The sequence below is a fragment of the Camarhynchus parvulus genome, chromosome 1A (genome assembly GCF_901933205.1).
Source record: "Camarhynchus parvulus chromosome 1A, STF_HiC, whole genome shotgun sequence".
NCBI lineage: Eukaryota > Metazoa > Chordata > Aves > Passeriformes > Thraupidae > Camarhynchus > Camarhynchus parvulus.
The window spans coordinates 26,144,504-26,211,532 of NC_044586.1; the positions used below are offsets into that span (position 1 = coordinate 26,144,504).

The window sequence follows — 67,029 nt, forward strand, 5'->3', positions numbered from 1 at the left end:
CTTACATGAATTTTCCAGTGTCTAACCAGACCTGTCTCTACCTACAGCACTTCCCTCACCTGAGGTGCAAAGTTGGTCCCTCTAATGAGGCAGCAGTTACCATAAACTTACATTAATTCTTTATCTTTGGCATTTTAACAACACTTTCATCAAATAAGGGTGGAAAGTAGGCAACAGGTTCAAAGTTGCAAAGGGCTGAGAAGGAATGAGGGAGAAGGATGACTGAGCACTCACATTAATCTTAAAACCCAAGATGAAAATCTTCAAAGAGGAGTTGTGTTTATGCTGAACTGCAGTTACAGCTTAGTTATGTTAGAATAAAATAAGCTCCAGAGTACCTTTCGTGTAACCTTTTCTTGTTTTAAAATTGACATAGAGTCAGCTTAAAATGATAAAGATTTTTTTTCTCTGAGCAAGATATTTGTTTAAAATCAATATCTTAAGTGCCAACAGATGTCAGTTAATACACTGTTAAGTGTATTAACAGATGTCAGTGACTAAATATGTCAAATTTTTTACAATCTATAAATTAAAAGATTAAAACCCACATGCTTTTGCCATAATTTTAAAGGTAATTCCATTGCTAAGGTAGCTGAAATCACTGAGTAAACACCTAGCATCTCCTGCAGCTCTTTTGAAACACTGGAAAGGAAACCAGCTCTATTTCAATTTAAAACCACTAGTGTTTCAAAACTAAGAAACTGAGCAACATAGAAAGCAAAACTTCTTCCCTCCCAATGCCTGCATTAAAATGTACTGAAGAAAAATGAAACTAAACAACTGTAGCTTCTTGAAGGACACATTGACTAGTAACTCACACTTCAGGACAGTACTTTAATTACTATTGCTTTTGTTCAAATAAATTTTGTTTTAAAACAGATTTAATAGAGTTCCTTTCTAATGTATCTAATCTTTATGTATTTACATACTGAATATTTGACCTACCTTTCACTAGAAAATGTCTGCTACAACAAAACAAGGCCTGGGGAAAAAGTGAATTGTTCAACTTCCTAATTGCAGTCATTCAATTTAACAAAGTAGTCACTTCCAACAAAAAAACAAACACAGAGAAATGAAACATTCCAATAAGAGTGTTAAGACCAGATTAAATCAGAGCTCAAGCAGCTGCCCATCAGCAGCAGCAATAGTTGTCAGGACCGGTCAGGCCCTTCCATAAAAAGGCATACAGCAGCACTCCCTGCATAGGCCCCAGGAACGTGAAGAGAGCAGGTGGGCAGGAGACAGAATTTCAAAGAAAATAGGTCCAAGCCTGCAGGGCAGCCACTAGATACTCTGGCATTTTGCAGATGACAGTTTCCACTGTCCTTCCTGCTTTTTTTTTTCCTCAGCAATTCCCTGAACTCTGCCAATCTGTACTGAAGAGTTGCTCTATCACTCTGGCGTCTGGATTCAGTAATCCTTCTGATTACTCACCTGCAGCTGCTTTTAACACTTCTACTTCAGGCTCACATCGCCTGTAGAATAGGAGACAAGGCAAACAGATGCTCATCAGCCCACTCCACGGCCTTACCAGAGCTGGACCATCAAGTTGAGATGCAGAGCCTCATGTTAGGTTCCCTTCTGCAGCCCCTCATGGCAAAGCAACAATCTCCAGCTGAAAAGCAGTAAGTACAAAATTCAGCCTGTCACTGCCATAAAGTCAGCATTCCCTTACCAAGCATCACCAGAAAAAAGAAATTGTCAGAAGCCCTTGAGTTTGGTTGCCCTTCTACTTCTACAGCCATGCACTGCTTGGGAGCACTGATGCAGGAAAAAAATCGAAGAGAAAGTAGATACAAGAAATGCCTCCACCAGAAAGGTCTGGAAAAGAGGCAGGCACACAGTCCAAAGGAAAATTCTGACAAAGGAAGGGCTACATGTGGGATTGAGATCAGTTAAATTGGAAATTATGTGTGAAGAGACACACATAATTTAAGACACACTTATTTAATCTCTGCAATGTGCAGGAAATCACAGCTTTGTCCTGTCAATGTCATGAATAGAATAATGTAACACTTCCTATCCAGCAGCCAGTTAATGATCTGGTTAGCTTAAGAAATATTTACTGTTTGCTAAATCAAAGAATTTCAGCTGTATGGCTCTGGTTTGCAAAATGTGGCAATGAAGATATTGCAAGAGGTATTTGCTATTTCACTGCAAATCTTTTATTTGTAATGACTATAAATCAGTAAGACTTAAGCAATGAATTCTTTAGGAAACATAAAACCAGGAAGGACAATCAAACTGAAAAAAAATCAGATAATTTAACAGTTTCCTGCTTGCCAGATAATGAAAAATAATAGATAAACACTAATTTAATCTTGCATAGAATAATGATTAAAATGTTAGTAGTTTATATTGAAACCACCCCAATTGTAGAAATTACATTTAGTATCTATCAAGTCAGAAAATTACACAGAAAATACTTCTGTTGCTAGTTTTATATAACAGATCAAGAATTTAAGCACAGCTTGTATCAAAATTGTATATAGTTCTACAAATACTTTATTTTTTTTTCCTATTTTGTAGCCAAGTAAAGCCAGGGTTTGTAGCATAAGACTATTCAAGGAAGGTCTACAATTGAAGTTCCCATTCAACAACAAAAGTATGAAAATTATATTCTAGTCTAATTTTATTTTTTCCTGATCCTCCTGCTTTGATTTTCTAAGATTTTCATTGTAAGTCAAAATCATTGTAAGACACAATTATTTTTAGAAATTCTTAAAAAATAAAAATAATAAAAATATCTATCTGGTGCCAAGTGAGGATAGATTCTTCAAAGGAAATTTACAGTAATTACAGAGGCCTCTGATTGCTTCATTAGCATTTTCTTATTTGCAATATTTGAAGTCACTGCTGTGACATTGGTTAAAATGCTTATTCACAGCTTTGGTACCACAGGTAAGTGTTTATTTCATCTGCGTGGCGACAGCAGGAATTCCAATTCTAGTTTTTTTAGTTCTCTGCTCTAACATTTTATTTTTCTGTTCAGAAGATAAGCAGTTATTCGTCTGTGTGGTATTTGGTTCTAAATTCACCTGCTGAAAAGCAAGCTCTTCAAGGTTTTGATTTTGTTTACTCTTACAAGTATTAGGTTGCATCAAGGAGAAACAGACTGACATGAACAAAGGCTGCCTGTGTCATAACTTCAGCTCCCAAACCCCTTGCTTCTCAGGTAAAAGATAACAATGTTTTCATTGATGTAGTTACAAATGGAGGTTCTTCTTTGATTATTTGGCTAATTATTGTAGGAGAGTGTAAAACCTAGTCTTTTGATGTTGTGCAAAAGGTGAAGCATTTTAAGAAATTCCATCATAAAAGGCCAAATAATAATTAAGGCAGAAACAAAACTATGAAAAAAAACTCCTTTAAAAAATTGGTATGTAAATATAGGTAGGTCATTAGATTTCTACCATTTCTGAGTTTCCAATCATTCCACACCCAGAACAGCCTTTATTTGCAGGAAGAAACTGCAATAGATCCATAATAGTACAGTTCATAGACAGGTGTCTCATAGAGGGGAAAAAAAAAAGATTTTTTTAAAAAGCCTAGAGTTTAAATTTTATGTCTATAATACTTAGTAAACTATTTCAGAGTTTGAATAACTAGTATTTATTGAGCTGCTTTTGGGTTTGTGCATGGATAGGAGTATAAACTGAATTCCCGCTTTGTCAGTTTGGCACAGGAAATCAGAATCCACCTTGTTACCTTATGAACCATTTTCCAATCCTCTGAGCAGCTGCAGTGGTCTCCAGCTGGTAACACAGCTCTACAAATGCTGACATAAAAAAGATTAATCTAAAATTCTAGTGTATGACAAATCCAAAGGTTGGACTAGAGATATTTAAGTGATGAAATACAGACAATTAGCTGCAAATATCAAAGGATTCCAGGCAAAGAAAAACCAACTGCAAGTATCTCCAGCTTCCCTGTTTGAAGATTTAGGCTATCTGGATTCATAAAAAGAGTTTATAAAAATGTCAACTTTACTCCACAACAAACCAACCCACAACATCTGGATTTCAGCACTTGAAACCTTTTAGCTTAAGAAACAGGTAGGAGTTATGGATCCTACCAATATCCAGAAATAGAGAGAAAGAGAACATTACCAGGGTGAAGGACATGCCAGTCAGATCAGGACTGTAATTAGCTGAGCAAATTAAGGAAGGCATTTTCTCAGCAGGGGGCTGGCATATGACAGGACTGTGCTCACTTGATGGATACGGCTGTGGAAGGAAAGGGGCGGCTGTCATCCTTAGCAAGTGAAATCAGGGAGAACTGAAGCCAGCTGATGCTACCTTTCCATTTTCACCTCATCTATCTTATTGTTCTTTTACTCTCTTCTCCTGCACCATCTCTCCCACACCATCTCTGCTTCTAAACAGAGCAGACATCAGATGTCTTGTACTTGAAGAATTTATACCATACAAAAGGCTGAGAACTACATTTCTTCAGAGTGCCGGCAAACTCTAACCTGCCAAAGTAGTGAATCTTGAAACCCAGGTTTAGAGAAAGGGCTGGTTTCTGGGTCAATCAGCTGTGAAAATGCAAATTGAGATCACTATGTGTCATCAGAAAAGGTAAATGCTGATTTTAGAGGCATCTAGTGTGGCAATTTCCCCCCAGAAATTTAATCCACTGCATGAAGGCAATATGTGATGACATTTGACAAATATTTGGACAGCAATCTCTAAGAAATGAACGCAGAAGTACATGGGATAAAAAGTATTTCAAACAAAATGTACAGGGGAAAAGTCTTCTGTAGAAGTTACTGTTAGTTAGTTTAATGAAAATTATCAATAAAATATCTTCCAATGTGAAAATATGAAAATTCCTTTATTTCCATAGGCAACCTAATTCAGAGTACAAAGTGATGTGTATTTCTCAAAACTGTCACTGTACCTTTTACATAGCTTTAAAGTAACTGATCTAAAAGTTGATACAAGAATAATTTTGGTTTTGAAGAGCTGTCCAATAAATCAGATATACACTAATGCCATGCTATGACAGTTCTATTTATGAATCACGGCTGACAAAACAACAATATCACTATAAATCCCATGAGAATTTTAATGTTTTACAATCAGAACATAAAGCTGCCACTAGTACAGAGACTGTACAATTAGACAAATAAACAATTATTAAATATTTTGCACAAGGCCTGAGTTCACTATAACACATTTTGATTTACAGCTTCATCTCAAATCTGTACAGCAGTTAGACCTGTTCCAGAGAACTTGAAGACAATACAATTTCAGGGCTTATTTGTTATGTTGATACAACAGCGAGGCCTGAAAGGCAAGAGGATTTGGTGTATGAATCCAAGGTTTTACTGCCTTGTGTCATTTTCTTGCAAAGCAGTCAAAACCTAATTGAAGGTAATGTACAAGGCAGAACCTCATTTGAAAATCAGCTCACTCATCTGAAATTCTCCAGATACATTTCCTCACAGCTTTCCAAAGGAAAAGTTCACAATGAGTATATAAAATGCAGCATATCTCTTAATAAAGAAAAAGGATTACATATACAGCCAGGTATTTTTTTCTGTACTTCCCCTCCCTTCTTTCATTGGAAATGGCACTAAGCACCAATATCCCACCCAACCCCAATAAAAAAACCCTAATCAATAAGCAAGGGTCACTCCAAAGTCCAAAAACTTCATTGTAATGCAAGATCCAGTAATGCAAGATCCAGTGTTCATAAACTTATGTTTTAAAAACTTTCCTTTTCTGCTCAAGTCACACAGATGTAGGCAGACTAAGCATGTCTTATTAATAATAGATAACACAAATATCATAGAATTCTTAGCCTCTATGGAAGCTTTATGGAATTTGATTCAAATCTAACTTCTCATTTAATCTCTGTTTTTTTGGTGCAGTTGAACTGAAAAATCCAAAAATCCTATAATCTAGAATATAATCACACCTATCTATCTACAGACACAGATAACATTACAACAGAGATTATAATACAAAAGTCAACATACATTTTTCTTACTTTAAAAGGCAATCAGGGTATCTGTTAAGGTTCCACATAAATGTGAACCAGTTGTTGCTAAAAGATGAAACAGAAAAGGAAAGTTTTAAAGAATAAGGCTTGAAATGTTGTGCACCTACACATCCAAAAATTCAGCCTTTTACTTGGGGTACTTAACATCCGTGTAAGGCCACAACTTCCCCACAACATTTCTTATTCACAGTGAGGAGAACAAAGTATCTTCATTAAAACAAACTAGCATCCTCCCATGCTCCCAGTAAAACTTCTCTCCCCATCTCCCAAATAACTGATAACTCCTTTACCTTTCAAAAGACTCCACTGGTACTGCTGCCCTCCTGCATAAGCAAGTTTCAAGGGCCATTCTGTGCCTTATTCACACTACTTGTGTGATGAAACGGAACAGTTCGGTTCCCTCCTGCAGTGACACCTGTGCCATTTCATTCCTGGTTTCTCTCAAGAGTCAGAACTAGGGGCTTCCAAGCTAATCTGAAACTCAGTAGTTTTAAGGTTCTCCATCAGTCCAAGTAGAGAAAGTTTTTCAAGCCTCTTTAATACAATCCTTCCCTCTAGCAGGATTAGTTTGTTTTCTGTGACTGAGTTTTGAGAGGATGCTTCAGATCCATTAATACTTAAACCCAAATGGAACCAAGAGCTCTAATATGGAAAACACTGCTGTCTTGGTGCAATCATGTTCATTTAGCATACACCAGAGCACAAAAAGCACAACTGATGTAAGATGTGCAGCTATTTTCACTTAGCTTCTCCTTTTGTAGAAAACAAAATATAGATGAATCACTTAAAGAACAGGAACTTATGCCCTTCCTTTTACAAATCAATGTAAACTAGATGGGCTGGGCATTTCAGCCCAGACCCTGTCCTCATTTCTACAGTAGAATGAAGACATGCTGACAGTGGGTGACCCAAGTGGGTGCACAGCGGCTGTTGTCATGATACAACCTGACAGGCGTTCACATTTTTCCTTTAACTTAGGTTGAATATGAAGGGCAGAAATTTAGTGTAATTTACTGTCTTCCTCAAGGCATTGTAAAGAATAGCTTATTACCAGGTTATTATTTCATCAACAGCATTTGTAGTTTTTTAATCAAGTACCAATTTCAAACTTGTGTTCTCCACTTTACATGAGGACTAGGCAGACCCTCTGCTTGAGGCCAAGCTAGATGTAGCACTGCTTTCCATCCAAGTTCAGCCACAGGAGGCTCCTGGAATACCCACATTTTGTAACATTGTCTCTTCCCCATTGTCTTTCCCAAAAACCAACTTGGATGTGAAGCACAACTGCTGCTCTCAAACAATTCACTCTGACCACAAAACAAGTATTCCAGCCTCTTGCAGGGCCTCAAGTACAATGACTTTTAAGTGGAGAGATCAGTTGGCCAAGGATTCCTAAAGAAAAACTATTGTAGCAGGAGCCAAGTGGCATGTGGCCATGGTTACTTACCTCTTGCAAGTCCTCTTTCCTTTAAGTGAAGAAGAAATCATTTGAGAACTTCAAACACACTGAGTTTCATGACACACTAAGCAAGAAGCATCTATGTGGAAAAGGGATTGCACTCACTACTTTTGTTTTATTGAGTTTTTAAAAAAAAATTAAACAACTGGAAGATTTTGTTAGAGCTTTTGTAAGCACCCTTTCCAGTTTTCTTTGTTGTTCTTCCACTCTGGGCATTCTGAAAATTGCAGCAAACAAGAGAAATCAACATTATGCTCTCAAATATAAATGGAAAAAAGTCTTATTGCTTGAGTCAATAAAGACCTTATTCCATTGCATTACCACTTCAAAAAAGAGCTTATTTTAATTTGAACCGGTAGGATTTACTTTTCCTTTGTTCTTACAAAACAGCGTATGTTCTGGTATAGCCCATGCCAAAAACACATACCCCAAACCACACAGTTTAGGAGATCTAGTAAATGAAATCAGATCATTTTTTTTCTACTTTCCCTGCAATAGGTTAAACTAAATCCAGTTCTGAAAAGCTCCCAGTCCACAGACATCAGGACACTGACTTTTAAGACTGCCTTTGCCATAGATGTATTAATTTAATACATTGTAGAGTCCTATGAGATGTTTTTAATATAAACTTATTTTCCTAATAATTTAGAGGAATACAGATTCAAGTAATTCTTCAAAGGCTTGCCTTAGGTTACCCTAACAAAACACAGCTTCAAAGGGTTGACATAAAAGAAGACATGAGTGTGATTGAGACTATTGAGTGCCAGCAACCGTAAATGAACTTAAATAGTTCAACAGTTCTAGTATTGTACTTCAGCATACATGGATATTTTAACATAATCTACAATGCTTACCATGAATATTAACAGCACATAAGCATCACAATGTATTAGGTATTGTTTTCCAGACCACAAATTTATTGGTCCCAGGTATTTTAAAATGATAGGACTAACGCAGCAGCTATTATACATAAAGAGTTCTTTAAGAAATATGCTTAATGCTATCACGGCTTAGAACTGTGGAAGTATAACAAAATACAAGTCATATTTACAGCATAAGGCCCTTTGGTATCTTAAGCAGCAAATGAAAGGAGAGTTTCTTCAGTGAAAGGCTTTGAAAAATAAAGCAAGTAGGCTTTCCATAAAAAAAGTAACTAGTTCTTTCCTTCTCAAAATAACCATTTATAGTCTTCAAAATTCTAGGTAAGAAAGCTCTTGAAATTCTTAGGGAAAAAAAAGTTAAAACTCAACAGTAGTATCTGACAGAGCAGAGATTCCACCATGGGCAAGCTGAACATACACCTTCTGGAAGCAGAAGAAACTACTACTTGGATTTCTGGAGACCTTTATTGAATTTAGCGTAATACAATAAAAAGGATCTGAAATACCTGTGTATTTATCATACACTCTAGAACTTACAACTCCATATTTGAGAAATCACTTCATGTCAATCTATCCTTCATAAGGACTTGATTTAAACCAAAAGTAAAATGAAATAGTTCACTCTTAGTCAAGGCAATTTATGGCAGTCTGCTTTTTCACAAAACCCTGTGCAAATTGTATAAGGCGATCCTTTTTCATCATCTCAATTGAGCCAAAAATTATTAATTAATTCAAGATATTTCTGTGTAACTGTGTAACGTGTTTAGTTACACAGCTGGGGCAGTCAACGTGAATTTTACATTTACATTCATTTTGTGAGGTTTCATAACTACAGGGTTTTTTCACATCAGTTAGAAGCAGCATCATACTAGCCAAAACAATGGAATATATAGTAAATGTGATGAAATCACCACATGTATTTTAAAATCCTGCTTAAGTGGTATGTTGCTTTTGCTATGGGGCTTGTAACAAGGATCTGGCATTATAAAAGAGACTGTAAACCAGCATGACCTTTGAAGCAGTGTTCTTCCTCTGTCCCAAACTTGAACCAAATTTTGGAACACCTTCTTATGCCTGATGAATTTTGTTATAGTTTACTACCACATTCATTACATTAGCTTACACGAGAGAAGAAAGTCAAAATATGCTCCCTTCTTAGTCTCGCCCATAGTTATGGGTTAGAGTGTTCTATATATAATTTGGCTATCAAAATTTTTAGGCCAGCATAAGAATTTTCTTTTTGCAAACTGTCATAGGACAAAATGACAGCTTGTGACAAATTCAGGCAACACGAGTAATTCACCAGGTTTGCATCCAATAGCAGCATTACCCCATAAGCATTTTTGCTGAACTTAAAAAAATTTTGTAGGGAATTTCATTGGACTTAGAGTTCAGCTCTGAATAATTTCAATATACTTCTTTTTCAGATGAATATATGCATCCTACTTTCAGCACTCTCATGTTGGTAAAGAGACAGGAAATCTTTAGCATGTAAGATGACTTTGCAGTCGCACAATTCCACTGCAGTACCAGGTGAATGAAACATCAGCCTTTTTTCCTGCCCAGAAGTCTTTACTTTGCTGGGTTGAAATTTTCCCCAAGTCATGCTTTCATTAATAAAAACAAGATGTTAATCAGCTTACCCATGATCCAAATTTCACCAATCTTTGAAGGAAGAAAACAAAACATTTTACCCAAAAAGATCCTTTAAGTCATTGCTAGCTGAGCTGCTGTTTGTCATTGTGTTTGCTGGTTGTGCAAAGTTCTGAGGAGAAAAGAAAGGATTACCCTGTATGCCAAAGCCTGGCTGTGCTAGCATGTTCATCTGAGGTCCCAAGGCTGCACTGCTCGCATTCGGGGACCCTGGCGGTGGCACAAACTGATTGACCCACTGGCTTGATTTCTGTTGAGCCAACTGCTTCATGCTAACTTTGGGTTTTTGAGGACCAAAAAGATTATCTAAAGCAGACATATCTGGGGGTCTGTTTTGTTGTGTCAGTGGAGTGATTGCAGATGCAGCATTCATAGGACTGTAATTTGGCATATTGGCAGGTGGTACCATGTTCATCTTGGTTGCTCCTGTTGCACTTGGACCACTGAAGAAATTCTGAGTGGCAAGACCTGCTCCCATGGTGAATCCAGCAGTCTGAAAGCCCATATTTGTGTTTAGTCCATTAGTCATATTTCTCTTTGTGTTGTCAATGGGTGATGAAAATCCCATTCCAACACCCATAGAAGGAACGGAAGAGAAGCTGTTTGAAGATGCAACTTGAACTTGGTTGATAGGACGGCTGGTCAAAGATGCCATATTATCTATCAAGGTATCTGTCAAGTCTTTTGTCTGCAAAATACATAAAATGCAGTTAAATGTTTTTCCTGTACAGACACTCTGGCAAAAGTATTTTATTGTTACCCCTGCAGATCCGGTATCAATTTTTCAGAAATTAGAATTCACTGCATGGAATTGGGCATGAAATATAATAATACACAAGAGAAATTACATTATTTGTGTTCTTTGCTACTTAGAACTAATTGTTATGCAGCTTTAATTTGACATCTAAGACTCCACGCAAAGCACTACTGTGACTGTTCGCTTAAATGCCCCATTCCTATCCCCAAATCTTATATATATTTCCTTAAGAAACTCTTCAGAGAAAAACCTTTCTTAGTATGTCCTTTTTACTTATCTAGTACCATGATCTTCCTATAATAATGACACCCTTGGAAACTCTAGCAATTTAAACAGTGGGAATATTGCTAATTATGCAAGTGGCAGGCACATGAAAATTTTATTTAGCTTTTCTCAGCAGTGCTGTTGTACCACCAGAGAAAACAAAAGTGACTGACAGGAGGGAAAAAAATGCTAAATGCATACAGCCCTTGAAAAAGCATCAGAGCTCCAATGGAAACAGTGCAGTTGTTTGTTCTCTCTCACCTGCTTCACTGGAGGTGTCACTGTAGTTGCTTGGGGCTTAAGAGGTTGCTGGCTTTTCAGTTTCTGTGCCTGTTCTTGTTCTTTAGCTAACTTTTGCTTCTCTTCCAGAGTAAGTGACGCCTTTAAAAGGGAAAGTACTGATAGTAAGTTGCACAAAATGGTTATTCTAACACTCATATTTTTATTTCATACTAGCACTGTTGTTTCAATAATATGTGGTAAACAATACAATTATCTACACAAAAGAGAAAGTCAATAAGCGAAACCTACTATAACATTTACTATATTGCTAGAAAGTACTTAAAGCAAATAAATACAAAATTAAGAGCAGCCTAATGAGAAATTTGGGCAGATCTCTAATAAAAGAGATATATCAGCAAAACCACTTTAGCTTTGTTTCCTTAATATTGGGCATAATAAAAAGTGTTCTTCACAGTTTTTGTTTTTATATGGTTACTAACTTGATCTAGAAATGCAATTGACCATAGAGTTGAAAAGGGAATTTCATTTAAAAACTGCTCAAGAGTATTTTGAGGATTTTAACTCCACTTTTGTTAATAATGAAGGATGAAATAATTAAATCATTCCCCCTTACTTTAAAATTAATGCAAGGATTCAGATAACTAGAAATAAAAATTAGAAAACATAGATTCTAGGCAGCCATTTCCATAATTAGTAGAAAAAGAATTTTACAATACTTAAAGTTTATGTTTACTGTATTACTGCTTATATTTTTTTATGTTATGCTATGTTTTTCCTTTACTTCTTGTATTTAACCACATATTGACTGTTTTCACTTAACTTTGAAAGGTACAGTAAAACTTAGTCTCTACTACTACTTAAAATTCTACATTTTATCTTCATTTCTCTTTGTCATTTTATCATAAGGATCCCTATTTTGCTTTTCCTACCTATATCCAGTGATGAAGTTTCAGTTTCATTTAAATCTATAATTAAGGAGAAAGAAAATGACCACAAATTTATAATCCTAATTGCTGCCTACTTCGTACAAACGTTTTCAAGGAAAGGCTTACATGAAAACTGAAGGATATGATTTGAATGTTTTTCATGGACCTTCTCATGTGACTATATAAAGCAGTTAGTTTTCCTACTAAAGTTTTAAATATTATACCTATTTACACACATTCTTTTTCTGCAACCCTATCAGCCTTAGATTAGACAGATGGAAAAAAAAGAACTACAAAATAAAGCAAAACACACCTTTCTCTGTATTGATGACATCTCATTCTCTTTACTATCAGATCCACTAGTCAGAAGGTCAGTTCCATTATTAAATACCTTGTCAATCTGTTTAAGTTCAAAGAAAAAAAACTTCATTATTTGAAATACTGCAATTTAAGACTATGTAAATATCAACTAAGTGATTTTAAATTTCAATGTTCTATGTGTAAGTTACATATTGTTACTTACCTGATTGCCTGTACCACTCGATCTTGCCTCTTCAGCCCCACTCATTTGGTTGGCTATGTCCAAGGATCTACATAGTGCGAAGTATATTACCACAAGACAACTTTGCAATCATGTCCACAACATTAATCTAACAATGCAGATCATTCTTCTGCATTTAAATAATATGAAACAATTGCACTGAGAGGAACCACTTTTATTTAATGCCTTCAGGAGACTGGCAAATGTTCTTTTGAGAAATAGTAAACATCTTGTAATAATCTCCCATGGTCTTAATTTCTCCCTTTGAGCAGGGTGACCCAAACTTCAGACATCCCAAATTATTTTGTCTCAGAAATCTCACTTCATATCAGGTTCCATAAAATAGCTCCAAATACTACGAAATATCACAGCCTTCTAAAAGGCTGCAATGTTTACGTTTCTCGATATGGTTTATTCCTCAGCAACTGCAGGAAAGCAGCTTAGCGCATAGAAGTGGATCTTCTAACAACTGTGCTTATTTGAGACAACTCTCAACTACTGAACTTAGAATTACCTGATTTTTTTTATTGCTATGGCTAGAGTTCTCTAACATTTGCCAAAAAATGACTACTTCTCCAACACAAAACATTAACACTTACTTCTGTTGCTCTTGCATGACGTGAAGTTGCTCAAGTTTTGTTTTATGCTCTGCTTCCAATCTATTCAGCATATCTCTTATAACACAAATAAAAGAATTGAACTGGAAAAGAAATACATGAGAAGTTTGGATTTTGCAGTGATGGAATTCAGAGAGGTGTAACTTAGCAGGTAATACCTCATAAACCTAGAATACACAATGTAACATAAAGTGTAGACTTTTAAATAATTTATACTCTACCTTCATTCTTGTGCATTAGATAGCAAATTACAAGCAGAGTGCACACTGAAACAGGGAAAAATACACACCACTAAAAAAATCTGAAATGGGCCAATGCAGACAAAACCTCCACACGAGTATTACCAGATTCATTTTCAAGCAAACAAAACAACCTATTATTCCCTTTCCCAGTATTTCATAGCATTTTATTTTAATACTTATTATGTTAGTAGCTAACTGCTTTTGCAGGGTATTTGGGAGGTGACAGTATTAATTTTGAAATTTTACACCAGATCAGTTAAATAGACTAAAAAATAACAAGCTTCAAACACAGAAATACAGTAAAATTGTGAAGAGTTTTTCTATTGCTTATTTTCACAATAGACACAGACATGCAGTAATGTATTAATTTTTTTATGACAACAGTTTAAATTTATTGTCTGATAATTGTTAAAGAAAAGCATGGAAAACAGTTCTGTTCCTACCTGATTGAGATTAAGATTGTTTTCAATACTAAGAGGAATCAGATGGGGCAATACTTTGCCTGCAAGCTGTTCTTTGGTGATTCCCAACTTCTTGTGAGTAAATGTGCATTTGTAAATACCTAACACAGGACATCAAAATAGGAGAAATTGTTAAGTTTAGTAAACAATGTGAACAAACTCAAAGTAGCACACTCATATGTAAATTGATCATTTGAGCAACCACTGTGTTTGTGTGCAAGCAGGGACAAACGTGACCAAGAGAATCTTAAAGGCTAAGTACTGATCCATAACAAACAGCAAGAGGCTTTGCTACACTTCAGAACAAGATGTCCAAAGTCACACTTTGCAGCTATGAAACCTGGTATTAGTGATTGTCTTGTTCTGGCCAATTATTTGAGAATATACATCTTTGAATGTGCAAGTGATTTGCCACAAACTGACACACTGCCACTTGAGGAATCAAGCTGCATCAACTAAGGATGTGTTCTCTCTCTCCTGGCTCACTACAAGCTAGGATTAACTATCATCCTGCTCTCTGATGGTTTTTTAATAAAAACTGTTAACTAGAAGTTTTGGACTGTTACACATAGTATCAGAACTCATGCATAATCTTTATCTGTTTCAAATTCACTGGAAGAAGAATCCTGACAGGCATGAGAGACCCAGTGTTAAGCTCAAATGTTCTGTAGTGTTTCTGACAGGAAAAGTCCTCTGCTTAAATGGTCCAGCTCTGGTAGCAAACACTGAACATACTAGCATAAAAGACACAGCAGCTTTTAACAGAACTGAAGCAGAAAACAGAGTCTCTTATTCTTAGATAGCAAATAAAAGTCAAAGCTGCAAGGGTTAAGGGAAACAGGCAGCTTTAGATCAGTACAGACAAGATGCCTTCTTGTTGCTTTTGAGCAAATAAAAATGCTGCTGCCATCACGTATTAGTACAGTATTTAATGAGGGTTACTGGCAGCGCAGCTCAGCTGTTACAACTGGTCTACACCACTTTGGTGTCAGGAGGGGAAACAGTCACTGTCTTCCAGACTTGGCCAAGGAGTCACAACTCTTCCTTGGACGTGGCTCTGGTCATCTGGGCTCCTTAAGCCCATTCAATTTGCTAAAATCACACACCCTGTGAAAGGCAAGCACCAAGTGGCAGTAGAAAAGCTCAAGTGGGAGTGAGGTCTCCCCTCCCAGAAGTACCAAACCATTAGGTTTTGCTAGTAATTTTGGGAGACCTCACCCAGACTGTGTTCCATTTCTACCCACAGGCATAACTGTGTGCCTAAATATCCAACAAAATGAGTCTAACCAAACCTGCCGTAAGGAACAGCAGATTTGTACACCATCATTTATAGCATCTGCTATGCAAGAGTGGTAAAAGAAGGCAACAGTAACATCTCAAAAGCTCCAGCATCTGAAAGATGACAGTTCATATATTCTTCTGAAGGAAACAGCCCCTCTGACTCTGTGGAGCACCCAGTCCATGTAAGTATCACAGCCCAAGAACTGCAGTGAGTACTCAGAACTGCACCAGGCCCTGAAGACTGAAAATATACGTACTAGTGCCCAAATGTCATACATACAGTAACTGAACAGGGACATACTCAACAACCAGAAAGTTTTTAATAGTCATTTTACGGATACACTACGTAAGCACATTCAATGGTAACACAGAAAGCTCTTGGATTTACAATATCAAAGCACAAAAGAGAAAGTTGGAAGTGTTAGTTACCTAAAATTCCCATGAGCACCGCAGGTTCCTTTGATGGAATTTGTTGTAGAAAAGGTAAAATATCATCAAGCACAAACCATTTATCCAAGTACTCCAAAATCTTGCCCAAACACACTAGTGAGTTTACCCGGACCTGTGAAATATGATAAGAATTAAACAAACACTTTATTTATAGAAAAAAAAACAACAACCCAACAAAACAAATTTACAAAACTCATAAGAAAATCTTTGTACTGAAAAATTCAAGACAAGTTAAAAAACACTTTTGTACAATGAAAGAAAAATGCTTGTTTTTATGCTCACAAAAACTCAGCTTTTCTGCATGACAAACATTGTCAATGTGTATTACTGTGGAACTCACTTCAATAATTTTTACAATATTACTAACATGGTAAGTTGTTAACTACTTTAAAAAATGTTAGAGCAAAGAAATGATGCTTTTGCACTTTTAAGAAGTTTTTTAAAAAAATTCAGTAAGAAATCAGAACACGACTGGCTTTTCTTTAAAGACACAACATGGCAAACCCAAAGTAATTAAAGGTTACAACATTTTCTGAACGCTAGAGAATGTTACTTTGATACTCACAGCAAGAGAAGAAGTTTGCAAACATGCATTTTTAATTCTTGGAATTAATGAATTTTTCATTGATGGGTAATCTATTAAATTGGCAAACGTGGGAATTATGTTCAGGCAAAGCTCCTAAAAAAAACAAAGCACACAAGTTTAAAAAGAAACATGCATATTTATTATAAAATTAGTACTAATATAACTCAATATCAGTTAGTTTGAAGCGTCTTCTTAGGCTTTCCTCTTAAGGAAATATTTAAGGAAATATGTTCAACTAAGCTGCCCTTAATCTATCACAGTCACTTAAAAATAGCTATAATAATAAAGCATCACGGCATGTATACAGAATCTTCAAAAATGGATTTTAGAAAAAAGAGCATTCATAAATTCGTAATATTTAAACAGCACGAATATCTTGCATTTTCATGAGGTTCCTTTATATAAAACCCAGCTTTTACTACATCAAACTATCAATCTCTTACATAAATCAAGAAAATGTCAACGACTGCTATCAAGAATACTGCAGCACAATGATAGCCTGAATGATAAAATATCATGTCAAGATTAACCATACTTTAGCAACAGAGAAAAAAATAAACACATAATTTCAGACCAATCTCAAAAAAAAAAACAGCAATACTAAGTATATGTTGTAAGTAAACACCTCAGGAACCAAAGTACTGATGCAGAAAGAAACTCAGAGACAAAAACCTTTGTCCCTAATATTACAAAGGCTCTGCAAAGGCAAAGTCACATCTGATTATCCAAAAATGTCTCTGAGAAATATTTTATTTCTATATCTCCCACTCCTGAACGTTTTTGGGTAACTGGAAGTTAACTGCAGTTGAATGACTAAAAAAATCCCCAGAAGAACTTTAGAAAGGTAGAGAAAGCCTAAGGAGAAAAAAAAATCATGGATATATAAAAATGTCACAAGAATGTATATTAATATGATTTTACAGCACATCAGGTCTCCTGAGGTAACTGTCAGCACAGATGTTCTCAGCAGCAGGAGCTCAGAATCAGCCACCTCTCACTGACTGGTAAAGCATGCATGCCTGCATGGTTTCTGTTGCACAGGCAGTGAAATATAAATGCATATCCTACTTTCTGCTATGGTGGCTACTAGGAATCTAAGATAAGAGCATTAGAACAACAGCCAAGTGGTTTCCTTCCTGGAAAACAAGGAAACTAAATTTTAACAGAAACAAATGTTCTTTAACAAAGCATTAATCTCCTTTAACATTCAGGCATATTATACAATTTTGGTTTTTTTAAGTAAACAAACACATGAGTAGGCAAAATTTGGCATGTCAGCTAAAAGAGGAAAAAAGAAAGTTTTAAGTAAAGGCTGCAATTACTATACCTGGATCTGAATTGAAGGTGCTTCCAAGGCTCTATAAACCATTGGTAGAACGCTGTTCTTTATTTCATCTGGTGGAGTTTTGGTTAGAAGCAAGTCCATTTTTTGCAGGAAGATTAACAATATCTATTCAAAGAAAGACAATTCAGAAGCCAAGAGTTTTAATTGCAAAGGATGTATTTACAATTTAAAATGTGTTGTATCATATCAAAAAAACTTTAGAAGTTTTTTTATAACTCAGGAAATATGATCACTTACCATGTTGCTTGCCTGAAGGCATGGAAGACAAAAAACACTTCGACATGTTATTGCATTTTAAAAACAGCAAATACAAATCAAACAAAATATGCATGTTCTAGACTGATTCTTCTGAAATAATAAATCATAATGACTCAGTAAGGAGTTTTTGTTTCTACTTACAAGAACTTGTAAATAGTTCTTGTTTCTCTTTATGGTCTTTTGTTAATATACACCCACAGAAAATCTTTATACACACATCACTGCTACAAAAGCTAAACTTCCAAAAAACTGTAACTAAAATTCTGTCCTCAAAGCACTTGATCACAATTCCACATATACAAGCTGTATTCCATGTGTCTAAAATCAAAACAGGGACATAATAAAAACAATATTTTGGCTACTAGATGGACAAAAATGCCTTTTTTCTATTTAACATGGAAATTGTGTATCCTAAAATTAAAAAGATCTCAAAAAAAATTCACATCACATTAACATAAAAACTAGAATAGCATATATGCAGAGTGGGATCCATCTTGCTTAAGATTACCCATCTAAAGATTAAACATTATTCTAAATCACTCAGCCGGCTCAGACTCAAATACAGAGCACTATGTAACTCATAAGATTCATATCACAACTTGGACAGGTACTAGAGGGGACAGTGAGCATCCACTGACAGCAGAACTCCTTTCAGAAAACAGGTTAAACTAGAGGGATAAATTATGTTTAAAAGTATCACATTTATAACAAAAAGCCAAGTATTTTATAGGAACACTTACATTTTTGTCTAAAAATACATGGCAATCAGTGTTTCTATGTCAAATAAACAGAAGCATTGAAGTGTAGAAACAGAAATGTAACAAGATCCCATTACAAATTTTCCCCTTTTATTTATTCCCCCTTCTCTTTACAGAGAAGAAAAAAATATTTTTATAGTGCAGCTAATATGTGTTTTCTTATTGGAAACGTATCATTTCCCAAATTGCACACACACACACACACACACAAAAATCATTCATTTGTTCCATGAATGCTGATTTTGATGCAATATCCCCATATTTGGGACAATCAGGGTGAAATGGATGAGACCAGTTTTAAAGCTAGATTTTATGGTTTTCTTCAATACATAATCTTTGTCCTAAACATGAGTTTTTAAGACTTACATGTTCTCTTAACCCTTGTTCTTCTCTAACAACCCTAACCATGTAATCTTATGGAATTACAGTTTCTATGTTTAAGCTTCTAGGGTCCTATTTAATAGGTTTTATCTATTTAGGTAAAAATTAAGAAGGTCCAGTCAGAGATTCACGCATACCATTTAATAAGATATTAACAGTTAACTAAAAATTAATAATGTAATAGTAATAATGCTTCATTCATTAATGCAGGGCCCAGTACTTGTCAGGGAACACTTCTGTGTAGTGAATTAGAAAATGAATTTACAGCACATCCTATGCTGTCTATGGAATACTGTAGATACAAATTAAAGATTTGTCTGGGAAGCTTTGTCAGAGTAAGCTAGGCTGTTAATGTACAGCACACATTACTCCACACTAACCACAAGAATAAGTTTATCTAAATATTCCATTTTCATATTATGAATTCCCTTACAAAAAGACATTGTGAACACTACTTGAATTTCTTCATATTGAATTAGAGCAGCTTTCCTATGATGCATTCATTTCCTAATTTGAATATCCTACTAAATTCAAGCAACAAGTCCCCCATACAAATCTGTAACATTTTTAAAGAGTGTTTGGAAGAAACACTGGTATCTTCCCTGAATGCTCTTCTCCAAGAGTTAGAAGCACACAGAAACCAGACATTTCTGCCTTGTACAAAGATAGTCACACCTGGAAATCTATCCTCTGGCATTCTGAATCTCTGTACTTTTTTCCAGAATTCCCGATATATTAACTTTGAAAAAATGACCTAGGTTACTTAAACTTTGCCATACTAAAAAGACCATAGGAATAACAGTTGAATAAGCCATGCAGTACTTTGCATTCAAAATATCAGCATAAGAATTTAATAGTGTCCAGATAGTCACAGAAAAACTTAGCAAAGATCCATCATTATGAGTTGACTCCAAGTTTGTATTTTGCTTCCTTTATCTCTCAAGATACAAACCAGCTTTTGTGTTCATTATGCTCCAGATGTAACTTAGCTACAAACTTTCTTGCAGCAAGGATTGTGTCACAAATCTAATGCTAAAGGCAACAGAACACAGATTTACCTTTTAGGATGACACAGCACAAATGAGATGTTCACTGGCTTTTGCTTAGTTAAACATTGACTTTTTTCAAGACAAAAGAACTAACATAAAGCTTCAGTGTACAAACAGCATTAAATAGTTCAAATTTCCTGAGGTATTCTCAGACAGCTGCCCCCTTCCCTGCCTCCACAGTGTAATGACACTTCTCTGGCTCAGTTTTCTGAAACCCAGAAATCAAAGGTCTGCTATGTTTACCTTGCCCTTTAAGTGCTCTGCAGATAAATAACGGCACACAGGAGTGAGCTAGAAGGAATGCATACCTGTCTCTCATCTGTGGAGGCACAATGCCCTACTTTGCAACAGATTTCTCAGGAATCATCATGGTGATGACAAAAGGATGGAAATTTTTCTCCTTTACAGTAACACCTATGTCTTAATACTTTTATACATTTAAACAGCAGGGAAAACAGCATATTTTACTTACACATTACATTTGTCAAATAAAAATGAAATTTATTTCACAAATCTTTGCACAGTCCTCAAACAAATACTACTCTTAATATGAAAAAATAGCACTTCTTAGAGAGTGTCAAAACTACAATTTTTCCACCCTGTGATCCCAATGTCAGCAAACTAGATACAAGAAAAAACTCAACTCAAAAAACCCCAGGTTCATCTACTGGTAGAATATATGCAAACATTGTACTGTACAACCCTGCTCAGATTGCCCAGATATGTGTTAAAATGCTTACAAATATATCTTCTACCATCAACCAAAACCAAGTGGTAAATGAAACCTTTTTTGCAAATCTCATCTATAAATGCAATATACCCTCAGAACCCATCTAAACAAACAGATGTAGAGGCTTTGAGAATTTCCTGAAAAATCTATTTTGAATGAATCAAGACTGACTGCCTGGACAACTACAGAGCAGACTGGGCAATGTGTGTGAAGCTGGAAAAGGGAAATAGAACAATTAGTCATTTGTTCAGGGAAAACAAAAACAAATATAAAAATCGTAATATGAATAATATTAACATACCTGGATTGGTTCTTGCTGCTTAAAAACAGGACCAAGATCAGGTAGAATGAGCTTGATATATTCTTCTTTGGTGCACTCCTCAGCAATTAAGAGAACATTAGGCAAGACAAAGGGTACCATATCCGGATTCACAAATTCAGAAGTCAAGCAAGGCAAAATTCGCTGAATTATAACACGCTAAAAGAAAAAAAAAACCCCAAGTATGAATCATGTACTGCGCTGCAGTAAGTTACCATTGTGCCAGTTCAGCAGCTTTTGTATTAGCCTGATATTTACAAAAAAGTAGACAGATAATTTTCAGTTCTGATCTCTTATTGGCACAGTACACTGTAGTTAATTTACACTGTGCTACTCTGTTTAATTTTCTGTTTGCATTCAAAATTAACAACTGTGAAGATCAACAAAAAGCAATTAACTGTACAGAAAATAGGACTTTTGAGCCACACATGCATTATGAAAACCATGCTCCATATGCTTTCTTTAAAAATACCCTAACAAGCCCCTTAATAATACCCTATAAACCCTCCAAATTAGTAATTTTTTGTTTCTGAATGCCATCATTCACTGAACAAACACATAATCCTACTATACCTCCCTGCAAAACTCCAGACATATTCCCTAACTAGGAGTCTGCTGATGAAACAGATATTAAAACTGTGGATGCAGCATTAGACATCCTTAAACGCTTTTGAAGTCAATAAACAGAAATATATGGTTCAAGGGCATAGTCATTTCCCTCATAAAATATACTTTCAAGACAGAAAAAAATTAAAAAGAATTCTCTAAGGATTATTTGATCAATCAGTGGCTGTCTAAAGTTAGGTGAAATACATGCCACTTATTTCCAAATTCAAAGCACCAACCATTTCTGATCAAATGAAAAAATTACTAAATTAAAAAGAATAGATTATTGACTATGAAGAGTAAATGTTGCACTGTGTAGTGCAAAACAGAATTAAAAATACAGAAATTTAATGCACTGGTTGAGAAGCTCAGTTATTCTATTATGTACTAAACTACTTTTCTCTCACATGTGCATTACCACTTATATAAATTAAGGTATACCAGAAAAGGCAAGGGAGCCTGTCTAGACATCTTGCTTAACACTGCACAGGAGAAATATGTAATGACAGGCATTTGCCTTTGAGATTTCTGAGCACTGCCAGCACAAGAAAGCACTTAGTCTACTGAGGGAAGGAAGCTTCAACATTAAAGTACTGCCTTGCTATAAAAAAACTTGAAGCAATCTTATAGGAAGAAAAGGTGGCAAATTGGCTTCAAAGAGCTATGATGGCATCTAGAAACACAGGGAAAGCCTTTAAGTGGAGAGAAGACAACTCCCTTTCAAACTGGGATGAACTACAACAGCACATGCAAATGATGGCTCCTTATTTGGCTTATTTGCCGTTTTCCATTTGAAGTATTATTGATTGCTGAGGAATACTTCCAGAATAAGCAGATTCTAATCTCCCTTTATTTCCTTCTAATCTATTCTGACAGTCTCATGGCAGTCTATTATGGTACAATGCTACAGAATGTCCAGCATTCCAGTATCAAAATGCTCACAGATGTTCATATATTTTCAAACTTGCTATTACAAGACATCATTCAGACATACCTTAGGTAGCTTTGGCAGAACTTTTGGTAGTCCTTTAAAGAACTGTGATTTCTGCAGGTTATCCCTTTGAAATAATGAATCAAAATACTGAAGCGTCATTGCTCCTACATCATCGAAGAATGGTATCTAAAAGTAAGATTAAAAGGTTTTGATCTGGAGGGGGATAACACTGACACTGCTACAATAATTCCAAAATACAGTCATCTATCTACCCTTTCAATGCATGACAGCAAGCTTTTACAATGACATGTCCGCAACTAACAACTAGAAAATTAAACTTTTGCATAAGAAGTAGTAAAATACTCAGATACAGGTTAATTATTAAGACAGAATTTTCCTAGCATTTTTCAAAAGCTCATGCATGTTATGTATATCTAAGTTAAAACATTATTTCATATACAGTAAGTGGCTTACAAAAAATGTAATGTAAAATAAAAACTTTGAATAAATATTCTTCTAGGAAGAATTATGCTATATTATATTATATTATATTACATTACATCACATTACATTACATTACAACACAGGATGACCTACTAGGTCATCCACATGTGGCTCCCACCCCTGGAAACTCCAGAAACCCTGGAAGCTCTGGTATCTCTACCCTATAATTCAGTGTGCAGATGTGGTAAAAGAGACTCAACATCTTTATAAAACCATACTGCTTAATAAAACCCCTCACAGATTTGCTTGTTGCAGTCCTTCAGAAAACTGAGCTGATACCTAAGAAATATCTGCCAATTCCCTTGCTCCCATCTTTCAGCATATAGGTGTACAAAACCATCACCTGCTCCTTCTCCCTTCTTCACCCACTGCTTCCTTCAGTTGAAACACTGATTCCTATCTCTGCACACCATCTTTTTACACCACAGCAAAATAACAAAATCCTTTAGCAAAACAAAACTATAAGCAGGAATCTGAAAGGCTATCATATCAGATTGGAGAAAATGGAGCGTAAGACAAGGGAAGAACAATGCTACTTTCAGATAGAAAAATGGTGCAACAGTTTTGCCTAATTAAAACTTACACTATATCCTACTTGCAATTAAATTTTGCTTTGTTAGGGTAAACAATTTCTGAATATACTTTATTTTTCTGCATACTTAAGAATACACCAAAAATCATAAGCCAAAAATTAATCCTTCCATTTATTACCCTTTATCATTTCCTCACTTTCAAATCCTTCCAGTATAATTTTAAAGACTGAATTGTATAAAATCATAGCACCGAAAAACTTCCAATTGAATGGAAAGGAATAAAACAGTGTTGCATTGAATAATTTTTGAATAATTCTTCTAAATTCTGTCTCAGCGCCCACTTTTTCCATATAAATAAATATCAGCATAAGGATAACTTTTGACATCAACTAACATTACATCTAAATGGTTAAAAAATATTTAACATTTCAAATGAAATGATTAACAGAAAACACTTCAAAATAGCTCGAGAAATCAAACTGTAATTTCTCTCTTTCCTATGGCTGCTGTATTTTCCATGGACTGACCTTAGTCATTTGATCAGCATCTGGTCTGACTGCTGGAGCTACGTTTAGGAGGAGCTTTACGTGCTCACGCACCTCCTCAGGTATGTTCTCAAGAGTACTGGAGCTTAAACGGCTCAGCTGTGGAAGTAATTCAAGCATGAACACCATGAAGTCAGAAAACTCTGCATGTAACTATTTCCAATGTACATTTGTTCTCTTGATGGTTTCTCTATCCATGCATTTGATATCCCTCTCTTCTTGCTCACAGTCTCCTCTGTTTCCCAAGAGCCTACCTGTTTTAGGTCCGATCTCTTTTTAAAACTTCTCACTGTAGTTCAGGTTATCAGAGAACACAAATATGATATTTTAAACGGGTAAATGTCATTATCTGAGATGTTGTCTACACACATTAAAATACAGTAGATACTGTGTGGCACTGGGCACCCAAAGAACTCACAACAAAGGAAACTTGCATATGAACAGACATTATGTCAGCTGATCCAATTAACTGTGACACTGTTATCTGTTAATACTCACAGTCCACAAAGAATGTGAAATGGTGATAGCTAAGTGGACACCAACTGCCATGTCAAGTGATCAAATCACTCTAAACCCAGCCCTCTTCAATGGTCCTACATAGGTAATTCACTGCCAGGTGTTTCATACTCTTCACCTCAACAGGTAATTATTTCACAAGACCAGCATTCAACAGGTTTAAAGAGAAATCAGGTGAAGAATGCAATTTTAGTTTATAAAGTTGGTACACATAACCTCCTCTAAACATATTTTTACTTCTTGTATTTTGCTATGATATTTTTCCTTGTTATAACAACAGTATGCAGGGTAAGATACCATTGTCAGATGGTTTATGTTGGAGCACTGATACTGTTCTCAATATTTCAATCTATTTTACAGAAGTAACTTTTCAAATACGAAAATCAACAAGCAATAACCATAAAAAGAACAAATACCTGGTCCAGCTGTCTACTAAAGCTTTTATAAATATCTTGCTTGTTGACCTCAAAAATTGGTTTCCCTTTATTAAACACTGCATACATAACAGCTCCCAGAGAGTACATATCACTGGCTGTCTCACAGCTCACAGAGAGAATATATTCCGGTGCCAGATACTCAGGATTTGGAAGACACAAGGATGGCAAGTTTGGATCCCATTCCTTACAAGGGAACTTTGGCTACAAGAGAAGTATGAGAAGCGAAAAAAAGTACATTTATCAAGGATTTTAAAGACAATTTTCAAAAAGAAACTCAAGCAGCAAAAAATAATTAAGCCACTCAAATTCAATTATGAATCAAACATCAACACAGTAAGGCAAAACTGTTAAGTATCTCTGTCTATAGCTTAGAGTGATTCACTGATGCAGTTTTATCTGAATATTAGAGCTGGGAAGTGTAAATGTAAAATCAAAGCACTGCTGTAATGGGGAAACATGAGATATGACGGAATTAATTTTCAAAGGTAGCAGCCAGGCACCGAGTAAGTGCAACACACTAAGTTAGGCTTGCAAGTCATCCAACATGAAGGGGAGCAGAAGTGGCACAGGCTCCAGCCTCTGTTTGAAACCATCACTAGTCTACTGTAACCCCACTGAGCTCACTCAGGCTCTTTTTCTGAGATGATCAAATGCAGCACTTCAATCCAGACCTGTGCCATATGTTCTGACTTCTGGCCAACAAAATACAGAGGTGAATATTAAATAAATGGCTATATACTGGAATGCAAAATCATGAAACTGGTTTCAGGCAAAGACCTGAATTTGAAACTGAATGATGATAAATATAAAGATTATTACCTCCTGTTCAGATGGATTTGTTGATTGGATACAAAAATCAAAGCCCATAATTTTCCATGCTCCACTCTTATTCAAGATTATATTTTCAGGAGTAATATTTCCATGGACCATTTTGACACTGCTATGCAAAAATGACAAACCTTCAGAAACCTGTTCATAAAAGATCATTATTTCAGGTTAAATATTTCCCCAAACATCCTATAAGACATTTACAAAAATTCTGTTCTTATGGTCACAGTTAAATTCCTAAGTTAACTACGAAACAATTTTTCATATTTTAGCCTATGCCTTAAAAATTATGCATGAAGGCAATTAAACACAGATGGGTAATCAACAGGTGAGATTACTAGTGTTAATTAACTATCACAGCATAAGTGTGGTGGTGCATTCCCCTCTCCTCTCAGGTCACACTATCTCAGAAGAACAAAAATGCTTTATGAAGCTAGTCAACATATTCACCAAACAAAACCTGGGAGCTAATGGTTCTCCACAGAACATAAAGGAAAGATTCACATATGGAAGTGACAGATGTAGCATAAACATTTACATGGAAAATAAAAATTAATTAAAGTTTCTATTTTACATGTCAGAACAATCAAAAAAAGAGTAGCACCTTAGAGCTTCTAGTGTTTATCCTCTTTTACACTTAGAGAGATCAGGGCACTATTACCTCTCACCTCACTATTATTTGATTAACTATAGGCAGACGAAACTTTGGCAGTGTACTGACTTCATTAAAAAAATCATTAAAATTAAAAGCAGAAAAATATTATAAAGACAACCTGTACCATACCTGAAGCAAACCATATTTGGTCTCCACGTCATAAAGTTTGTATTCTTTAATGTCTGATGGTAAAGGAGAAGGTAGGTTGTCCCAGCTGCCAAGAACATTAGCTAAACTTGCACAGACTGGTTCTGTACAAAATGCCAAGCAATCCCTGTATAGGAAATGCATTAAAAAATTTCTTGTGCATAAATGCAATATATCTCTTGACTGCAAATAAAGAACCATACAAACACCACATATATTGCCAAAGCACCTGGTGCTACCAAAAGCCATGTTATATTTCAGGTTTTGAATTCTTTTAATATTATACTGAAGAGAAACACATAAATATATCTGAAGTTTAAAAAATACTAGAATTAGGATATTTTATTCTCTAACATTCACATAAATCCCTAATGATTCACAAAATGCTTCATAAATTTTTTTTTAAAAAACAATGCTTTCCTTGTCCTGATCCAGGACAAATTGATCAAGTAATTCTTATTACTATTAAAACTTGTAAAATCAGACTTCTAGCTAGGCCTAAAATCAACATGTCCCTGACTGAAGCAGTACTTAATGAGGTCAGACAATGATTAGAAACTAAATTAATATAATATAAAGGAGCACCTGAATATTCTTTGACAACTGATAGAGAAGATCTGCAAAACACAAATACACTTTTTATATGAACAGCAGTCTTCATGGGAAGTGACTGTTCTCTAAATTATTTTATTGATTTTTTTCTTCATGAAAAATTAATGGTCTTGCTTATGCATTTTTGTGTCAATTGTTTTTGAAAACAGAAGAAGAGGTTGTAACACTGTCAAAATTTCAAATTTCAGAATTGGTCCTATATATCAGAAACCAATAAATGTCTCAATTTCCCAAGCTTCATACAACATAGACAGAGTCATCCTTTACATCCCCATTCTTCACACTGCTCTGCACAGCAGTGGAGGCCCTGGATGGCCATTGCCATTCACTCCTTAATTGTTTTAAAGGGATTTTTTTCAGAAAGCACTACATGGATGGTAGCACACATACCTGCTTTAAGGATCATTAATTTATGAGAACACTAAATACTGCATCAGCATGGACACAGAAAACAGAAACCAAAAAACAGTAACAAAGATATATTTTTTAATCTAAAGTTCTAGGCAAGAAGACAGAGCCTAACTTTTTGATCACTCCATAAAAACATCAGAAAACACATCTCAGCATGAAACTACCACATATTTTTTAAGTATTTCAATGATTAACAAGCTTGACCTTTAAAGTAAAATAAGGCCACTGTAACATGAAAACAAACCTCTTACTATCCATCCAGACTTTAGTTTTATCTACTGCCTCTCTAGAAGAAAAACAACTGAACAGTAAAATACTTTGAATGCTAAGTGTCAGCCAACCTGACACAATTTTTTGCTTGGTTTCCTCCCTCCCATTATGATAATGACATACCTTTCATGTTTCTATTAATATGGCTAGGGTTATAAAATTTGTTTCTATCATAAATACAAGTCAAAATGAGAACACAGAAAGACAAAGCATTTTCTTTTCAGTCTGACTTCAGCTTTACCACAGAGCTTATCCATTTAGTTACGGTTAGGGCACAGATGAAAATACCTAGGGAACAGTTATTCTGTGGTTTTCATAACAAACTCTCTGATTACTCCTGGTTTGAGGGAATAAAAATATGGCTGTTTATTTTTTACTTTAGGAGGTAATTAAAAAAAGGGCCCAAGCCACAGTATTGGGGGGATGCAGTAAATCTAATTAAATAGCAGAATTTTGCAGGAGTTGATGTCTGCCATACAGGGCAGCTGCCTTAACAGTTTCCTGAATAATATCAACATGAAATTCAGAATAATAAGATAAAAACATTTAAAAAATAAAAAGTGACAGCTAAAACCACATATGCTTTCTACAGAGAAACAATGTAACAAATGCAATGTCTAGTAAATTATAAGGGCCAATTCACACCACTACTCATTTTAAAGGGTAGGAATGATATTATGCCTTAATCCACAATTTGGTTTTTTTATCCTTTTCTTCAATAACAAGCTAGATATAAATTAATAATGCTTTGCAGTGCTGTTAATGGAATTCAAGACCATTTGTAAATAAACACACTCATATTAAATATTTAGTATAAATAAGGAGTTACTCATAAATGCATGTTAAGAGGTTTTACATCATTATATGTACTACGTACATTTATATTAAATATAACTATGTTGGATACCAATAATTTGTAGTAGAAACATTCTATTAATAGTGGAAAAACTATCTACGCACTAGAGTTAGAAAGGTATGGCCTTTCTTTCCATATCTACTTCAGCCCTCCAGGTGCATCAAGTATCTACTTGCATCATAAAGGAGAAATATAATGGGTGAGCTGCAAGCAGCTCATTACAACTGTACGTTACTTTAGGGAAACACAAAAGAAAAAAGGAAGAAAAAAAAGTCAGGTACAGTCTAGCTAGAGGCCCACGAGAGATTTCTTCAAGAATAGGCACTCTGGAAAGACCTGAAATCCTAAAACAATCTTACAGCATGCTTGCACAAGGTTACATACACATATATTCTACATAAACCTTTATTTTATTAATCTTCTCCAGAAATTGTTACATCTGTTTCTGGCACAGCAAGCAACTGTACAGGTTTTGTGCTTCTGGTGTTTCTACCAGCAGCTGAGTGTGCTGAGTATGGAAACAAAAACAGCAGAAGCTAAATGTAAGGCATTACTAAAGACTCACAAACAACTCAGATGTAACTACACTGCTACCTTTACTCAAAAGGCTTAAATACTTGACCAGAACACCACCAAAGCTTTCTTAAAGGTAAGAATCTTGGTGTTTTCTTCTGAAGGGCAAAGTTCAGGGGAAAAGTTGCTGAGTCAACTGGAAAGCTGTGACAATTTTTGGAAGAAGGCTGAGGTATACTCTGGGATTCACTTGCATACTCTATAATTTCAGATGACCCTAGGCCATTTAGCATGTAATGGTCTGTAGAGTACTGAGAGCTGTCATCAACCTAATTGATTCTCTTTAGGCCATTGTAAGGGACATACTAGATCATAGGTGCAATGACAGCTTTGAACCCCTGTTAATGAGAAATGTGTTTAGCACTGGAAGAAAGATAGATATGAATATGCAAGTGCAATTTAAGCCAATAAACCTGTCTCAAAGCAGGCATTGCAAAGATGAAGAAGCATTCCTACAGTATTCTCAGCTCCTAAAAACCATTTGGAAAAAGTCAACACAGAAAGGAAGGACATTATATAATGAATCTTTATCAGGCTACAATTTAGGATCACAGAACGGCACCTCTGGAAATCATCTAGTCCAACCCCTTTCCTCTTTGGGGGAAAAAACCCCAGAACCTCCATCATCTTCTTTAGTAGTATCAGGATCAGCTTCCTATTTTAATATAAAACCTTGATTTCCTTTGTTAGATTTTAGTGTGCTGTTATCCCTACAGCTGAACAAAATATCTGTAAGACTAACCAGTTATTCTTCCTAGTGACCAACTTTTTATAAATCAAATAAGCGCTAGATGAACATGCTGAATTTTGTCTTCCTTGATTGGCACTTGAGGGCCTTTTCAACACATATTTAGCTACAATACAAACAATTTATCAAAAATCCCCAGTCTCACATGTATTAAATACATCTCATACATGGAACAAAATGTATGAAAAAGTTTTTGAGAGAAAACTATTTTAAGAGAGTTCTTTGAAAGCAAAATTAATTAAAGCACCAGATTTTCATGATGTAATGGTCATGTGTAGCCTTACAGCTGCAACTGGACTAAAATCAAGCAAAAGATTATTAATTTGATTCACACCCAAACTGCATGCTATGGTGGAGGGGGGAATACCTTGTCATATAAATAAATACACTAAACATGAATCTCATCAGCTGCATGTATTGAATGTTCCACACAGCTTACATCCACTACCAAAACAATGATTAAAAGTAACTGTTCTTTACTTTATAACAGCTTACCTGGACTCTTCTAATGGATGTTGTACAGTAAGTAGTCTAGGGTGTCGAAGCCTAGTTAGCTGTTGAACACCTCGTTTTAAGGAATCAATAATCTGATCTTTTTCAAATTTTTGGTACTTGTCTATTAGCTTCTTATCAAAGACAAAAACAGCCACTTCCTGAAAATAAGCAACAGAATTCTCTCAGTATATAACACAGACGAAACCTAAGCCTACACACAATTATATACAAATGTGGTTTTTGAATCAACAGTATAATCCCGCCAATACGATAACCAAACAAAGAAACTGACCTTACTTAGTTCCAGTCATGGGAGAGGTTACTGTAAATAAACCCTGAAATAGATATTTTGAATTAAAGTACTAATGTTCCTTTATTGTATAAACAGCAATGTGTAAACTATAACCCCTGCCTACACAGTGACAAAGCAGCAGATCCACAGTCAGAAATCAGCTTGATTTTAAGCAGATGAAAGCATTTATATCTACTATGAACAGTTAAAATATTCTGAGTATATATCAAGTGTTGCTTTATTAAACCAAGTCCTGTCTTAGTGTTCTGCTCCAAACCAGTACAATCTGACAAAGGAGTCACAGTAATCTATTAATCTGGTCAGACCATTCACATGATAAAACACTAAAAATTTTGTAATGCTTAAAGATGTGTAAAAACCAAAAACATTAAAAACAGAGAAATCCTCTCCAACTTCTGCAACTGGAGCAGAAGAAAATTAAGAAATCTGTATGAAACTTTGAAATTACAGAGGTCGATGTAAAATAAAAAAATTGGATTACATCAGCATCTGGGAAGTTGTTAATGTGAAATTTATCAACTGATGAAAACAAGGAATTAAAACCTTTCATCGTGAAACAGACTTTTATATGCTGCTACAACAGCATTATGAATAATAATAAAGGTTAGAAAGCAGTAGAAAATAATACGAAAATACAGTTTGCAGTCCCAAGAGGAACTCAATGCTCTTTTACTGCACATTTTATAACCATTACTTTAATTAAAATCTCACAAGAACAACTTCATTATTAATTAAATAAAACCCTATAAACTTTTAGAAATAGGCTATCCAAAATTTGAAATTCAGCCCAATACAAAAAAATTGTTTTTTTGCTATTTTCATTAAGCCTTTAGCAGGTGAATACTTGTAACTAACTCAACTAAGTACACTTTTCCTGCCACTACCCATATTGGCTCCCTGCTCCAGTTTTTAGGTGTGATGGATCAAACATTAACACAAGGCAGAGAAGAGCAATGACAGGGGATGGAAGACATACACTGAGTAGTACATGACCAATAACAAAATTTCAAATAAACACTGCACCTCTGAAAAAACTTCTGTTTGATGACAAGTGAAAAGAATCAGAAAGTACTTAAATCAGTTATGGTTTGAATATTTTGTGATGGGTCTAAGTTCTATTGGTGCTTGCTGCAATCCTGCATGGTTTGTTTAAGCTCATAATTCCCTGTACCTGGCAGAAGAGAACACAATTTGTGCTTCAGAGCCTTAACCAGCTGACTCAAGGCCATTAGGTCCCTCTTGACTGTCTTGCTTTGAGCCTCTGTTAATGTGAAATGTGTTTAGCGCTGGAGGAAGTAGTAGCCTTGTTGTTGGGGGACTTACCTTCTGACTTCTGCTAGCTTTACAATTGAGCTGGCAAGTGCTTTGTGACCTTACCCTATATATTTATGATTGCACTTTCTAAGCAGAAGGACGAGTGCCATATTGCACCAAAGAAAGTGTAAGTGCATGAAGTCTAAGTTAATAAATCTAAGATGAGCTGAAATACATACTGTGAAATTATACACCTATATATAACTAGAGTGACTCATAAATCTTTCAAACAAACAGCAGCAGATCAGCTATGAAATAGCACCAGACAAACATATGCACACAGGTAAGTAATTGCCTCACATTCTGTTAGGTTGTTACTAAGTCACCTACACAGTAAGCAAGAAAAGACAAGGTACATTAAAAAAATAATAACAGATAAACATTCAGAAATCCTAGAAAAGCAGCAAGGCAGGAACCAGGCAGAACTCAGAAAAGAAGAATAAAGTTATAGATATCTATTGTCACCAGAGATGGAATATTTGTAACTGTCCACTGACTCAAAATAGGAACAAAAATAATCCTGAAAACAAAGATTTCTCATGGGATCTGCTGCTGTAACATTAAAACCTCCAAATGTAGTTGTTTTATCTGGTAACAATGACTTGAACTATTAAGTCTATTAGACTCACAAGACTTAACTATTGTGTTGTGGTAAAGTGACAACAAGAGGGCTAATTAAGGCCTTACATCCTACTTGTCTGAGTACAATACACACTGCAAAAAAACCTTGTAGCTTCAACTTAGATATACACACTTGTAATACAGCAGACATGTGCAACTTCACAAAAGTGACTGCTATCACCTGGAAAATGACAGCCAGACCAAAGAACATTCAGAAGGTACATGGGAGAGAAATAAAAAAATAATGTTAAAGAACATATATTGCAATACAACACACCATAAACCTGTATTGCAGCACAATTTGTTTTGCAATGGCAAAGTGAACGTTGACATGGTGTTACCTAACTGGTAATGTTAATAATGAATGGTAACTGCATGTCAAAAGACCAGCCATCTAAAATTCCATGCAGCACAACTGCTGCTGTATTTTTAATTACTAATGATGGCATACAACTGCACATATGTTAGTCAGGGTTTAAAGATATATTGCAGGACCACATGGAGCATCTGAACTAAAACTCTCTAAAACTGTTGGTCAGAGCACCCATTCAAGGCTTGAAAAACATGATTGACAGGAACCTAGTTACATATACTCTGTCAACTATACAGTGAAAGAAACTTGCTACAACTCTCCAGACATTAAGGATATATCTGCTACAGATCAAATGCTTACTGGGCACATATGATTGTATAAAACCTATCAAAATTACCACGCTTCCAATGTTATCACTTTGTACAGCTGAGTAAGACCAAAAACAAAGCCCCAGCCAACTGCTATGTTGGGTAAATTCAGTAAATAAAAGATGCACAGAGCTCTGCACCAGCTAAAAAAATGCATGAAAATATGACAAAAGTACCTGATTAAACATTTTTCAGACTCTCTCACACAGAATCAGATTACACATTCTTTGCAGATTATTTATTCTATGTATTATATATATGGATTTGCTACTGTTTATTTGCCTATGATCTAACAGATTGTATAAACATTTTCCAACGACATTCCTTTGTGTCCATTTCTTTTTGGTATATTTGCACAAGCTGTTGCATTGTCTAAGTGACCTCACATTACTTAGCATTACTTTTAACTAAAGACCATAATTTATTAACACTTCATTTACACTTCGAAAATTGTATTTCCTCCCTGAATTCGAAAAGACTTTTTTCACATTTCTCCAGTGTAACAAAATAATTTTCTGTAATAATAATTCTTAACCTCTGTTGTTTGCAAACCTTCTTCTGAAGTCACAGTCCTATACTCATTTATACATGCCATTTCAAATGAGTCAAATATTTGAGTACTGGTGCTCTAAACCCTAATACTTTAAGGAAACTAAAAAGGAACAATACTGATTTGAAAGCAGCACATGGAAAGCATAACCAACTTCCTTCACAACCTCCTCCTCTATCCCTTGCCTTACAGTATCTCAAAATTTCTAACTGCTCAATTTCTGCACTGTAGCTGAGCAAAATATTACAGTCTTGCCGACAACAAATGATGACATACTTCACGGTTATTTTAAAATGTAAAAAGCCAGAATTGTTACCCAAAAAAAGCTGCCAGCTGCAACAAACTGGGGAATCAATCCATGGTAAAGCAAACTTCTTGTCAGGCCACTTTTAACTCACATGAATTCTTGATCTTGCTTCCAAATTGTATGCTATGAATGTAGAACCACTTCTTTCTCCAACAAAAGTCTTAAAGCAAGTAATACTTATATATCTTATATATGTACTTAAATAGCGCTGAGTTTTTTGTGTCATTTCACTACCCTTAACATGAGTCTGTCCAGTCAGACTTTAACTGCCACTTACCAACTCCTACCAAGCAATCTGTCATCTAATGTTTATAAACACAGCTCTTTAGTTGATAACTCACCTGCTTTGTTGATTTTTTAGTTCCATTAAATATCTTCCAAGCAAGACCATTACCACCACTGGCAATGTGTCGCCCAACATCGAATTCCCTGGTGACGGGATTTCCCATGACTGCACTGGTGACATCAGCTGTCACCTTTGTGACAGTGCTCTTCAGCTTGTTCAGCATGGACTCCATGGTTTCAGTTTGCACCAATGGCTTATCCTACTACGACAAGAAAAAAAAGGTTTACAGTCCTCTCAATTCAACCATTTATTGGAAACTGTAATCAAAAAATGCAAAGGATTCATAAACTGTGCCCCGACAGGAAAGGTTCACACTCTGTGTATTAGTATCCATCAAATAGAGAAACAAATCTGAAGGAAAACAGACTCCTTTAATTCCAGTGCTCACAGAATTACTCATTTGTCCGACATGAAGGATTGCTTAAGATCCCAGGCCAGCAAAATAATGGATGTGTATTGTACAGACAGCAAGTAAAAACCAGAAATATTCTTTCCTACGCAGTGCTTTTCAAAACACAAGCTCAAAATTCAGTATTTTGCCCATCAGACTGCTGACATTACCATTTGTATTATCTAACTATTAATGAACTTAAGTGCATGGGAAGGAAACAAGAAACCTGTCCTTTTATGCTTTACCAAATTTGTGCAAGGAAACTTTTCCTCACATCGCCTTTCAAATTTTAGAGCTATAAGACTGTAGCAGTTTCCAATTTACTTCATCTTCCCCTGTAGTGTGGACTTTCAGAGTTTTCTGTATTTTCTCAATAAATCTGACTTGCCTATTCTGCCAGATACAAGTTCTGAAGCTATTTATGCAATTGTTTCTCTGATAATGTCTACACTAGAAAGAATGAAGGCAGCAAACAAACAGCAGGAAAAAAGATATAGACATTCATCTTCCTTATCTGTGAGAGCAAAGAAAAAGAGAATGCAAGAAGAAATTATTTCCTGAAATCAGTATTATGTAGTATATTCAAAAGCAACACTTCAGGATATTTCTTCAGTCTCTCTTTCAAGTAAGATGTAAAAACATCTGTATCCTTCAGTCAAACATAACCAAAATCAACCACACTGAAGTTACCTGCACATGCACTCCTCCTCTCCCTGGTACTATAGATTTGATTCCACTACAAATCCAGACAAATAATCTGATTAGGTTGCAATTGCGAAGACAGACTTGTAATAGAGGTCTTTAAATGTAAAAGAGGTAATAAACATACTAAACAAAACTCTTTAAAAAGTTCCCTGTGTTAAGGGACAATTCCCTCCAGTGCAATTGTGTGTAACAGTATTAGCCAAGCCCCGAGCAAATCTTAGTGCAGCACTGCATGAGGAACATCTGTGCTACTCTATCTTGACTCTTTAGATATGAGAAACTGTGTCTGAAATCAACAAGACAATCTTAAGAATAACTACAAACTTGTTTGGTATATAGTTAATGTTTTGTTGAGAACACACCTTGAAATAAATTATGGAAACACAGAATTCCTTTATTAAGTAATTTTATTTTCAGTATTTTAAATTTCATTATTACAAGAAATTAATTTTACTTTATGATTCATTATATGGAAAAACACATGCAAGTCCTAACTGTGCAGCCATACACCAAACTTCTAGGAAGACACTGGCTAATATCCCTGTAGGAAGAAACTTTGCATGAAACTAATAAATAGGCACAAACAAGGATCATGGATTATTCTAAAAAGGATCTATAGGCATTTCCAGCTCTCAGCAATTTTATTCAGCAGCTATTCTGTGGGCAAACTCTATATGCTAAAAGACTACAAAATCAATCCTAACAAGTTTAAGATAATCCCAAATCTAATTTACTTGGGTATAGATCTCGTGCTTTTTCCATTGTTTTGTTTGCTCCCAGCCATCAAATCTTCTCTAGTACCAATGCAACATCATCTTGTTAGGACTCTAAAACACTTTGCAAAATTAACTGCAGAAATATTATGAAGAAAATGCATGTGGATGCATGTTCAAATTCCTTTGTGTAAATCTGAAAGGAAACTTTCTCTACAGAGATGGTGGGAAAATGGTGTAGTATTCATTAAATCAGAAGTGTCCTCTGCTGTGGGTGACAGACAAACTGCAGTGAGTAGTCTGAAAAAGCCACTAGGTGAGAATGTCAACAGCACTCCAGTATCTGAAGTGCCAGAATTTAAAATTCAAGCCTGGTAGACCCTGTCCAACCTGTTCCCCTCCAGCCTGACAGTAGGCAAACTATTGTTTAATTTACCTTCTGAGCAAGCAGTACCAAGAAACTTATTTCTCAATAAGCAGATGTGATTTAAAGCTTACATCTACCTAACTGTAAATTTGTAGAAATCCTCTTATCAACATCTGAATGTAAGCTAAAATAATATATTTTGCTTTATAAACACAATTGCTATCACAAACTTCAGTAAAACAATCTATATATGTCAACAGGAACAAGGTACCTAGAGAATCCATACCCCACCAAAAATATTTGTTTTGGATAGTATCTCTAATACCACAAATCATGATGAGTTAACCACATCTGAAATACACAAGTCTGGTTCTCTGCTGTAGGAAAACTTGTTTGTTCAGTTAAGACTGGTCTATTATTTCCAAAAAAAAAATATAACCAAGTGGCAATAAAGTCAGTCACCCACAATGAAATTTGCATTTCAAGTTAAAAGGTAATAAATGAGACAAATGCAAAATCTGAAGTATAACAGTGTCTGTACAAGCCACACAGGACATGCAATAGATGTTTAAGAACTCTTCCTGTTTGAATTTCATGAGTAATATCGATGCTACTGATTCTGAGTCTGCGAAACCTGGAACTAATCCTACAAAAATTTGCATCTTCAATATGTTTTTTCATGAATGCCCCTCACAATCAGTAATGGTTTTTATGCCGATGTACATCAGCAATCACACGGCAGCATGAGAACAATTACTTAGCAAGGTAGTAAGCAACAACCAACACTGCATTCAGAAAAGAGGCAGAACATTCAAAATGTTGAAATACAGGCAGTTGAAATCCACAACAAAGACTGCCCACCATCTTTCAATTCTCATTCATAAAAAAACCCAAAAACTGCATAATGCAAACCCCGCAGTTTAACCTCAAACTAATTCATAGTTTCATGTGATGTATGGCTGTGAGTGCACACTGCACAGCAGTACAATACACACTATCACTACTCCGAACTACAACAAGCTGGGATCCCTCTTTGGGAACCCAGACCAGCAGGCTGGCACACAGCTACTTCATGCTCTGCAACCGCATCCTATCCCCCTGCCCCAAGCAAGGATCAATCCACAGAAGTAAGTGCTGGAACAACTGAGTCACCGCAAATAAAAGGACAAAACCCCAGCATTTTTTAAGCACAGCCAGACTTTTGCATTTGTTACAAAAAAATCGAGAGGGTCAAATGCAATGAAGCACTGGACAAGGCTGCCCTCGCCGCACGTCAATTTCTTAACTTTCATGCACCATTTCAGTACCGAGCTTTAGCTGAATCCCTACCAAAACCTCACGGAACGAGATCCACGAACAAGGTTCTGTCTGTCGCCTGGTGACAGGTGAAACCCAGCCTGGGCACTGCACAAACCCCGGTCAGCCTCCTGCGGGCTAGTCCTCCGGGATGAAGTATTTACTGTTATTTCCAGCGACAGCGGACACGCACCGCTCCGAGCCGCAGGGCTGGTGCCTGCGCTCCTGCTCCGCGGGGCAGCCGGCAGCAGCGCGCCGGGGGGCGAGCACAGGCGGCCGCGGCCACAGACGGCAGGTGACCCGCGATCCGCCGGTTCGGGCAGCTCAGCGCCCCCCGCGCGGCGATCGAGCCTCCGGGGCGGCCCTTCCCCTCCAGCCCTCAGCGCCGGGCACCCGGGACCCGAGAGCACCGGCCCCGCGGAGCCGGTCGGCCCTGCCCGCCCCGCGCAGCGCCACCAGGCCACGGGCAGCTGCTGTCGACCCGGGCCGCGGCCTCTCACCTGAGCCCGCGGGAAGCTGCCGGCGCAGCGCCCGGCTGCCCGTCGCCCTGTGGGCCCGGCGGGCCGCCTGTCACGTCGGTTCCGTCTCTCGCTCGGACCCCGTCCTGCCGCGACTACTCCATAGTGACGGCGGCAGCCTCGGCGGCGGGGCGGGGGCAGCCGGAGCTCGGCTCACTTCCGACCCGCAGGGGCGGTGCTGGGCGCGGCCGGAGGCGGCGGGCGGGAAGTGATGCGCTCTGCCGGCTTCCGCCAGCGGCCCGGCCGTGGCCATGGCGGGGTATTTGACTCCGCGCTTCAGGAGAATCCGCAGCCAGAGCGAGTTGCAGCCGCGGCGCGGGAGCGGGCGGCGCCGAGGTGGGCGAAGAGCGTCATCCTCGTCTGTCCGCCGCAGTGCTGGGGGGGCCAGGGAGCGGAGCGGGCTGCGAGGGGCCGGCGTTTCCCCGTTGTTTGTGTTGGCACCCCCGGCTGCCGGTGCCGCGGGAGGGGGCGGCAGCTGGACGGGGGGGAGAGGAGCTTCCTCCGGCCGTGCCCCTGGAGCTGAGCATATGGGGGACGCCGCTGGTAGAGCTGGGCTGGGTGCCAGGCGCGGTTAATGCACTGCAAACACTTTTGTTTGTCGTCTGCTGAGCTGGGCGCCATGTGTGAGCATCAACTGTGGGCTTCGGAGCATCTTCCCCAGAGGGGCTGAGAGCGCTGAGGCTGCTCCGCCGGGAGAAGAGAAAGCTTGGGGGTGTCTTTGCAAGAGTGCAAAGAGGATGGAGGCAGACTGTGAAAAATGCAAGCATTTTATGATTGGCTTTTCGCAAATATTAAAATGAATATTATATGTGTTGTGTTAGAAAGTAATGCTGTATTAATTCTCTTAAGTAGTGTGTTAAATATAGTTTTAGGTTATAAAAAATGTTAAAATAGAAACTATGCTATGTAGGATACTTTTTGTAAAGAAAGGACTCACAGCGAGATAGCAGCCACAGGACGCCTAAATCTTTCAGAGAAAAATAATTTATTGCCCTCTTATCAGAAGAAATGAACTTCTTCTCGCCTCGAAGGCGCTGTTAGGATTCAGAGGAAGAAGTTGAAGATGACCAGACAGAATCTTGTATTTGAATTATTTGAATTGAATTTAAGCATCATGTAAGAAGTGTATGAATATGCAACAGGCTGTTGTTTTTAAGGGTTAATCCTTTGTTAACGGGTGTCCTTTTTCAGGCTCCTACTGCCCAGAAAAAGGTACCCGGACGTCCATAGCTCTTTGTCTCTATTGTCTCATATTGTCCTAATTCAAATTGTCCAAATTATTGTTACTCTAATTGTATTACTATTTTTATAGCCATTTTATTACTATTAAACTTTTAAAATTTTAAAAACAAGTGATTGGCGTTTTTCACACAGACTCTCTTCAGTGGTACCCAGAGAAGTGATATCGTTTGTGGACAACTCGGCTTCTGGAGATATTCAAAACCTGATTCTGGGTGACCTTGCTTGTGCAGGGAGGTTAAACCAGATGAACCCCAGAGTCCCTGCAAGCCTCAGCTGTTTTGTGATTCTCTAATGATTTAATGTGTATGTATACAGCACATACATACAGTATGTGCGGTCATAACAATGACAAAAAACCTTTGTCACCTGTTTTTAGTGGATTTTTGTTCTCTTCTTTTGACTCTACCATAGTGGGTGTGAGTCAACTTACAAGAAGGACTGAGTCATGAAATAGTATCTTTATCTTTGTAAAATTCAGCTGATTTCTGAATATTTAAAAAAAATAAAACTAAAATCAGTGTATTTTTTAAGTATTAAAGGTTTTAAATTTATAAAACTTAATATAAACATTTTGCAGACTGCGATGGTCCTTTTCACGCAACTCAGCTGTGGAATAGTATTATACATGCCCTTCACAATCAAGTGGAAATCAAAAGACGTAGACAACACCTGAAAACATACAGAAACTGTTTCACCGGCTCCAATGCTGTTGATGTGGTACTGAGCCATCTTATGCAAAGCATGTACCTAAGCTGCAATGACATTTCTCGGCTGAAGGGGGTCCGTGTATGCCAAGCGTTGATGGATCACAAAGTGTTTGAGCCAGTTGGAGCCAAGCTTTACTTATTCAAGAATGGGAAGGAGACAGAGTTTGAAGACACAGACACTAGTCTCTATAGGTTTGTAAACAGCAGTCTTGATCCTCTTCTTCCAAGAAAGAATAAGGACAATGAAAACTTGTCTCCTGAGCAAATCTGCAAACAGAAAACAAAACTATGTTCCAAGTGAGTTATTCTGGACTATTCCAATTTTTCTCTTTTTTTTTAAAAAGTTAAGGAGGGTTACCTTTAAATGAAGTTATGTCTGACTAAACTAGGTGTTGGAGACTTCTGATAAGTATGTGCCAGTTTTGAGAAACATTATGTCTAAAATGTAGATGCTTCCAGGTATTTTTGGGTAAAGTATTTTGATCTGCCATTTGTTATTTGGAATAGAGTCTGGCACAGTAGCATAAGCCTAGGAATAACTTGGTTTTGCTATCAGTTGTGCTGAAATCTGAGACTTAGCATGAATGAGCTAGTTACTGAAAGCCAATAAACAAAGTGGAACTAGCAAACGGTATTTGGAATCAATATCCTTGCCCCTTCCACAAAGCAGATGTGGATGATAGGAATTCTAGTAGCAGGATAGACTCCAGATATAACGAAGCCCTAAAATTCTGATTTGAGAGCAATTTAGTAAGTAACAGAAAGCCAAATGTGTTCTAATAGTATTTGTTATACATCTTTTTTTTCCCTCCCTAAGCAGAAAGTGTGGCACAACACTTTCAAATCCCTTAGCATTGGAAGCAGCTGATAAAAAGAGGATTGAGGAGCTTCTTCAATCAATACATGTTCATGCATCTTTACCTCCAAAGATCATGGTTAATGAACCGACTCGCCTGCTTTCAAAAGGAGGTGAGGATTGAATTTTTTCTTTTTAAAACTTGATTGTTCTTCACTGTATCTTATAGTGAGTGCCCCATTTCTGTTCAACAATGCTCCACAGAGACCTAAATTTAACCAGTCACTAATAACAAAATATCTAAATGAGCCTTAAAGGGGTTAAGGCTTGTAAACAGAAGGACACACAACAGGGTTATGTTTTTGCAAAATGGTGCTATTTATGAAAATAATACTTCACAAGGAAGTAGGTCTTAAGATTAAGACTATCTTTATTATGTGATTCCTTTGCTTTTCACTTGTCTTTTTTTTCTTCTACTAATTAGAGTAGTTTATTCTGAATCCTAATATGATGGGGGAGACATTTTTTTTAGCATTCCTATTTTGATTCCTTCTTACCCAGCACAGCAACTTCACACTATGCTGTTACCATGTTTTCTTTGAACACTTAAAAGATTCTTTAGTGAGTAAAAACAAAGGTTAGTTGTTTACGTAAGATCTTGTTTCTGAGGGTTTTTTGTTTGTTTATGGTATCAGTAATAGAAGATGTCTGGAAACAGCAAGCTCTGCTACGACTGCTGCAGTTAATTGATGTTCCCCTTCTAGAAGATATCTTGGTGTCTTCAGTGAAGACAAAATCAGACAGGTTTGGCAAAGAAGAAGACATGATTATCTCAAATACTTTCCTGGACAGAGAGGTTACATGTAGCTTAAACTTGCCCGAGTAAGTTACATATCTATTAAATTAATTTGTTAGTAAAGGCTTTATTTTATTCTTGATCAAAGATGTGTGTTAAGTGAACAATGGACATCGTAATGTTTGTGTACTTGTAAATAGGGGTGGCAATGTGATTGACTTCTTTTCAGAAGTGCTAAGTGATTTCACGAAAAGTGTCTGTTTAAACAGTTGGACATTTAAGCATTTCAAGTAAACATTAGAACTTTAACCTTGAATGTTGTAAACATGCCTAGTTTCTAGATCAGATTCTTTACTCTTAGGTCTCTGTAACAGACATCATAACTTGAAAACTTTATTCTGAGTCTTTGTCACAGTTCCTGGTGGCTGTAGTGTGAAGATACAAAGTCAATAATGCATCTATTGTTAGCAAGAGAAAAGGAGAAACTAAGTTGTAGCACTCAAGAATGCTTATATAATGAGAATATAAATCTGGCTGCTTGTTGTTAGTGTTCTTTTCCTTAAATCTTCTCTTACTTTTGTAGTGTTCCTGTTTAGTGTACTTAGGCTGATCTCTATCTTGCATAAACTTCTAATGAATATGTCAAGGTTCATGTGAGTGTCTTAGGAATTACTATTTTTGTCAAGTTAATTCAGTTTTTATCTTCAATTTCACAATCTTTGTTTCTGTTCTCCATAATAAAAATAAGATTTCGTGGATCTTAAATAATATTTGCAACTTGTCATTGGTTCAGATCAAATTATTTTACATCCAGAATCAGATAAAAGTAATTGTTCTTCTGCCCCACACATTTCTATGATTTTATATTCTTTCTGCACGAAATGGTTGAGACTTTTTCCTCTGATCTTCTGGCTTCTTTCAACAATAAATTATGCACCTGAATTTTAGGTGCATAATTACGTTACATTTTCTTTCCTTAGTTAAGATATAGAGACAATAGATGCTTGTGAAAACTCATGCCTTTATAGTAGGTTATATAATAAACTATTTCTGTGTTCCTCTGGGATTTAACCAAGTTTGATTTTCCTCTTTTTTCAAACTAACTGTCTTTTTCTCTTCTGTAAAGATCAGGTTTTTTCACCCTGGTTAGCCCTGGTGGGTTCTCAATGTGTGTGTTGGAGTAATGGTGGGGGTGGTGTTTGATTTTTAAATACTAGCTGAATTCCTGGGGGCAGTGACACTCCTGCATGATTGCAGCTTGTTTTGATCTGGCTTTATCTCAGGTGTATTGCCTTTAACATCATAAAAATATCGAGGTTGCCTGCTTTGAGCAGGTTCTTTAACTGCTATAGTGAAATAAGTTACAAAAACTGCTTAATAAGCCAGTTCAGCATTGTGGTTCATATATGTGACTACACCTGCCTGGTTATTTCTATCTAGTTTTCTTTTAAAGGATTAAATGGACCCTGGGATAGCTCAGTTGTTTAGAGCATGGTGCTAATTACACCAATGTTACAGATTCAATCCCATTTACCTAAGAGATGGATGCAACGATCCTTATGTGTCCCTTCTGATTCAGAATATTCTATGAATCTGTGAGAATAAAAATGAGTAGAGCACTTTAAAGCAAGCACTAAAACAACCTTTTCCTTCTACAGGCTTGACAGATGGCTCTATGCTGCAATTGAATGCTTGGAGTATTTTCCTGACCAATTCCTAGTGATGGTTAGTCAGCAGTTACCTGAAAGCACTAACAACCCCAGCAGTCTGAATACATACAAGAAGATTCTTTTTGATGTTATTATGAAGTATTACAGTCAAAAGAAGGACTCTCTGCTTGCCACTCAGGATTTTGATGTTCATTCAGGAATTATAGAACTTATAGGTAAGAGCAACCTGGAACAAAAAATAAAGATGAAAGCTGTGTAGAGGAAGTCACTAAGTATCAATTGACTGAATCATGACACCATTTGCAATGCCATTGCAGATGCACTTTTTAGGTTGGAAGGAAATGCTCAAGATCACTAGTATGAAGCTCTACTCAAGACAAGGACAAATTTCAAAGTTATATCAATTTGCTTAGGGCCTGGTCCAACTGAATTTTGAAAATCTGGAAGGATAGAGATTCACCAACCTCTGTGGGTAACTCAGTATGTAACTACACCCCTTGTGAAAATTACTTGCCCCAGGTCAGAATTTGCCTTATTGCTACTACTAAGTAATAACATAAAACTAAAATCATGGCTATACAATTTTTCCTGTTAACCAGAATAAGGTTTTTAAAGTTATGGACATAGGGTCCTTTTTAGTAATAGAAGTTATTAAAGATTATGAAAGGGCCTATTAAGAACCCTCTTATCGTATGCATGCAAGTAAACCAGAGGGGTTTCATTTAAATACAAGTTTAAGATAATTCCTACCTAAACAGGCTTTGTTGCTGCTGCATCAGTTCTATTGGGTTGTTTTTCCTTAACCCCAGCTGCCAACTAAGTACTATAAAGCTGCTCACTCACTGCCTGCTGCCACCCTGCCACTGGTGGGGGAGGAAAAAGGAAAACTTGTGGATTGAGAAAAGAATCCTTTAGTAACTGGAACAATATGAAATTTTGTTTGGAAGGAAACACCCCCAAAACTGAGATTATTATTGAGATTTAAATAAGTATTCATGACTCTGAAAATGAATAGTAACATTGGATATGCTGTTTTACTCCATGACAGAAAAAGGAAAAACAGATCAAGCTCTGGAGGCATTACAACTTTATTTAAAATTATTAGCACCAAATATCAGTGAAGAACTTCACAGGCTCCTTACATTCCTAGCCATTGCATCAGAATCTGAGGGCTACAGATTGCAAAAACAAGTAAGTATCTGTTCTGCTTAATGTGAAAAATAGCAGTTTGTCATAGCAAAGCTAAAATTTTTGTCTAGTTAGAAGTATTCCATTTACAACCTTTCCATGTGATCTGTTTCCCAGTGATAGCATCCCGTTGTACTTAGTCTTTGCTAGCACTCTCCGTGTCAATCTAATGCCAAATCCGGGTACTTTTCTAGTTTGAGAACAGATTTGTGATCATCAAGACTTGTACAAAGTTCATCTTACAAAACAGGACACTGTCAAAGCCACAGGCAGAACTGCTGACTCAGTTTCTCATGGACAATCACTCCGAGCTCTTCAAGGTATCATTCTCCTTACATCATTGGCTTTGTCATTTTAAATGTTAAATGCCATGAATTGCCTTTTTTTGAGTATGGCAAGTCTGAGGAACTGCGTTTCATGTTCCATTTGTTACAGTTTAATAGTACAGCCAAACAGGGTTAGAAGATATTCCAGACTATACAGGACAGATTTTTGAGAGCTTTGCAATCCTTTATAAATTATATCCTCTCTTTGTATTTGAATGGTTTCTATTAGGAAAATATTTTAAATGTTAATAATTTTTAAATATTTAAAATATTAATAATTTTTATAGAGTCATTTTGGTACCTAGTTGGTAATGAATGCCTACTAAATATTTAAGTATCTCAATGTCTGTCTCCTTTAGAAGTTCACTGGCATACTCTGAGTGGTAGAAAAATGGCATGCTGCTGTACCCCAGTGTATGTGTATAGCTTTGACACCTCTAAAAGATTCTTCAGCATTTTGGAATGTTAACTTCTGCATTGAAGAAAACAAATACAACCATAAAATTCTAGTAGCCTTTCTATTAAACTTGATGAGTTGTGTAAATATGCAGGCTTTTTATAATCTTAATTTATGTCCCATCATATTGTCACACATGAAAAGATGAAACTTTACAATACCCTATAAAAATAAGCTTCGCAGAAATTTGGTTTCAGTAAAATACTGGTTTTTATTTTTATACAACACATTGATTTCCACTTCTGACTTCAGGTCGAGACATGGGGGAGCTTTATTTTTTTTAATTGACTCCATTTTTGTTTGAAAGCATTAAGTAGTTAGTGAGGGTTTTATATTTGTTAGTACACAGCCATCCCTCCTTTTTGTGTTAAGCGTTCTGACATGAGGGTTGCACCTTTTTTCCCCACTGGAGTTAGGGCCAGAACTGTGCAGCAGTGACAGTGAGTGAATGGTGGTTCACTCTGACAGCTGCAATTGAGAACCTTGTGTGAAAGCTGAAATCAGCTTGTTTTACACTGCAGTTTTTGCCATGGAAAATGGCATCCAGAACTTTTTGCTTCCTATTTCTTTGGCCAGAAATACCAGAAATAAACACATGTATCTTAGTAAAACTATGTATTCTAGTGCAATTCTGTGAGAGACTTTGAATGTGTACCTAAATAAATGTGATTATACATTCTTATGCATTTAACTATGTGTTTTTTAATTGGTTATCTGAAAGCTATAGATTATAAAAATATAGAAGTAATGCTTTTGTAATATTTTCTTTGTTGGTTTGTATTTTCAGGCTCCTTTAACTCTTCTGGAACTAACGAGTAGGAGACTTCAGAGTTTGCTAGAAGGGCAAGATCCAGATATCAATTCAGGTAGATGATGGAATAAATTTTTTATATAAATTATTGTATAATCAGTTGACTATAATTGTGTGTAGACTTCTTTTCTTTGTTGGAAGTGATGCATTAGGGGGGTTAGTAGCTAATGCACTAAATTATATGCTATCTGCAAAACTGGTCTGAATATTGGAGAGCAAGGATTCTATTAATCTAGTTTGGATCTGCTATGATTTTTTCTTTTTTTTTTTTACCAAATAATTTCTTCTGGAAATAGTAGTGCAAAATGTGCTTCCTGAAGTGATTTGCTTCTAATTTGGTTTGGGAATTTGTCAGGACTTTGTATTTAATAACAGTATTCTTTTATTTTTGCCACAAGACACCTATAAATTCTCACAGAATTCAGTAGTTCAAGGTTCTGATAGATGCCTTGAGTACAGACTTTGATTGTTTAGTGTTTTGACTGTTAAGTGTTTTGAAGAACTGTCTCCTTTTTCTGGGTAAGCATAAAGTTTTTTAAGAGCTTAGTACCAAGTGTCAAATGCCTTCATTTTAGGCTACACTACCCTTCTGTATGTGGGGTTAATGCTTTTCAGCTTATTTCTTTTGAGCTAACATTCTGTCTTGCCTTGCTGCCAATACTGATTAAAAGGGTTGGCTTAAATAATTGAATTTCTCTCTGACTCTTCATCTTCTTTGACTCCTTTATTGCCAGTGCATTGTGTGCTTAAACACTGAAGAGAAACCCCTCGGGAAACAAATTACACTAAGTTATTTTGCTGTGTAGTATTACATATAATACAGCAGCTGCTGGAGAAGTAGTTTGGTACAGAATCTTTTACCATCTGTGTTGGATTCTGGAATGAGGCCAAATTCCTTCTGGTTCAGTGTTCTGAGAATCACATATTATGAAGCCAAAGAATACAGAAATGAGCAGCAGTGGGAAGAGCTGCCTGTCTGTAATATTTTCAGAGCCTGTGTGATCTCCATTGACACACTGAAGAGACAACAGAAGCAGAAACCCCATATTCCATTTTTCTTACTAAGTTTTGGGGTTCCAATCTATAAATGCATATAGGTTCCATCTACTTGTTGAAATACTTTGATCTGATTGTAAGCTCTCTGGCATGGCATATTCCTGTTTTCCTGTGTACCTCATATGCTGGTGTCATTTTCCCTTTTCTTTCCAAATCCTTTCCTAGGAGCTATTGAGCATTCTTAGCTGGTGAACTTCTTAAGTCCAGGTGGGAGCAGGAGGGAAGGCTGGGAGACCCAAATAAGAAAAGGGGTCTGTCAATTGCAGGAAAGTAATGTTTAGGCCTGCTGGAAATAAAAAAGATTAAAACCAGCAAGAGAAACTCTGGAATTGGTTTTAATCTAGTAAGACACTTGACACCACAGAGCTAAAGATCCATGCTGAAGTTTTAAGAGTTAATCTCTTTGTCAATTGTTAAGCCTTCCCTTTTGAAAGAGCTGTCTTTTTTTCTTCATCTGATTCTATTAAACCACAAAAGTATTGATGTTTGACAAACTTACTTTAGAAGAAGGAAGGGACAGGTCCACATGAAAACTCTGACAGCTCAGGTTAATACTACTCTCTATGTGAAGCCTAAAGATGATGGTGTTTGTAAAGAAGGATTGGTAAGAAATCTTTCCCCTTTAGGCAACTGACACTTGTTCAACCAAATTGCTCTCTAATATGTATAGGGAGAAAAACTGTCTGTGGAGTAGCTGAATGCCTGTCTTTCCTCAGGCCAGAACTCACCTGCCCAAGTGAGGGGGCTTGAGTCCTTGCAGGGCAGTACTTTACTGCAGAGATTCACCACCTTTTAATAACTAAGGTGTGCTGAGTTAAGTATCTCTCTTGCATCACCTCTGCTTCTGGTGCCCAAACCATGCTCTGATGTCTACTCACGTAGAAGCTCCTAAATTCTGTTCCTGATTTTTGTAGTCTGGTTTAGAGGCAACTATTTCTCCAAAGTATGTATTCACTTGCATTAGGTACTGAGCCTTGCTACAGATGTGATTTAGTCACAGAGAACCTTTGGATCCTGACAAATGCAAGGAGCCATTCTTATTGTGTAATGTTCTTCATTGTGGTTTCTCTGTGAGAACTTGGTTCTTTGTCTTGTAGGCCTGTTTTGCCCTACAGAATCTTCTAAGATACTGTACTTGTAACACTGCTTTTCAACTTCATTTTTGCAATTCATGTTTAGATTTCTATCCATTCTCAATGGAGTGCTGTATGTTTCACATTACTTGTAGATGTAATCACATCTGAACTAAAATATCAATATACCTATGTTTCTTATCATATTTTTAAACAAGGCTTTTACATGATGTATGAAACTTAATCTGAACCTCTGATTTCTCACAAAGGCTTCACCTTCTGTCAGCGCATTACAGCTAAAGAATATGAAGATCAAAAGCAACAAACTAATCAGTATCTTCTAGCACTGGTTCAAGAGATAGACAATGACCCTACTATTCCTTTGAAGCAAAAGAAGAAATTAATCAAAGAATTCCAAAAATACCATTCTTTTGTCTACTGTAGTGATTGTAAAACTACATGTGAATTTTGTACTCCAAATGGTTAGACTTCAATACAGCCTTTTTAAATATTTTTTGAAAGAGTGAAGGAGGCACATGAAAATTGCTCATAAAAATGTTTTTATCTTACATCTTTACATCTTCAGTTTCAGGAAGCTACAACTATCAAAATTACTATGCTGTTATAAAGCATTAAATCTAATTTATCTTTTAAGCAAAATATACTTAATTATTTGTAAGTAGTAGTAACAGCTCACTGCTTGGGCTGCCATGAGTTCAGGGTTTGGCACTTTTTTCAATCTGTCCCACAACCCCATGGCTTTCTGTCTGAGCCACATCTATGTTCTGAGCCGTGCTTGGGTTGATAGTCAGTAGGGGATTTTAATCTTTTCTATCTTTAATTAATAATAACTTCATCTCATCTTAAACTGTAGACTATGACTCCTGTGGGTATTGTAAAAGTGTAGAAAGTGTGTAAAAAAAGTTGGAAGCAGGTCAGTGGGTTTTGAATCTGCAGCAGGAAGGATTTATTAGGCAGGCGAGCTGTGCGTGCTTACAGTCAGTAATTACAACCTGTTGTTACTGCCTCCCCACTCTGGCAGACTGAGCCTCTGCTAATTCAAGGGAAAAGTTACATTTTGAAGAAATCCTCTCCAGGTCTCTTTGTGGGCTCCCTTAAGGTACAGGAAGGCAACAATTAGGTCACCCCCAAAGCCTTCTCTTTTTCATGCTCTCTCAGCCTTTTTTTAATAATAAATGAATATGTGATATAGTGTGATAGGGGTTACATTACTTCTTTCATCCTTGCAACAGACATTTTGTCATGTATTGAACAAAGGCTCAAAGACTTGGTATTGGAAGGGGCCTCTGGTCTACTCTCACCAGCCAGGTTGAAGTGGAGTTGATTAGTGCAGGCTACTCAAGGACTTTTCCAGTTGAGTTTAGAGTATCTCCAATAACAGATATGCCACAGCCTCTTGGGTGAGTCTGGTCCAGACTTTCACCAGTCTCACAGTATTTAAAAACAAACAATCAAACCCTACCTCCACACAAAAAAGAAAAAAGAAAAAACCCAACCAAAATAAACTGCCTTATGCTTAGGCAGAATTTCTTGCACTGCCTCCTGTCTTTTCACTGGCACTGTTGAAATGTCTGGCTCAGTCTTCTTCACTCCCTCCTGTAAGCATTCTCAGGGCTAAACAATCACAGCACTCTCAGCCCCTTCCCTGTGTGACAGATCCTCTACTTTGTAATTTCCTTGGCCCCATTGCTGGACTAGTTCCACTATAAGCATGATTTAATGATTTTTTTTCCTATTGTGACTGTTCTGCTTTAGGTGTCTCCATCCTCCTGTAGGCTTCAAATATAGTCAAGTGAGCAGGATACCAAAGCCTTCTTAGAACAAGTGCTGTTTGTTTTTTTTTTTAATTGAAATCGTTGCACTGTAAGATACAAACGACACAACCTATTACCTGTGCACTTAGTTAACTTGCATATTTGAAGTGGCCTTATTTAAATTACCTGGCCCTATTAGAAATTAGGGAATGTCGTTGAAATCTCTGTTCATGAATCCCTGTTTATGCACTTGCTATTTAAGTGTGACTCACCAGTATGAAATAATTAATTTCTAGAGGAGGAAAAACATCCAAGTTTCCCCTTTCAGAGGTGAATGCCCTAATTCCTATACTACAGGGCCATGTATTCTTTTTCTAACCCTGTGTGGGGCTTTGATCATTCTCCCAGAAGAGGCAGCATATACAGAAGCAGGTTATTGAGACTTGTACACAGGAAAGTATTTCCTAAGTGCTTCTAGTGTTGAGTAGTAGAAGAAAGAGGTTTTAATTGTTTTTTTGTCCTAATAGCTCTCTCTCTCTGTCTTCAGTCTGTTTACTGTGTCTTACTTAAAATACTAAACCTGGTAACAGGCAGAGGTGATAATGGTAATTTGTAGGCTGGGAATTGCTTTGGGAAAAACTGTGTTGTTAAAAAACAAACTTGCACTTTGTGACTCGATTTAGAATTTTCTTGTGCTAATTTAAATATAATAAATAATTCTATAAAAAGTGATGAGCCTTTCATTTCATAGTATGTTCATCAGGAAGAGGCAGCTCAGGGGGGGTATTAAACAGGTATTAAAGAGTAAGGAAATGTTCTGAGCAGCAGTTTATAGCTGCCCTGTTGTTCCCTTCAGTTCATGGCACAAGAAGCTAAGATTGATCTAGTTCTGCAAATGAAAGGAGGAGCTCTTGAGAGCCCTGTTTTATTCACATACCCTAAGAGGATGATCTGCTTACCTTTTAATCTTCTGTTGATAGAAGCTTATTTTACATCTAAGGGCCCACTGAATAGGTTTGGTGAAGTATAAACTACTGGTTTTCAGTTAAATTCCAAAATTAGAAAAATTCTATTGCACTTTAGAAAGTTCTGTCACATATTTTTAACAGTATCTGGCACAAAATCATGTGCTAGGGAAACTTGGGACCTGTTCCAAATCATCGTTTCTGTTTATGATTTCTAGCATACAGCTCTCAAATTAATTGCCAGTATGAATTTGTTTGAAGTAGAGAATATTAAGAGTGAAGGTACTTTTCAGTAACCTTATCAAAGCAGAAGTGCTGTCATCTTCAAAGAAGGCTTGCTTCTATTCACAGAGCATTCATGTTTGCTCCTACAAAAAGTTCATTAGTGCTTTCATGAGAATGTGTAGGTTTCTTTAAGTCCCAGCTAAAGTATGCTGACACTTTCATGAAGCACTTAGTTAAAAATTAGAGCTTGGACACAAGGATTTCTCCATGTGGCTGTCCAAGTGACAGTGTACCGGACTTACTCATGTCCTACACAAAGTCTTACAATCTGTGTCCAACAAGTTGTAGGTGCTGGTCCCATGCCCTTCATACCCTAGCTGCCTCCTGTGTGGCTCACATAGCTGCTAACAGCAGCAGGAAAGTACCCCTTTCATTCCTTTCAGCAGGTTAGACTAGAGGAAAGCAACCTTGAGCTTTTTCCAAAGTAAAAAAAGTCACACCCAAGAAGAAAGATCATCTCCCACTCTCTGAAGCAGTGGCTGTTCTTTGATGTTGTCCTTATGCAAGGTAGCCAGGTAAGTGCACTGCATAGGAATATTTACTGGCTTTATGTTAGGATAGACAAGAGAGAGAATATGAAACACAACAGGATACTCCAGTGTCCATCTTCCACCCTGAGTGCCTGTCTCTGTCTTGGCAAGTAGGCAGGCCAGGTGGGGCACCCCCATCTAGCCTGGCCCTCCCAGCCTTCTGGCTCTTAGGCCAGGCTCTTCCCCCTCCTGCATGCCATGCTGCACAACTGATAGCAAAGTAACAGCTTCTGAGGCCAGAAATAACAAGTTCTGGGGTGTTTGTGTTTATCTAGGACGTGTGGAGAGGACACAGGTGGGTCATCACGCAGGACACAACTGCAAGCTTTGTTCACCTTTGTGGCACCTTCTTATCAGAAAGACAGGAGTGGCAGGAAGCTTATTTGCTCAGGCATTGTTTAAAACAAAAACCAAACAAAAAACAACTCCACAACCTACTAAATTAAAAACCCTTTAGAAAAAGGAATTGTTCGAATTACTCTTTTCTCAAAGCCTAAGGATATTGTCAATAGCAGTGGTCACATTTCAAGTATATTTCCCTCATAGCTACTCACTAAAATAACAAAAAATAAAATTCATGTATTTCTTTTCAGGAAAGGAAACATCAAAGGCTCCTTCTGAGATAGATTCAGTGCCCTTTTAGTGGAGTATGTGAGTTAGAATAATACTCATCTGGAAAAAAAGAAAAACAAAAACAAACCCATTTCTTCTCACTATGTATTAGCATCACACCAATAAAAGCACTTGATATTTTTATTGCCTCATGCACCGAGGTGTTCTGCAATAAAAATCAATGAAGCTATCAGAAAAGATACAAACATAAAGAAATTACAGTGAACATATTATTTCATAGTATTACACTTGTAAAACTTTATTTCTAAACTCTTAAAATTATTTTTTCTCAACCCAATTCAATACAGGAAAGCTAAAACACAATCCTAGCGGATGGAAAAGAGGTTGTAGTTCAAAGAATTCCATTCTGAGTAAATCAATGGAATAACAACATATCCAACTATGCTACCTATATATCAAATTTTTCTTCACAGATATTGTGTCCATGTTCTTCATAGTCTTCTCTAGTTACTATCATGTCTTCAAAATCATCATTTTCAGAAATGAGCTTCCCACCTTCCCACGAATAAGTGATAGGGCTGGAAAATGAAAATTACTGTTACTCCTCTATAGATTCATTTAAAATAGAAATACGCAGTGATGATTCCCAGGACTTTTATTTAGCCATACCTATTTACACTACATTTTTGATTGCTAAATCAAACCATCCAGCTCCAGAGAACTTATGAGACAAAGTTTGAAACTGTAACAGGGCTAGCTGACTTGGGTTTTAGAAAAGGGCCTCTTTGAAGGCAGGTGTGAAGAGGAAACAACATGGATATGCCTTTGTATTTACTTTGCACAGATAATAATTCTTTAATAGTATTTAAAAATACTCCTTAAATATACTTTTTAAAGAGTAGATTTTTTTTTTTGTATATTCAAAATATACTTGTTTTGTCTCCCCTCCTTCTACAAAGATGCTAGCTCTTCCTAATCCCTGAAGTGGTATATTAATAATGACGTGGCAGCATTCAGATACTGAAAATTCTAAGTAAAAGACTAAGTTCTAATCTTACATACTTACAATACAGTCTTATTTATCTGCTTACAGTAAAAAGGCTGATCCTAAAAACACTTCCTTAACTTTATTAGATAAAGTACAGAGCAAGCAGGTGATCTCTAGTTTATTTGGTTTGTCTGAAAATACACTGATTTAAAACATCCTCTTGCACAGTTTTCGTTTACTTAATATTTAAATGAATGCACTTACTCAATCTACCTTCTTAATCAGCAAAAGAAACCCTACTTTATTGTTTGTTCTGCTAGAAAGATAAAGCCCATTCGATTTATTAGTTTAGGACTTACTTTTCAGGAAGAACAACGGAAACATCGTAGTCAGTTGGCGTAAGACATCTAACTTCAGAATAAACCCGATCTCTGAAGCCTGGAAAAAGGGTGTTTCCCCCAGTCAGAACTATGTTCTTGAAGAAATGAGGCTGCATTTCTGTAAAATGATTAAGTAAATCTGTAGTTAAGAGATGGAACATATATCTAAAGATTAAAGGTGGTAATATTTCCAATTTTGTTATGAATTTAAACAGAAGTAATAAATATGCATACAAAAATTTATGATCATCTAATCAGCATATCAGTTAAATGAAATATGAGAAGGTGATCAATCACCCTGTGTTCTCCCTTATTCAGAATTTGGCTTTGATAACTACTGTTTTCTTGTATTTATTAAATTTCACATTTGCCAACACAATTCCCCTTTCAAGAGGCATTTGAAGTGACACAGGCTTTTTAAGAGTACATTAATGGCCTAAATGCTGCCATACTTACATGGCATCATAAAACCTATGAAAATCTTCTTTGTAATAATAATTACCTATACATAATCTATGAAATGAAAGCCTTAGTATTACTTATGACAAATAGCAGTCAGAAAGGTTTTTACTCTTTGATGCTTAAATTACTGACTTTTGGTCAGTTTCACACCAAATGAAACCCAGCCATTACAACATCTCTCCTTCTCCCACCCCCCTGTCCTTTTCAAAATACTTTCAGGATATACCTTCAGGTAAATTCTGAATAGAATAAACAATGGCTTCAGGAATTCCCATCTCTTGAATACCAATATCCGAAGGATGGAAAAGTATTTCTGGAACTGCAAATCTTTCATTTGTTAGACGAAGTATTTGTTCACCAGTCTTGTATTTTCCACTTAACACCATCTCTTCCCTTGGCTAAATTAAAGACATGAATAGTACCCACTGCTTAGGAAAAGAAATCACATCCTGGAATATTCAGCTGATCTATTTAATGTCCTGCAGAGATAGGCAGTGTATGCTGCCATTGTCATATTATCTATCAGCAACTCTTTTAAGAATAATGCATACTCAGTATTAAATCTGAAGTGACTTTGCTCTTACCAACTGCAGTTTTGCCCAAAGCAAAATAAAACTCATAGGCATGAGAGTAGCCTTAAAGTATAGGACTGCTTTCAAAACTATGGCTGGCTCATTAAATGAGATAAAACTGTTAAACTGTCTTCACTGGTATTTCAGGCTCTTCTCTAACATTGAACTTTCAACATTATTTGGGTGTTTAAATGTAATTCTAAGAAACTTACAAAAAAAAAAATTAAAGCAGAGAAAACATTTCCTAACATAATGCTGAAAATCTTAATAATGATATGGATAAGTTATATGACAGGGCACAAACAGAGAAAGCGACAACTGTTAAATAATAGAACATAAAATGCTATGCTGAAAAAACAGTATTTTGTTGTCATCCCAATTTACTGAGGAAAAACTTTACCAATTAATGCATAGCAACAAAGATGCTACAGTACAGTATTAGAAAAAAGGGAGTATTTTTAACCTCTCCACTAAACTTGTGCAGGAAACAGCCAAAAAACCTTCAGAATTATTATTACCTTACAAAATCCTTTTTTGATTGTGCTGAAGTCTGGCAAAACATAATCTACCATTACAGTATTTTCCTCTCCCTTCAATCTGAAAAATAATGTAAAATTCAACAGAATAAACAACAAGTTCTAAATTCCAGCTATTTTATACTAACAAGACTTCTTTAACTTAACTGGAAAGTTTTCTGATTAAGAGTATAGTTTTGTTTGTACAAACAGATTATTCTACATTTAGTACCATCGCATACATACTTGGCAATGTCCATGTCTTTGTAAAAGTCTTGAGAAACATAACACACATCTTCTTTCACTTGATTAATTACATGTGTTTCATCCATAACATGTAGCTGCCTGTGAACACAAAAACCAAAACCACAGAAGTTTGAGAATAATTAAGTGTTCCTTTTCCTGTCCAGTTTTGCTCTGGAACTGAGCAACCATTGTTTTTCAGCCACAGGAAGATACTGCCTCAATATTTAAACTTCTATTCAATTTACAAAAGCATTCCTGGCCTACTGGAGCTTAATATTGTCCTGTTTCACAGTTCAGTAAATACATCAACCTGCATTTGCCCACTGTCTTGCTAACAAGCGCAGCTGTGATCCTGCCAGTAGCTCTTTGGTAAAGACCTTTACCTAGATAAACTTCCAAGCTGAAGAATCCCAATGAAAGGTTGATCCTACTGCATTTTATTTGCAGTATTGATACAATCAGTCAGCAAACTGACTGATGATCTACTGAGACACCTCAGAAAATATGTTAAGACTTGTGTAATTGTGAACACACAGGTAACCTCAACAACTTCAAAAGCACTGGCACTTTGAAAAATAACAGCCTAATTCTTCAATCTTAATTCATCTTGATCTTAAGGTCAAGATGGTAGCTAGCAGATTATAACAGACAAAAAATTCCCTTCTCTTTCAAACACCAATTAATCTAAAATTCACAGAACCAGTAAGAATACCCCATAAACTTCTAACTCATTTCATACCAAGTTTCAGAGTGAAAATTAGCATTCTTTACCTGTAAGAGATGATCTCCTTTAGATGGTTGGTTAAGAGTTTCCCTCCAACATTAATCCTACAGAAAAAGAGTAACATGAGGAATTCTGTCATTATTAACTTCAGGCACAGCAAACAGCTCTTCTAGAAAATATATACCGCAGTATACCTGATGATTGCCTCTTTTTTCTTTTTACTTCTGCAATAAGGTACAATGTGGGTGAAAGAGTATCCACTATCCACGATGATACAACACAGCTCAGATGGATTATCCCGGAAATACCTGTGTGCACTAAGAGCTCCAGCTGAAATACAAAAAATTGAATTCCATTTTTATATGAACAGTTAGAATTTACAGTGATATGAAGGTGTACTTGCTTCGTATTTTAAATGCCTTTGACAGACTTTCAAGACCTCAATACATAGTAATACAGCCACTGCATTAATTCACTTTGGCAGTGGATAAAATTAAGTGTTATATATGGCCCTATTTAATCTTTTTCAGGAATTCCAGTCCATGTTCCATTTCCTCTAAAGTCTAATCACACTGATCATGCTAGAAACTTATCTAAAGGAGTATGCTGTGTCCAGTTACCTGTCAGAAGGGTATGGTTGTTTACACGTTCCCTTTGAGACACAATACATTTCATAATTGTAATGCTGCATTTTATTTGCTAACACATAACAAAACCAAACAAAAAACCAATCCTGCCCCCTAAAAAAGGAAAGCTATCAAAGACTTCATGCAAAGTTTTGGTAGAATTCTTTAAATGTTATCCTGTTCCAAAATCCATCTGTTATTTCTGTCATCCTTACTCTCCTCAAATTTCCTGTAATTATATACCATGACACTCTTTAGAAAGTAGTACAACAGTACAGCTGGAATTTGTAAAAGTTATAATTTTTAAAATGTTTAATCCACTTCTACTCAAGAGCCAGGAAGCAACCGAAGTAATATTTTTATTTATATACATTATTTATATATATGTGTGTGTGTGTGTGTGTCTGCATGTGTGCTTGCTTATTCATTTATTTGAAGGGTTAAGCTTCAAAATACATAAATGCAAACTGGAAGGAGACATACTCACCATTTACTCTAAGAACTGCTTGAAATTGATATTCTTCAAATAGGATTTCATTCATAGATTCTTGTATTGAAGTGAAGTTAAAATAAGGTTCGGTAATAATTATATTGGTATCTACAAAATCCACCTATAAAAAACACATTAAGGTTGTCTGTACATAAAAGGTAAAAATTAATTAAAAATCCCTTACCATCTTTTGCAGCAGTGGAAGATCATGTAAATCTGAAGCCATGATTACCACTTGCCATATCTGTTTGTAGAAGCTAGACTTAGAATATTTTAGCTTTTTTAAAGGCTTCATGATCAGTGATACAAATTTATCTAATTAATGGGTAAAAAACATAATAGAAGGCAACACTTTCATACATATCCTGATTCTGTTTGATTCTTACAAATTGTAATCCAACATTTTAAAGAGACACCACAAAGGAACACTATAATTTTAATGTAAAATACTTTACACCATTCCTGTCAGCTACAGAAAAAGAAGTTTCCTTGACAGCTCGGCATTTGCACAAAGCCCTGTACAGTGAAGAATCAATAATAAAACACCCAGTGACCTCTAGTGAAGTCAGCAAAAGATCTTGGACTTCCCACATTTGCCAGTATCTCAAATACTCTTTTAGAGAGGACTTAGTAGGGATACTTCAACCATAACTGGATGTGGCCTTAAAAACGTTATCAGCTCTATCTCTCTGTAGTCTTCACTTGTGAAGAATTGAAAAGAAATTCTCCACACCAGGACAACATTGAATACAGTTCCAAATCTAGAATGAAATGTATGTATCAAATGCCAGCACTTTATATTTTAAATATAAAAATGTAAAGAGACTACGTTAATTTGAGGCATTACTTTCATTCTCAATACACAGGTGTTAGAAAAAACTCAAGAACTTCCAGAAAATGTAACATTTTTAAAAGAAAACAATTAAAAGAAAGTCTTAATACACTTCCTGTGCTAAATCCAGCTTGTGTGATATGAAAAAAAATAAAGTATCAGATATTTATATTTTATACATTTAAGTTATTCAGGTGTAGAAAATGGCTAGCCAAAGATGATTACTAAATGTGTATGTATTTTGGCCTACTGACCCAGCTCATCCCTCCCTTTTACATTAACTATTTCTTGATCTCTTAACTACATTGTATCTGTCTGTAATTATTTTTTATTAACTTGACCTCTTAATTATATTGATATTAGTTTCTTATGTGAGCTGCACTCAGTAACAGTACATACCTACAAGACTAAAAAATTAAAATAATTTTCAAAATTCTACACCAGAACTCAAAAACATTTGCAAAAACTTAAATCCTGTGATTTCTAATTGAAGGCACTTTCAAAAAGAACAGTAAGACCACTTGTTCTACTTAGTATTTGTTAATTCCACTAGTCAGTATTTAGTCTACATAGTTAAGAAAAGGCTCTTACTTGATACATTTCTTTTCCAAAGAGATAATCCCAAACCTGTCTCTGAACATCCCAGTTCACCAAGTAACCCTGTAGGAATTTAAAAACAGATTTACACTATTTAGGAAAAATAAAATCATACTCAAAAAAAAAAAAGTCAACAATTGAGACTGGTAATATAAAAAATCTGAGTGTTAAAATGTCTAAATTTACATTTTTAGACTAAGGAGTAAATGTTACATAGGATTAAGGTATGTTACAAATATTCCCCATTGATAACTGTACTACAAAAACAATGTATATGATGTTTTCTGTATACATTATTGTTTCTGGCAGAAGTTTGTCAGTCTTCCTCAGTGCCAGGGAAGCAGATTATGGAGCAATTACCTGGAGTGCCACCACCCAGCATGTAGGGGCCATACAAGTGATCAGGTCCAGTCAGCATGGGTTTATTACAGCTTGACTAACTTGTTGTTCTACGACAAGGTGACCCACTGAGTGGAGAAGGGAATAGATGTGAATGTTGTCTACGTGGACTTTGCCAAAGTCAGTAAAGTCTTTGACAGCAGTTATCACAGCATTCTCTGGAGAAGCTGGCTGCTCATGCCTTGGATGGATGAACTCTTTGCTGGGTAAAAGACTGGCTGGACGTCCAGGCCAGAGAGTGGTGCTGAATGGGGCTACATCCACTTGGCATCCCATCAACAGTGGTGTTCCCCAGGGCTCAGTATTGGGGTCCCTGTTATCAACAATCTGGACAAGGTAATTGGATGCACCCTCAATAAGTTCACAGAAAGCACTAAGTTGGGTAGGACTGTTGATCTGCTGGAGGGTAGAAAAGCTCTGTAAAGATTTCTGGATGGGCTGGATTGATGGACTGAGGACAATCTTATCATGTTCAGCAAGGCCAAGGGCAGGGTCCTGCAGTTGGATCACAACATCCCATGAAGCACTATGGGCTTGAGGCAGAGTGGTGGGGACATAGCACAGTGGAAAAGGACCCGGGGGTGCTGGTTGGCAGCCACTGAGCATGAGCCAGCATGTGCCCAGGTGGCCACGAAGGCCAAGAGTATCCTGGCCTGTATCAGCAATGGTGTGGCTAGCAGGACCAGGGCAGGGATTGCCCTCTTGCACCAGGCACTGATGAGGCCATCCCTTGAATCCTCCTTTCAGTTTTGGCTCCCTCCCAACAACAAAGACATTGAAGGACTGAAGCAAGTCCAGAGAAGGGCAACAAAGCTGGTGAGGGGTTCAGAGAACAAATCTTATGAGGACCAGCTGAGGGAGGCTGTCTAGAGAAATGGAGGCTCAAGGGGGACCTTACTGCTCTCTGCAGTGGCCTGAAAGGAGGTTGTAGTGACGTGGTGGTTGGTCTCTTCTCCCAGGTAACGAGTGACAGGACCAGAGAGAATGGCCTTAAGTTACCAATGGCCTTTAGATTAGAAACATTTTGTCATGAACAGGCAACTACTGGCAGAGGCTGCCCAGGGAACTGGCTGCGTCACCATCCCTGGAGGTATTTAGATGATGTGCAGATGTGGCACTTAGGGACATGGACAGTGCATGGTTAACTTTTGGACTTGATGATCTTAAAGGTCTTTTTCAACCTAAACAATTCTATGACTGTTAAACTTCACACTGCTGACTGATTCTTGTATGATACTACGTATAACCCTGCAGTTGGGACATACAGTGTGAAAACCATTCCTGAGAGCAATTTACACTGGGCTTTAATGTTAAACTGAAGATATCTTACTTACTTTCTGAAAGGGAAGAATATAAAAAAGACCAGAGGGATCCTTAATTTCATCCAGTTGATTTGCCGTAAAGGTTTTCAAGCGTGCAGTCTTTGACCTGAACTGACAGTTGGGAATAACGCTGGAAAAGATTGGGAAGTTTCCAATTAAACATGGTATGAGACACATTCACTTTCTCTACGCCACTTTCATAAACAGTGTATTTTCAATAATATTTTTGCTGATGTATTTTGGCTTTTGTCCATTAGCTGGAGCCAGTCGTGAGGGAAATCTTTAATTTCTGACAACTCCAGTACAGATGAGACACCTTTTGAAAAACCAAATACCACCCCCCCACCTCCACCACCCCCTGCACTGCAGGAAGAGCGCCAGGGGCTCTCTCCCCACCCTGACCCGTAGGGCACGGTGTGACAAAGAGCGACAAAATGTGACACAGAGGGGCACGGTGTGACACGGCGGGGCACAGTGTGACACAGAGAGGCACGGTGTGACACAGAGGGGCAGCGTGTTACACAGAGGGGCACGGTGTGACACACAGGGACAGAGAGTGAAACAGAGCAGCACAGCGCGCAGCGCGCCGCAGGGCGGGCCCGCAGCCGCCGCAGGGGCGGGGCGGGGCCAGGCCGCGCCTCTCCGCGGCGAGCGCAGGCGCGCTGCGCACCCATGCCCCGGTGAGCGGCCGAGGGGCGCGGGGCCGGTGGAGAGCGGCGGCGGCGGCGAAGCCGTGAGGGGACGCCCAACGCCCGCCCCGCACCGTCCCGGCCCCTCACCTGACGTTCGCGTGGCTGTAGCCGATCTTGGCGTTGTAGGCGCCGTTATCCAGCACCAGCGTGGCCATGTTCCCCACGGCGCCACGGCCGCCGCCGTCCCAGTATAGATCCGCCACCGCCGTGGATCTGTACGGTGACCATAGAGCGGAGGAGCAGCGCGCGCGTGGCCGCGGGACGCGGGAGTGCCGGCAGCGCTCCGCCTCTGCCGCGGGGCGCGCGCCCTGCCGGTGACGCTGGCGGAGCCGCGGGAGCCATTGGCCGGGCGTGACCCGGCAGCGCTCGTCACACGGTGGGCGGGGAGGTGACACGGCGTCACCGCGGACAGCGCCCGGCTCGGCAGCGCCGTTCCCCGCCGCCGTCAGCCCCAGGGGGCGGCACCGACGGCTGGGGACAGGGCGGGGATGTTGGGGCGAGAGCCGGTGTGATGGTGGTTTAAAGGTACACACTGCCTCGGGTGACTCTGCCGGCTCGGGGTGCTGTGGTGCGGGATCCCCGCGCCTCGGGATAAAGGTGCTGAGCGACGATGTCATTGAGGAGTGCGCAGCAACATGGGCCTGGGCTATGTAAGAATGTGACACAGTGGAAAGGGAGACAACTCTAAATTCCATAATCATTATTTTACTGTTACAGAATCACAGAATCAATTCGGTTGGAAAAGACTTGAGATCACTGAGTTCAACCTATGACTGAGCACGATGTAAACTAGACCATGGCTCTAAGTGCCATGCCTGGCCTTTCTTTAAACGCCTTCAGGACGGTGACTCCACCACCTCCCTGGGCAGTCCATTCCAATGTATAATCACCATTTCTGGGAAACAATAACAACAAGTTCTAGTACAGTTTAAGACTAAGTCCTTTCATCGTGTTGTCTGGGAGAAGAGACCAGCTCCCAACGGGCTACAACCTTCCTTCATGTAGAAAGTCTTTCAAAGCATGCATAATTAACACTTTTATTGCAAATAGTATAGAAAACAGTGTTATTGGAATTAGCTGTTCCTGACCAGTTTTTGTTTTACTGAAGTCTGTGCAGCACACACCCTTGTAGAAGCACAGAACCATAGAACAGCACCAGGTGGAAGGACACTGAAAGATCATCTGGTCCAACCTTTTGTAGTAAAGGGAACTGTGATGAGATAATCTAACACCCTGTCCAAGACCATCTTGAAAACCTGCAATGGGAACTCCCTGGGGAGAGGTTTTTTGCAGTGATTGGTTGTTCTCACTGGGCAAAAGTTCCCTATATCAAGATGAAAGCTCTCCTGGTACAGCTTAACACTTGTTGCCTTTTGTCTTCTTGTGAAGAGAGAGCCTCCATCACCGAAGCCACTCTGTAAGTGTCACAATACTGTGCTAAAGTCCCTGCCAAGCTTCTCCGGGCAGAAAAATCAAAGTCCTTCAGTCTTCAGTCTGTGTTCTTGAGCCTTTGATCACCTTTATGGCCTTAATTTGGATGCTCTCCAGTTGTCCACAATTTTTTTTGGAACTGCTGGGAGCAGAACTGGACACAATACTCCAGGTGTGGCCTGAAATGCACCAAGCAAGGTGGGATGATCAAGTTTCTGTCCCTGCTAGCAATGCCCCTGTAGATGCAACCCAGGATCTGCTCTGTGCTCCTTGCTGAGTGGTGCACGGCTAAGTGCAATTCAGCCTGATGTCCATCCAGACTCCCAGGCCCTTTTCCACAAGGCTGTTTCTGTGCCACACAGCTCTGAGCCTACACTGGGCTCTGGGGGTATGTCATATCAGGTGTAGCACCTTGTACTTGTCTTGGTGATGAATTTTTGCTCTATTTATGTTTTACTTAACATCACTAGTTCCTTTGTTGTATTCCAGTAAAACAGAGCATTACAGTTTTGTATTTGTGTGTAATTGATTTTCCTGAACTTAAACTGTTACTCTGTATGATCACTCTTCTCCCTAACAAATAAAAATATCTTTCCACGAGCTGGGATGTTGATTGGAACACATGGCAATCTGCTTTTAGACAAATCCTCTTTGTGTGAGGCTTGTGAAGGAAGTGTATCTTAAGGACAGCTTCCTTAATCCTGACCATAGCAGATACATTATTTGATTCTTGAGAAGAGGTCACAGGAATCATCAAAAGCCTGTTTTTCAAATTCACGAGCTCCTGAGTGCTTTTTAAAGAACACTGTAGGTTGTTTTCCTTCTTTGCCTACTGACAGGTATACTCATAGTAAATTTTGAGTTTGTAATTAAAATCCAAAATACATAAAACATGGAATAGTAACAAATTTACTAGGTATTCAGTGTTAAACATAAAATACTACTCTTAAAATTGCATAACTTTTACTTTATTCTTTTACTAATATAAAGTTCTTAGAATAATTATTTAGATTCAAAAAGTCCTAATATCTATTGCTAACTTTTGCCTTGTGAAAATAAAAGGAAAGCCAGAATTTAGTAAATCACTGTTTCCCTTCTAAATACTAGCTCCAGCTCTATGAAGCTTCATCTGTTATCATCCAATGACTTGTGTTGGATTTGGAGTTACTTTTGCATTTTCCTTTTTTTTTTGTAGGACAAGTGCCCAGCTTTTAAGAGTTTACTTAAATTTATATGAAGTGGTTGATATACATAAATATTTCAAATCTCTTCAAACTGAAGTTGGTGTATTTACTGTCACTGCTACTTGAGGGCAATTCATACATATTTATTGAGATTGTTTACACATTCACCCATGTATTCCAATAGGACTTCTGATAAGACTTTCTGTTGTTGTTGGAGTACATAACACAGACCAAGTCAGCCACACAGCAAGAACACATAAATAGGACTTTCAAAAGTCCATGTGGTAGCAAACCTTGTACATTGCCCCTTACAATACTGAGAATTGATATTTTGTGATGTTCTTTGAATAATGGTCTATCAGACTACTTAAGCCTTGCACATCTGCATTTGAAGACAGACTATTATCTTTTGCATTATCTATAAGAAGGCATGCCAGATTTCCTGTTCTGCAAAGCACTCACTGAAACTTAGCTCAAATTTAGTTTGTTCTCTAACTACATCTCCTACTTCTTTATTTAATGGGAAAACCAATTTTTTTTTTTTATTTTGTGACCTTCATGTTTCTGAAGTTGCTTGAGCTCCAGTTGCTTTTGGTTTTTTCCTTTCAGCTCCATTCCAGTTTTTACAGTTAAAAAATCCCCATGAACACATGAAACTCTGAGAGAGTCAAACTCTGCACACCCTCTACAAAGCACAGGTGCTCCAGTCTGTGGGAACAGGCAGTCTCAGAATGACCGAGTGGTGCCAAGTACAGAATTTCCAGGTTGTTTAGAGCATCCAAAGAAAGATTACCTCGAGGAAGAAGTTACTGCACCCTCTGACACAGGGGGTTGTTATCCTGGACTTTGCATCAATGAACAGTGCTCCATGTACCTGTATCTGGGTGATGGTGAAGGGCAGGGTGCTGGTTGAGATGACTGCCTGATGGAAAATTCCACATCCATGGCTTCTTGAGTGTTCTGTTGAATTCAAAAATTCTGTTGTGTTCACAAATAGGCCCTAAAAATACCTATGGCAAATATAAGACAAATTTTTTCTTTGAGATTGTTTCAGCATCCTGGATAGGCTCACAAGTGGAGTTCTTTCTTAGTGACATGAGTGCCAGCTGCTCTGAGAGGGAGAGAATCCAGGAGCTGGGAGGGCTACTGTGGCCAGCAGGGTAGGGCCTTGCTAGCCAGGGCCTATCCCACCACCCCCAGCCAGGCAGCAAGGCAGAGAGGCGTGGGAGTGAAGCCCAGAGCCCAGGTTATCGAGCAAACGTGACAATGGAGCAGGTGGAACATCAAGCACAAAGACAATCCTCAGGTCACAATCAGGATCAGGACTGGTGGGATTAGCAAGGGCCAGACATAGTCTGGGGATCACCATGCAGGCCCACAGTGACTGGGAAGGTCTGAAATCAACATTGGTGCCTTTCTAATTCCCTTCTGGGTGAGGAGAGTGTGGTGTGTGCTGGGTGTTAATCTGTGCATTTTCCTCTGTTCCTCCTCACAGTATGCTCCAGGACGTGGGGATACAACATGAGGTCACAAATCAATCCTGCTGGACAGAAAAATTTCTGGTCTTCAGTTCTGACATCAGTGAAGAGCCTCAGGACTTCCCCTGTTCTTCCAGAGCTATGCTTGCAGGACACTTGAAAGAGAACACATGGCATGGGTCCTGCTTTCCTTGCCCCTTGTATTTGCTCTCTTGGTGAGAAGATGACCCATCATGATGATGAGTATTGCTTCTCCATGATACTGGTAGACTTTTTCCTAGTTGAGAAAACTGAACGTAAAACAGGCATAAAAGTGTTAGCTTCATACACAGCTTATTCCTACTTTATAAATCTCTTCAAGAATATAATGAGGTCAGTATTATACAACGGACTGATTTTTAAATGTCTGGAAAAATCAATTGAAAATATTCATCTCCTGACCTATTTTTTCTATTACTGCTTCATATTTCTGACTTAAAGGTCCTTGGGGTTTTGGTTCATCGCTTGTAAATTATTAATGTTATGTATATGAGAAGCAGAGAAAAGAAAATAGTATCTGATGTCTTTCCTCTGCAGCTCAAGCTCTATTACAGAGGCCCATTCTGCATATGGAGGTCACATCTGAAAGTTTTTAGTTTTCTGACTGATATTTTTTCTTTTTCTTTTTTTTTTCCAGTTAATATTTTTAGGGTACTTGGTTACCCACCACTGAAATTCTTCAAGATGCCTTTTATGAATGAGGGAGTGCCAGAGGAAAAGGGTTACAAAACCGTGTTTGGATGAACAAAACTAATACAAGACATTAATTTCTTAACTGACTTGGAGATTTTGCTACAGCA

At 37.4% G+C, this 67,029-nt stretch overlaps 3 protein-coding genes across 7 annotated transcripts; 1 reads left to right on the plus strand and 2 right to left on the minus strand.

Moving 5' to 3' along the window:
* Positions 1-5,046: 5,046 nt before the first annotated feature.
* Positions 5,047-39,158, minus strand: SCYL2 (SCY1 like pseudokinase 2). Of its 3 annotated transcripts, none has more exons than XM_030959842.1 (19): positions 38,985-39,158; positions 35,008-35,211; positions 30,881-31,038; positions 26,898-27,042; positions 26,105-26,254; positions 25,265-25,486; positions 24,315-24,431; positions 22,811-22,936; positions 21,193-21,369; positions 17,953-17,964; positions 17,698-17,820; positions 16,350-16,463; positions 15,764-15,896; positions 14,036-14,154; positions 13,333-13,433; positions 12,716-12,782; positions 12,506-12,592; positions 11,285-11,404; positions 5,047-10,690 (listed from the first exon to the last, which is right to left on the minus strand). In XM_030959842.1, the coding sequence occupies exons 2-19, from the start codon at positions 35,182-35,184 to the stop codon at positions 10,040-10,042; spliced, it is 2,799 nt and encodes a 932-aa protein (XP_030815702.1). In that variant the 5' UTR covers positions 35,185-35,211; positions 38,985-39,158; the 3' UTR covers positions 5,047-10,039. The 3 variants fall into 3 exon arrangements, with proteins under 3 accessions (XP_030815702.1, XP_030815701.1, XP_030815703.1); XM_030959841.1 differs by having other exon boundaries at positions 35,008-35,214; XM_030959843.1 differs by lacking the exon at positions 17,953-17,964 and having other exon boundaries at positions 35,008-35,214.
* Positions 39,159-39,241: 83 nt separating this feature from the next.
* On the plus strand, positions 39,242-51,615 carry DEPDC4 (DEP domain containing 4). Of its 3 annotated transcripts, none has more exons than XM_030961038.1 (9): positions 39,242-39,338; positions 40,822-41,248; positions 41,772-41,920; positions 42,443-42,629; positions 44,202-44,428; positions 45,262-45,404; positions 45,596-45,721; positions 46,972-47,050; positions 49,394-51,615. In XM_030961038.1, exons 1-9 carry the CDS (start codon positions 39,254-39,256, stop codon positions 49,609-49,611), a joined length of 1,641 nt encoding a protein of 546 aa, XP_030816898.1. In that variant the 5' UTR covers positions 39,242-39,253; the 3' UTR covers positions 49,612-51,615. The 3 variants fall into 3 exon arrangements, with proteins under 3 accessions (XP_030816898.1, XP_030816899.1, XP_030816900.1); XM_030961039.1 differs by having other exon boundaries at positions 40,822-41,143; XM_030961040.1 differs by lacking the exon at positions 45,596-45,721.
* A 1,782-nt stretch (positions 51,616-53,397) lies between these two features.
* ACTR6 (actin related protein 6) lies at positions 53,398-62,415 on the minus strand. Its single transcript, XM_030960547.1, has 11 exons — positions 62,185-62,415; positions 61,418-61,535; positions 59,679-59,747; positions 58,253-58,376; positions 57,334-57,469; positions 57,187-57,243; positions 56,416-56,514; positions 56,173-56,251; positions 55,309-55,480; positions 54,600-54,738; positions 53,398-53,830 (listed from the first exon to the last, which is right to left on the minus strand). The coding sequence occupies exons 1-11, from the start codon at positions 62,250-62,252 to the stop codon at positions 53,701-53,703; spliced, it is 1,191 nt and encodes a 396-aa protein (XP_030816407.1). The 5' UTR covers positions 62,253-62,415; the 3' UTR covers positions 53,398-53,700.
* Between the last annotated feature and the right edge of the window lie 4,614 nt (positions 62,416-67,029).

What these genes read in the sequence shown, in the direction of transcription:
- SCYL2 (XM_030959842.1), bottom strand. Translation starts at nt 35,184, where the DNA reads ATGGAGTCCATGCTGAACAAGCTGAAGAGCACTGTCACAAAGGTGACA. An exon ending in CCAAATATGGTTTGCTTCAG is followed by an intron (nt 26,255 to 26,897) that starts GTATGGTACAGG and finishes TTTTATGAACAG; the next exon opens with GTTTCTGAAGGTTTGTCATT. An exon ending in TGCAAACTTCTTCTCTTGCT is followed by an intron (nt 15,897 to 16,349) that starts GTGAGTATCAAA and finishes CATATTTCACAG; the next exon opens with GTCCGGGTAAACTCACTAGT.
- DEPDC4 (XM_030961038.1), top strand. Translation starts at nt 39,254, where the DNA reads ATGGCGGGGTATTTGACTCCGCGCTTCAGGAGAATCCGCAGCCAGAGC. An exon ending in AGGAATTATAGAACTTATAG is followed by an intron (nt 44,429 to 45,261) that starts GTAAGAGCAACC and finishes ACTCCATGACAG; the next exon opens with AAAAAGGAAAAACAGATCAA. An exon ending in GCTACAGATTGCAAAAACAA is followed by an intron (nt 45,405 to 45,595) that starts GTAAGTATCTGT and finishes GTACTTTTCTAG; the next exon opens with TTTGAGAACAGATTTGTGAT.
- ACTR6 (XM_030960547.1), bottom strand. Translation starts at nt 62,252, where the DNA reads ATGGCCACGCTGGTGCTGGATAACGGCGCCTACAACGCCAAGATCGGC. An exon ending in ATATTCTTCCCTTTCAGAAA is followed by an intron (nt 59,748 to 61,417) that starts GTAAGTAAGATA and finishes AAATTCCTACAG; the next exon opens with GGTTACTTGGTGAACTGGGA. An exon ending in AGCAGTTCTTAGAGTAAATG is followed by an intron (nt 57,470 to 58,252) that starts GTGAGTATGTCT and finishes TTTGTATTTCAG; the next exon opens with CTGGAGCTCTTAGTGCACAC.